Source organism: Aotus nancymaae, unplaced genomic scaffold (assembly GCF_030222135.1).
Source record: "Aotus nancymaae isolate 86718 unplaced genomic scaffold, 86718_ANA_hifiasm-v0.15.2.pri h1tg000083l, whole genome shotgun sequence".
NCBI lineage: Eukaryota > Metazoa > Chordata > Mammalia > Primates > Aotidae > Aotus > Aotus nancymaae.
In genome coordinates, this window is record NW_026988498.1 from 1,165,111 (window position 1) to 1,237,199 (window position 72,089).

Below are 72,089 nucleotides of genomic sequence, written 5' to 3' on the forward strand. Positions count from 1 at the left end.
ATGTTATTGAAATGTGCTGAGTTTATTTTAAGTTCACTGAAAGATTCAAAGAAAGTACCTACTTAAATATCGAGTATATAAGTATGCATTATGTATATGTATAAATGAGAACAAGAAGGGCAGGATGGGAGGGAGGAAGAAATTTATTTTTAAAAAGGGTGAATATAATGAATTATATTTTTAAAAGAATATCTTCTAATGTATTACACAGTTGGCAGGTGTTAAGAACAGTCTTCAGTCTTCTCCACAATGTTGAGAGACCATGAATTTCAAGAGGCAGAAAGCACTGAGGCCAAGAGCTGCTGCTGAACGTGCCATCAGTACCCGGAACTGCACGGGAGAGGCCAGGGCAGGAGACATAGCCCAGGGTTTACGTCCACGGGGAGTGAGTTCAGAGCCACCCACCACCGTCCCCCATAGCAATTGCATATGAGACACCTGAAAAGTGACATCTAGAGTGGATCAGCAACACGGGAAGTGAAAATGGAGACGTTGGAGAAGCTTGCTTCTCTTAGCCTTGGGTCTGAGTAGCTCTAAGTGGTGCGGAGGAAAACCCCGTGACCTCAAGCTGGACCTCAGTTGCTGGAGAAGCTAGAATTCACATCGTGTGTGGCTAAACGGAAAATGCAATGCAACATGGTTCTGGGTTAGAGCTATGTATAGCATAAACACCTCAAAACAGCAGTCACAAAGTCTGTCGTGAGGGAAGGACCTTCAAGCTACGTAAAGAGAGGTGAAGTATCAGTCATCCAAAAACTGGGAAGATTTTAAATTTGTGATATAAATATACCAAAGTCAGATCAGAAGGTACAAAAATGTGGATGCTAAAGATGTGGGCAAGGTGAGGCGCGGTGGCTCACGCCTGTAATCCCAGCACTTTGGGAGGCCAAGGTGGGTGGATCACTTGAGGTCAGAAGTTCAAGACCAGCCTGGCCACATGGTGAAACACTGTCTCTACTAAAAATACAAAAAAAAAAAAAAAAAAAAAAAAATTAGTTAGGTGTGATGGCACACACCTGTAGTCTCAGCTACTCAAACGGCTAAGGTGGGAGAACCGCTTGAACCTGGGAGGCGGAGGTTGCAGTGAACCGCAATCAGGCCATTACACTCGGAGAGGGAGACTCTGTCTCAAAAAATAAAAATAAATAAATAAAATAAAATAAAATGTGGGCAAAGAATAAGATACTGCTGAAATGATCAAACAGACTTGGACAAGAACTTAGAAAAATTTTATAAATAAGGAAAACCAGTGAGTTTAAAAGTGGACTGTATCAGTTGACTTTTAAGTGTAGGTATAAATTTAAGCAAAGTTAGTGAACTGGTGACTATATCTGAAAAAAACTCCCAGAGTGTAGACCATAAAAACAAAGAGGCAGAAATTGTAAAAACGAGATGCAGAGACATGCATACTAGAGTGAGAACGTTTAACATATGCCAAATCGGACATCAAAAGGAGGGAATCAAGACTGAGGAAGCTGCGAGATTCAAAGACACAACTGCAAAACATTATTGAAATGCAAATTCAGCGAGCCTGATGAACTATCTATAAAACCTCACAGTAAGACCAGTGAGCACCAAAGCCTGTGACGGCATGTAACACTGCAGAATGTTCTAAAAGACCAGTAGCCCACAGAGGACTGGCAATGAGCCAGGAAGAGACCTCCCATTAATGACAGCCAAGGCCAGAATGCAGTGGGATCGTCTCTTCAAAATGCTGAAAAAAGAAAATCATTAACTTAGAGTTTATACTCAAGACTCAGAGCAAAGTAAATGCATTATCCTTCAAACACAAACGGAGTTTTCCACCAACACAACCTCACTAAAGAATATTTCAGGAAAATGCAAAATGACTCCAAATATGAATGCAGGAAGAAGTTAAGAATGTATGTAAATTATTTAAAAATGCATTGGTAGTATAACAGCAACACAATCATGTCTAATTTATGCTGTTCCAATGATAAAACCAAACTATTTGAAAATATATAACTTGACAACAGTGATCACAGTTAAAGTAACTTAAGTTTCTCATCTTATTTAAGAGTCTGATACTAATTATGGTTACGTTTGAATTTCATTAAGTAAAATGCACATGTTAAAATTTCTGTGATGCCCTTAAACAGATAGAATTTATAACTTCTAAAATATTAGAGGGAAAGTGGCACCAGGTGGAGAAACAAACTCAACCAATTCGTACAATGGCTGGATGAAGAAAAGTAAAATGTAGAAAAAGCCATCAGGAGATGGCAGAAATAAATCTAAATATACATACGGCACAATAAAGAGAAAATAATGGACTCATTCAGTTAAATACAAAGATTGTCAGGCTGGATTAAAAATTTCCAGTCATATGCTCTTTAATAATAGACACATCTAAAATAAATTAGGAAAAAAATGCGTCTTACAGAAAACAGAAATCTTTGTGGTTAGGAAGTAATAAGAATATAAATAAGCAGACAAATAATTGGGCATTAAAAATTATTCTGACAAAATCCTATCTCAAGAAAAAATTAAAAGCATGGATAATCCAGAATCAATGAAAAATTGTCTCAGTCAGTCACAATATTTGCACTAAAAAATAACAATCTCAGGGAGTTTTGCAAAGTCTACCCAACAAACAGCAAATATAATTTCTCTTACAGAAATCTTTCCAGAAGATATAAAGAAGGAAAATATTTTTAAAGTATTGTATAGACAAATTATGCTTTATCATCACAGTCAGAATAAATAAATACAAGGAAGATAAATTTATGTCTAATCTCACCAACACGTCATGAACAATGGAGGATCACCCCAGCAAGTTTTTTGGCATGAAAAAAAATGATCAATATAGTTACAACGTCCATAAACTTGCAAAAATAAGTCAAATGATCATCTTATTAATGCAGAAAAATATGGGATAGAGTTAAACACATGTTAAAATTTTTTACAAATTGAGAATGAAAAAGAGCTCCTTTAATCCAATAAATACTGTTTCCAAAACAGAATCTATTACTATTGTCGTGCTTGATGGTGAAGATATAAATGTTTCCTTTAAATCAGGAACATGACATGGGTGTTTGCTTTTCTGTGCTACATTTTCTGGGGTGTCTTAGCTAGTATAGGATGATTATAAAACATCAAAATTATAAAATTTAAAAAGCAAATGGATCATTACTTATGGATAAAATGATAGTTTTAACCTAAAATGAAAACATAGAATTAACAAGTCACAGAAACAGTGTTTTAAGTCAGAAATTAACAATTTACAGTGTTGACAACAAAAAAATACAAAATAAAAATTTTAAGAATATATTTTTTAGTAAAGTCTAATATATTAGATATTTAAAAGTAAATTATTTTAAAAGAAGTCTTAGATATTTATGGAGAATACTATAAAATCATTTTTCATACAAAATAATCCTTGAAAATACCCAGTCTATGGATAATTTTATCCCGATCTTACATTAATTTGTGTATAAATTTTAGTTATTTCTAAATTGTTCCATAAAGTCAATGTAATTTCTACTAGAATTGTAGCTATTTAAAAATGAATTTCATCATATGTTTATCAGTTTGGGTGGGAAATGAAGGCCAAAGTAGCCTTGAAGAAGAATCAGGCTGGGGTATAGGGAGAGTGTGCTTCGTCAAATCACATATGGAGAATTGCACGAAAGCTGTCAAGATTAGAAAATTGAAAGGATAGAAAAATACACCATGATAAATAATGCAAAGGCCAGAAATAGAACAATGCATAAAGGGAGGCCTGTGCTGGCAGGTCTTGCAGATCACCAAGCGAACATGAGCTACTCAGCAGTAGCTGGTGATTGCTTATATAAATGTGGAGAATATTAGACATCTATTTTACACCATGCCAAAAAAATCAATTCTACATATACTAAAGACATGACTATGAAGAACACTTTTTACACTTTCAAAAAACAAAAACAGAATAGACTAATAGAAAAGGATGCAGAAGGCCAGAAGATAAATTTTACAGAAAAACAAAAATGGATTAAAAAACCAATGGACCTTTTACAAAGAGACTTGAGATCATTAATAGTCAATGAAATTCAAATAGGATGCCCCATAATACAATAACATTACAAGCTCCAGCTTCGGACTTAAAAAATCAAACAATACCAAGTCTTCATCACTGGTGGCTACTGTTGTTTGATTTTTTATGGAGATGGGATCTGAATACGTTGTTCAAGCTGGTCTGGAACTTCTAGACTTCTGCAAATCTCCCACCTCGTGCTCCCAAAGTGCTAGGATTACAGGCATGAGCCACCATGCCCAGCTTCTAATATATTTCAAGGATGAGAACTTAGGTCAATTTTAAGCCACAAAGACCACTTAGGAAAACAGCCTGGACACGTATAAATGGCACAGCAGTGCATATGTATGAAATGGTACACACTGACTGTGTGCATGAGTGTGTGCCCTAACTCGGAAAGTCATCCAACGGTCTACTGCTAAAGCCTCTGCTCATTCAAATATCTCATTAACAAGATGGGCATGTGTATTATTATACATTGGGTACTGTATCATCTGTCCTTTAAGATTAAGACATCTTAAAGGGAGGTGCATGTGAACATCTTCAGCTCTTTGATGGAAATACTTCAAATATGGATTGTAAACGCCAGTCACCCACAGGGGCAATGCTAGTTCTACCTGCGCTTTCAGAAGGCACCAGAACCTCATGGATCATAGTAATCCACAGAATTAGAGATGACATTAGAAACCATAGTAAATTGTGATGCAAAAAATAAGTCATTTTTTATAAAATTTAACAGTGTGAACAAAAGCAAAAAAAAAAAAAAACAAATTTAAGTGTGTCTGTGTGTGTGTGTGTGCTTTCAACTTCCTCCATGTACTTCAAACCACCCTTATCTCATCCCTAATGAGAGTTACATTTTGGTGTCATGTGGAGAACAGACCTTCGAGGTTACATTGCTTGGGCCCTTCTGAACTAGTGGAGTCTTTTGAAAATAAAATAAATGGAATACAGTTTTAGGTATGCAATGCAAACTGGATAAAAGCTTTAATAATTTGGGAACAAGATTATTTTAGCAACTTATTGAAAATATTTTACAAGTTCAATTTTTAAACATGGGCATGATAGGTGGTCGGGATGCAAGGAAGAGTCACAAGCTGTGAACAAAAAGAACATGATTTCATGTACTGCCATTTAGTAGCAGCACAAATATTTTATATAACGGGTGCTTTTCTTAAAAAATAGACTTAATTTTTAGAGAAGTTTGCGTTTCATAGCAAAATTGAGCAGAAGGTAAAGAGAGTTTTCATATACCCCTGACTCTGAATATATATATAACCTCCTCCACTATCAAAATCCTGAACCAAAGTAGTACATTTGTTGCAATCAGTGACTCTACATTAACCTGCCATTGGCACCCAAGGCTTATAGCTTACATGAGGGTGGCACTCGGTGGTGTACATTCTATGGATTTAACAAATGTATAATGACTTCTTACTGTCATTACAGTATCATACAGAGTATTTTCACTGCCCTAAAACTCCTCTGTGGCTCTCCTATTCATGTTTTCCTTCCCCCAACCCTTTGTAACCACTTATGTGGTTTCCCAGAATGTCAAATAGTCACAATCATAAAGTTTATAGCCTTTCCAGATGAGCTTTTATTTTTCACTTAGTAGTATGCATTTGAGTCTTGTCCATGTCTTTTCATGGCTTGATAGCTCATTTTTATTTAGTGCTGAATATTATTCTATTGTCTGGATGTAGCACAGTTTATTTGCCTACTGAAGAACAGCTGAGTTGTTTCCAAGTTCTAATAATTATGGAAAAAATTGCTATAAACATTCATGTTCAAGGTTCTGTGTGAACATAAGTTTCTAACTTATTTGGGTGAATACCAAGGAGTGCAATTGCTGGATCACGTACTAAGAGTATGTTTAGTTTTGTAGAAAACTGCCAAACCGTCTTCCACAGTGACTGTAGCATTTTGCATTCCCACCAGCAATGGACGAGAGTTCCTGTTGCTCCACATCCTCACCAGCATTTGGTGTTGTCAGTGTTCATACTGACGTTGCCATTTTAATAGGTGTGTAGTGGCATCTCGTAGTTGTTTCAATTTGTAGTTTCCTAATTACATATAATGGTAGTGTATTTTTATTTGCCATCTGTATATTTTGATGTGGCAGCTGTTACTATTTTCTTAACCACTAATGATGCTGAAATGGTTCCTTTCTACAAGCAATAATTCTTTATCACTTTTATTTAAAGTCATGGAAACAAGTTAAGGATAAAAACCCCGGTCCTCCACTCTAATCAACCATGTGCTAAAATCACAAAATTGTGATTCTCAAAATGTTTATTTGAAGCTCAAACTATCTCACCCAAAATGTGTCTACAAAGACAAGCATTTTCACACCATGACATCTTTATTTGACATTTTAGTACTCTTAGCACTGATTGTGAAATGTAGGTTATAATTCAACATCAAGTTGACCATTCAAGAAAGCAACTACTTACCTTCTCTAAAGCATGTTGCCCAATCAATTTCAAACTTTTCTTTGTTTTTCAATCTAAATATTTCCTAACTCCATTCTCCTCCTTCATTTCTACTGCCTTTATCTTAATTAGACTTGACTGTATATTTTTCTAGAATGCTTCACTCCCTCCAAGGATATACATTCTAACATGAAACCTTCATCATAATTGGGCTTACAGTCTCCTACCCAAGCATTGAAAGCCAACTTTTAGTTCAAGAATAGGTAAATTTTTCTGTATGTTTCAGATACAGCTTTGTCTTATTTAGCATGTATTCATGCTCTGAGCAATCGATGGGCTTCTGTTTTATTCTAGACATTCTGTCCCCATCTTGTATTCCATTTGCCACTGTCTGGTTCCCTGAATGAAAGTCCTTATCTCAGAAACTTGCTTAAAACTGCAGAAACCATAGGACTATGGCTCTCTATCAATTTTGTCAGTTCTCCTTTCAGATAGAAGAGTCCTACAAATTATTGCTCACGTGCACTGATGGTGGAGCTCAGAGAAAGACATCTCAGACACTAAGTTCCGTTCTCTTGCTCCAATTAATCTGAAGCTTGTCGGGACCACCATTCATTATTTAGTCTGCTCTCCAGAAAAATATTCCTCATAGAATGCTACACTCGTCCTTCTGCCAGTGCTAACATGGAGCCTGTGTCTAGGATCCTGGTGCCCTTTCAGGGATCAAGTGTACTTGCTGCTGCTAGCAGAGACTCATTCCTGAGGAGAACTGCAGTGATATCCCAAGATATTACAGTGCCATTGACAGAAATGTGAATAACCCAAGGAAAAGTTGTTTTGGAACAGAAGGTGACTCATTCAGTACTAGGCATTTTGAGTTTGATAGATCATGAATATTCATCTTAACACCTATGAAAATATACCGTTAGCCAAGTGTCCAAAGAGCTCAAAATCTTTTTACACTGTAACATCATGTGCCTGAGAGAAACAGAAATAATTCTGTTTATTTTTCTTGTGTCAGTTTCCTTGGAGGTTGCATTTGTGGGAACATATAGAATATGTTTTTCCCACCTTAAAATATTATTTTAGGTTTTGTAAATTTCAAACTGTCTGATTTTATTATATAATCTAAGCATGAGAGTGACAGCAATAAATACTACGGTTTACTAGCTTATGTTGTGTTTCTACTCATCATAAATGGTGTTGATAATTGACTTTAAAGCATTCAGTGGTCTGAGACCTGGCTACCTTAAGGAAAATATCTAGATGGATGATTGAAATTTTTCTTTTAATTCATGCAAAAATATTGTATTTGATTGATTTAATAAATATTTAAAAATTGATTTTAAAAAATATATTACTTATAAAATCTCCAGGATACAAAATGATGGACTGCATTTCCAGCTTTTGGATTCTATGGTTTGTTTTCTTCTTTCTGGCCTCTGTCTGCTGCCATCCAAAAGAGAAGTGGATAAGTGACTAGGTTAAAATAATTCAAAGAGTTTTCACAAAAGGCACAGTGAGCAAAAACTATATGTAAAAGATTATTAATGTCAGGAATCTTCTGGAATAGAGTAGTGGTTTTTCAATCTCCCCAGACGAGTGAAAAATTAGATCTGGCCTCTTCTCTGAGTCGAGTGAATACAAAAGGGAAGGCAGGCAACTACAACTGATTCTGCAGCACCCAGTGCTGGGAACAGAATCTGAGATCAAGTTTACTCAGTCATAACTCTGCAGAGGAGGGGGTGATGATATGAAATACAACTCGAAGGTAGCCAGGTCCCAGACCACGGAAGGCTTTAAAGTTAATTGCCAGCACCTTTGATGATGAGTAGAACCACAACATAAGCTAGTAAACTCTAGTATTTATCGCTCAGTTACTCTCCTGCATAGATTATATAATTGAATCAGACAGTTCTGAAATTTGCAAGCTAATAAAAATGTGTATTTATATATACTCCTTTCCCCAGAAGAAAGATTTGAAGAAATATACCCTTGTAGATTAGAGTCAATTTTTCTATATCTCTCTTTGTATTCTCTTTAATACATAAGAGCTATTTAGCAACAGAGAAAATCTGTTATATGTGAATAAAAACATAACCATACAAAAGAAACAAAAAGGGGAAATCAGCTAGGAAAAAGTAAATGTAGAAAGAAGGAAGCTGAAATATTAGCACTACAATGTTGCCTGTATCAGTGATATAAATATAATTCTTAATTTAGTATATTGATGATGAAATTTTAGTTTATGACAAGTTTCACATGAAGAAAGACCTAAAATTTGCATGACAGAATACTAATTCTAGTCTCAAATCATTAATACTCCCACAGCACTAGAGTTAAAAACAACACAAAATGAACCAAAAAATAATTTAAAAATTTTTTGAAGGATCTTATGTTACATTTTTATAATGTTATATATTTTGTTATATGATTCATCAAATACTAATTCAAGCACAGTGTTGTCATCATTTTGATAATTGTTTGGTAAGCAAAGCTCCTCTCACCCCCAAGTCATGGTAATTGTTTTGATAAAATCTATTTTTTCACAGAATACACACGTTATTTTTAACACACACACACACAAACTGTGAGATTAAATGCAACTTTAGAAATTTTTAATATGTGATCATCACTTTATGCAGCTTTCGTGAGCCTTTTCTAGAGGCTGTTCTTGTTTTTGTAGAAAATCAATCTTGTAGTGATTATAACTGCAGGTCAAAACTAGGATTTCATGGGAATAATGTAATGTTAACTGTAAAGCATAAGACACACAATTCTACATTCAATATGCTGTTATTTTAGCTTAAATTATATGTTACTACTGACGTGACTAAAATTAAAAGAACACACAGTAACCAGTGTCAGTGAGCACAAGAAGCAACTGGAGGGCCCAGCAATGAGCAGCATCAGCTAGAACCCAGCATACGCACAGCACCATCTTCAGTAATCTCACCTCCAGATATGCACCCAATAGACGTACGTGCTTATGGCTGCCAACATACATAACATTTAAAGCAGCACTGTTTATAGTAGTTCCACAGTAGAAACAATTTAAGTGTCCATGACCAGTAGAAGAACAAGTAAACTGCTGTATAGTAACACAACGAAATATGCCACGGTGGGGGACAAAGACTGCTGTTACATGCAACTGAATGAGCCTCACTAACTTAATCTTGGAATAATATAGCCAGACACAAAAGCATACATTCCAGTAATTTGAAATTCTAAAACAGGAAGCTCTTCTATCATCTGGAAGCCAGAATAGCATTCACCTTGAGTTGGGGATGTTCCTCAGCTGTGAGGTGGTATGAGGAAGGCTGGAAGTGTCTTGGGTCATGATGTGGGTCATGGATATAAATGTCTGCAAACATTCATCAAGTGTGAGCTTATGATTCATGTCCTATATGTAGGTGTATGTCAATCAAATGCATACATATATGAATAAAATCAATGCTTCAAGGAACTAAAACACAATAACCATAGTGGTTAGTTTAGCATGATAGAACTGTGATTGGGTTTTATTTCCTTCTCTGCACTTTTTTCTTCTCCAAATTTCTTAATCGTATGCACACTTTTATAATAAAAAAAATCAATATTCACATAACACATAAGTAACCATAATGACAGAAATAAAGGCCAGGATAAGACTTACCTTTTATGTATGTTATGAAATTGATTGGTTACACTTCCAAAGTTTAGTGTGTTTTTGCTCATTTTGTGCTTACTGTTCTTAGGTTTTATTTTACGAGAAGTGTATTCAAAATGAGTGGCTTACTATTTATTCTGTAGGATAAAATAGTTTTTTTTCTAGTGCAATATGTTATCTTTTTGTTGGGAGTGTTTTGTATTTAGAATGCATTCATAAAAACTGTCCAAGGAATTAACTCTTATGGTTAGGGGAGAGATGTAGTCACTGAAGATGAGAAGGACTGTTTTGTTGCTCTGTACGTCACTGTGGTCTGCTGAAATTGAAAACATCTGTGCAAAGGAAATGGCCCTCTAATTAGAACAATGTGTATGGCATACCAACTGAGGTTGGAGGCTGATTGAATAGTGCTTGAATAAAGCTCTTAGCCTTTTAGGTTAGACTTTCTGTTTATAGGCTGATGTTGGGTACACATCTATTTCTACCTCCTGTATATTTCTCGGGTCCAGAACAATTGAGTTCCCACTGCAGACATGCCTCCTGTAAAATACTTTTGGCTTAGTCTGTTATATTGCTGGTATTTTTAATGGAAACTTTTTACTGAGATCATTGTAGATTCACATACAGTTGTAAGAAATACCTTACATTGTTAACATTTTACAAAATGATGGTCAATATTATACCAGGATATCGACATTGATAGAATCCATCCATCTTATTCAGGGTATCCAAGTTTAACTTGAACTCATTTGCATATGTGGTGTGTTTGGTTCTATACAATTTTATCCCATTGTAGATTTTGTCATCCACCACCACAGTCCAGATACCGAATAGTTCCATCAACACAACCATCCTCATATTGCCTTTAGCTACACCCTCCTGTATCTCCCCATGGATCTCTAACTCTTAGCAACCACTAGTCTCTTATTCATTTCTAAAATGTTGTCATTTCAAAGGTGTTACAATCATATAGTATGCAACATTTTGGAATGGGCTTTTTCCACTTATTCAGCATCATTCCCCAGAGACATATCCAGGTTGCTGCTTTGCACTGCTTAGCAGTATCCCATGGTATGTATGTGGAAGTTTATTCATGTCTCGAAATACATCTGAGAGGTATCCAGTTTATGGCTACGATGAATAAAGTTTCTGGGTACATATGCATGCTGTTTTACCTGTGAAAATAAGTTTTCATTTGTCTGGGATATCTACCCAGGAGTAAATTTACTGGGTCCTGTGGTAATTGCTTGTTTAGTTTTATAAAAAATTGCAAAACAATTTCAGAGTGGTTGGGCACTTCACATGGCTGACCACAATGTCTGAGTGATTCAGATCCTGTGATTCCTCATCAGCGTTTGGTATTGTCATTATTTTTCATTTTAGTTCGTCTAATAGATGTGTAATGATATCTCATGTGGTCTTAACTAGCATTTTTCTAATGGCTAGTGATGTTGCAAATCTTTCCACATGTTTATTTGCCATCTGTATGTCTGTCTTTCCTGTCTTTGTTCATTTTCAAACTGGTTTCTTCATTACTGTTAAATTTTGAGAGTTTTTTGTATATTTTAGTTGCTAGTCATTGCCCTTTGCCAGCTATGTGGTTTGAAAATACTTTGTCTAGGCTGTAGCTTGTCTTTTCATTCTCTTCACATGGACTGTCACAGACCAAAAAAAGGAAAGATTTTAATTCTATTGAAGTCCAAGTTATTAATGTTTTCTTTATGGCTCATGCTTTTGCTTTCAGTTATAAGAACTCTTTGCCTACCTTTGCTCCTGAAAATTATCCTCTATCTATATGTGTTTTTCAGAAAGTTTTATACTTATGTATGCAGTGCATTTTGAGTTAATTTTTTTTTAGAGTGCGAAGTTTAGGTAATGAAGTTCACTAATTTTGCCTTATGGATGTCCAATTGTTCCAGCATCATTTGTTGAAAATGCTGTCATTCTACCATTAAATAGCTTTTGCACATCTTTCCACTGCATTGTTCTTCAGTCCTGGGGTCCCACATCAATTTGCCTCCCTCTTGCCACCTCCCAAAGTTCCCTTGTGGTTGTCCATTGCGTAATTTTCAGTAATTATAAATGCACTTAGTTGAGAGGAATTGGGGGGGTGGAGGAAGACAGGGGAGTATATATAATCTGATATGTGTGTGAGTGTGTGTACATGTGTGTGTGTGAGACAGAGAAAGAGGGAGACAAAGGTGGACTACTGTGTCAAATTGTATGTGTGTAAGTGTGTGTGTGTGAGAGAGAGAGAAAGAGAGAGAGACACAGACACAGGTACACTACTGTGTCAAATTGTATGTGTGTAAGTGTGTGTGTGAGAGAGAGAGAGAAAGACATAGACACAGGTGGACTACTGTGTCAAATTGTATGTGTGTAAGTGTGTGTGTGTGTGAGAGAGAGAAAGAGACAGACACAGGTGGACTACTGTGCCAAATTGTATGTGTGTGAGTGTGTGTGTGTGTGAGAGAGAGAGAGAGAGAAAGGAAGAGAGAAAGAGATTTGAAATAGGGACCTACTTTTCTTCTTAACTACAGAAGGACTAAGCAGAATTGAAAAAGAAACAAGTTGAATGCTAAAAACTGAAAAGTGTAACAATTTGTCAATTGAAAGCATAGTCAACAAGATTATTAGAACCCTAGAAACAGAAAATTATCATTGACAGGAAGAAAAATTGGAGGAAATTAAAGAAATGGGACAAAATTAGATAAATAGGTAGAGACCTTGAAGGAAAGTGTAACAGACAAAGAAGATGAAGTGAGAAAGACACAGAAGGATGCACAGAGGCCGTATGGGAAGAGGCATGAGAACTGTTTCTAACTTCAAAGGCACCACACATTCAAAAAATTCAACCCAAGCAGAAGAAATACAAAAGAAATTCACATTATACACAGTAAGAAAAGACTCGCGACTTCAAAAAGTGTCACTGGTGACTGCTGACTTCTCACCAACACAAATGTGAATAAGGACACTGTAAATTGATAACTTCAGGAATAATGGAGAAAATACAGGTCATGTCTTTCAAGAAAAAGGGTGAGATAGAGATATTTTCAGAGTATCAAATATTCTTATAAGCAGAATGTCATTAAAAAATACTAAATAACTAACATATTTTATATAATCATGAAAAGTTGAACAATTCTGAACTTGTATGCACCAAATAGTATTATCTGAAAATCATGGTATCTGCAAAATTTAGCATAAAAATGTACAACTTCTAGACTTAAAAATGATCAGATTCACATAGAAACAGAAAAATGTGATCCATTCTGTGAAAATGAGAAACCAGCAGGAATGAGCCAGTTGTGGAAATGAGCAGATCTGGATTTCAAAGCAGTCATAACATTGACTTTGAGGATGTAAAGGAAAATACGCTCACAGTGAATATAAAAATAAAAAAGCTCAGCAGATAAATAAAAGTCATAAAATAAGACAAATGGAATTTCTAGAAAAAAAAATACAAGACCTAATGTAAGTCATTGGATGAGTTTAACAGCAGATGGCATATGACAGGAGAAAAAGCATGTACTCAGATGTAGATGAACTTTCATTGGCCAATCTGAAGAAAAATGAGACAAAAAATAAATATACATAAATTTAATACTGGTAACATTACATGAGAAATAGGCAAATTCACAATAGAAAAAGGTTTTAACAGAAATCACACACTAATTTAATTAGAGAAATAATAAATTTAACTTTATGGATTTTATAAACTTCTGTACCCAGTAACTGCTAAGTACGAGGCCATGTAACACATTTTTTATTGAATATTTTTAAGAACAAAAATCAAGTTAAACAGATTTCAGAAAATTTAACTCTTACAAGATATGTTTACTGATCACAGTAAATCTAAGTTGAATGTTCATAGTAAAAAGATACATAGAAACACTCCATATGTTTGGAATTTAAGAAAAATACTTATAAATAATCTGCAAGTCAATAAAGCAATTATTCAAAATATAAAATGCTTTGAATGTGTGTCAATAACCGTACTATTGCATAGGAACCTTGAGTGAAGCAATTAAGCAAGTACAAGAAAATATATGAAAACAGTGGAGAAGGGGGGAAAAGAATAGAAAATAAGAAGCAAACTGTAACAACCTCATAACAGAACATTTAAAAGGACCTATCTAGCAGCACATAATTCTTAGGACTTCAAAACTCCAAAACTTGTTCTTGAGTCGTATGCACTCATTTAAAAATTACTTTGTGCCTGCCGCAGACACGATATGTATCAGGTCTGGGAGTGACAAAGGCGAGGGCAGTTTCATCCTGAAGCACACAGCAGAGGAGGCAGACTTCACATGGCTGTAGCACTGCTGTGAAACACACTGCTAAGAGCCGTGGGGCTCTCAGAGCTCACCACAGGGATTTGAAAGTATCTAGGGAGGTAAGGTGGGAAATGACAACTTAACGGGATCCTCAGGTTGAGTAGGATGAGCAGTGGAAGACGGGAAATGAGCACCACTGAAGTGCGGAAATAGCAGGTGCACGGGCTTCAGGGGCTGTGTAGAAGCCAGTGGGTTTGGAAAACAGATAGCTCTAGAGGAGTATCAGGAAATAAGGCTGATGGTTCTAGGTGGGAAGACTGCAACAAGACTCGCAGGCCATCTTAGATATATAGGTATCTACTCTTTTTTTCTTGAGACTGAGTTTCTCGCTCTGTCTCCCAGGCTGAAGTGCAATAGTGTGATCTCGGCTCACTGCAGTCTCTACCTCCCCGTTCAAGGGATTCTCATCCTTCAGCCTTCTGAGTAGCTGAGATTACAGGAGCCACTGTGCCCAGTTAATTTTGTTGTATTTTTAGTAGAGATGGGTTTCACCATGTTGGCCAGGCCGTTCTAGCACTCCTGACCTAGGTGATCCACCCGCCTCAGACTCTCATAGTGCTGGGATTTCAGGTGTGAGCCCTGCACCCGGCCTATTGGTGGATATTCTAAGTTCAATGGGACACCAATGGAATCTTTCAAGCAAGCATTCAACATCAGAATTGTGTTGAGAAAAGACGACAGGGATTGTAGAGCAGAGCATGGGAAGACGGTGCTGCTTGCAGAGAGACTCTGGAGAGACTGCTTAGAAATAGATTTTTTTAAAGAATTTAGCAAGAAATGTTTGTAGGCTGAACAATAATTTAATGATAGAGGACAGGATACAAAATATACAATGAAATCAATAGGAGTTAGTTTAGCAGAAGGTAAGTCTGGCAAAGAAAAATGAGATTGAAATACAAGGCTGCAAGTAATTAAGAAAACTATTACTGTAAGTAATTAAAAGGAGAATTTGAATAGAAATTTCTTTATTAAATCATTGTTTTTCTTATTACAAGACTGATGATTAATAAAAAGCTTCGTACTAAAGTCACAGGCACTGAGTTAAAGATGTCTTCGTTGAGTCATAGGTTAGTCATTTACACGGCTTGTGATGATAAGTGATGTAACCTCTCTAAAAACTTCTAGAATTTTTTGTTTTGTTTCTGTTTGTAAAATGGAGCTGCCAACCTCATGGGATGGTTGTGACAATTAAATAATGAAAAATAGTGCTTAATATGACATGTAACACAAGTCAAAGAACTAAATAAGTATTCATTATTATTAATAGGATTTTATCATTATTAATTGGGGACAATATTCTGAGAAGAGTTCACTTTAAAATTTCAAATAGAGACAAGAATCACAGTTTCTATTGATTCAGATGCTATTGCTGGGGTGGGAAATTCCCACTCTTTAAACATGAACTTTCCATGTAAAAGGAGGAGCTCAGTGCTAATGTTTGGGAAGATCTGTTTGTTTTTGACCTTCCCCAGGGAGCTTGGGGAACCCCGGGCATCTCAGCCATGCATTTGTTTACCTTTGGCTTACCCAGGGAGCAAAATATCATGAAGAAATGCAGGACCAATTGTCTTGGATTAATAGTTCATTAATTACATAATTATTAGGGAAATAATCATAACACAGTAGATTTATTTCTAGAATAAATAAAGAGCATGGATTTGATACTATTTGATAGACAATATCATAGATAACACACATTAACATTCACTTCAGATTTTATCCTATTTCATTAATCTAGAAAATAAACCTTTTTTGCTGGCTTAAAGAATCAGCTCAGTTGTTCTACTAATTTAAAATTGTACAATATCAGTGTGTGTATTATAATTGGTTGCCACAGGATACAGATCACTATTTGTCCATGCAAAGTGGAAACTATTGCAAATACGAAATGCTAATATATGTGCTAAGTCTTAATTCATCATTTTATTTTAGAGCAAAGGAAATCAAGGGAATGTGTTTGCCAATAAATTTTAATGTATGTCTCCCGGAGCAATGATCATAAGATTAAATAGCAGAGGAATACAATAGTGTGTACCCGAAATGATTCAAAATATGTCATTCCCTACTAATTTGGTCAAAGCCAGAGAATTTTTTAAAAAAGAAAAGATTAGTTTCTGTTGAATTTCATTTTATGCCTTATGTTAGAAATTTGTAAAACTGTCTCTTGCTGGTTCTCAGATTGTGAAATAACAATGAATGCAGCTCCAGGCAAGCTGCCTTTCAGGCAGACCTGTCAGGAGAGAGACAGACAGTTCAGGGTAATTCATTCTTGCCACCGAGTCTCAAGTGACTTGTGAAGGAATCTGGCATTTCTAACATATAAATAGCATTAACTCACAGCAAGAAACAGAAAGTGTTCTCCATGCTTACTGAGAGGCAAAAGATCAGCAGTGAGCAACAGAGAGCCATCGTGGGGTTTAATGACAGGATTTTTAGAAAAGGAGAATTTTATAGTAACTGTCTGTAAAGGACACACCTCACCAAGTCGACGGATTTCCTGGGGGTAATCGATTCCTCGTGTTTTACAAGTTCATGTTCTTCAGGATGATCGTAGTATGCACAAAAATCACATGCAAATGAATTTTGGATCAAGATACAAAAATAAAATATACCAGCGAAAATGAAATGAAGGGAACTAGGAAATCGCAAAACGGGCTCAAAGCCCTGATGTTTTTGCTCATTAATTCAGCATGTAACTCACACTGCAATAGAAGCAGAAGAGGTTGAGCCCACAATCAAACTGTCACTGAATTCTAAACCAAAACTGAAGTATGGACTTCTTCTCATTAGGGTCACGTTGCCAGAACCATACAATCAAATGCCTGGCCGGGAGAGTGCAGCAATTTTCTCTGCTCTCAGAGTTCCTGTGTGGAAAGGAAATCTGAGAACTTACGGTGGTAAATGTTATTACTTCAAGAATTCACCCCATGGAATTCATAAATCATCGTATTTCTACTGCTACTCGATTGAAGCACTAAGGAAAATATGAGGAAACATGAATGAAAGGAGGTGTTAAGGAAGGTTTATTCCTTTTCTTCTTTCCTCCTTTTTTGCTGCTACTAATTTACATAGGATCACACGCTAGAATTACGTGCCTTTAGCATATCTGAAAACAGTTTCCCATTTGGGTTTTATTTCAGAGAGCCTATTGAGAAAAACATTAAAACATCCTTTAAAAATGTATTTGTCAACAGGAAAGATCAACAGGACACAAAAGGAATGACACCCACTTAACACCTAATTGTCCCTGTGTCAGGGTAGGAATTGTCTTGGTCTCATCCCTCCCTTGACATCTGCTGGTTGGTCATTTTATTCAAATCTTTTTCCTACTGATGTCACCTGAAGACTTTTTGGGTGTCATTACATTTTCAGTATCAACAGAGTCCATGACTTGTGATGCTTTACCACCATAAAAAGATCAATATACACACACCTGAAGCCAGCCTTTTTAGACGGTAACCTACCAAGCTATGAGACTCATGATTTCCCTCTCCCAGAAGTTATGAGCTTTGGTGATCTTAGCATGGGCATAAACTTAGCCACTTAGAGTCTGTGCCCTGTTAGTCTTTTAGGACTCTTCGTTTAAACGAAGAGCATATATTTGTTTTATGATAATATGTTCTATTAGGCCAATATGTTTTATTATATCTTTCTGATTTCAACACAGCCTATAATCATAGGAAGGAAACTCTGCTAGACGATGTTCTATTCAGATGTAATGTGGATCACATGGTGACATTTTAATTCTTACTACGTTTGCTACCGACATGACAGTTGGTGGAAGTACCTCCCCCTGTCTTCCTTGGATCTTATCACAGTCCCCCTGCCTGGCTGGGACTCTTACCTTCCTCCCCGCCTTCCTCTAGAGATGAGTGAGATGGCCACATGGCCTGCAGCCCTGTTCCCACGGCAACACCTTTCTCAGTGCAAAAGAAGTTTGTGATTTGTGGTTCTCCCTGCTGTTGATGAGGCCTGAAACTGAATGAGATTCCATTTCTTAGATTTAAATAAACTGCATCTGAAGCCTCTTTTCTATCACAGTCAATCTGCCCGTTATATTGGTCTCGGCATCCCCTGCTCTGTAAACACTCAGAGTATAGCTCAGGGAGGCGTGACGTGGAAACTCTTGGCTGATATTCTTCATTCTTGCTGAAACACACAAAGGCATGAGCTACGGGCTCAGAAAGAGGTTTACTGCCATGCCCTTTTACACAGCTCCTTTTGACTTGTGTGTCCTTGCATTTAAGCAGCCCTGCACTGAGCGCATGCATCACACTGCACACTGCTCCAGCTTACAGAGGAAAGAAAAAACAAACAAACAAAAAACAAAGCTGCTGTTTATGAAACGTGCACTCTGGTTGGGAACACAATAAACACACAGACAACTATTCGGAGGAATGACAGGAACATGATAAGTAATATGTTAGAGCATGGGGGGTGCATATATTTCAACAGAAAAGATGAAGACAAGAGCACCTGCTGCCCACACTGCCAACTAACATGAGAAGTCCCTGCAGAGGTGAAGGGCTGGGAAAACGGTAACCACTATCATGCCGTTGGGCAGGTTAATGGGAATTTGTGCTCAAAGTAAAAGGCAAACATCACCATCAGATTTAGTAATAGTAACAGAGGTAGTATGAGAACTGAATGATCCTGTCGTGAGTAAAATCCATTCATTCTAATCATTTCTTTAATTTACTGGCCAGCTGCCATGTACACCACACTGTAATAGATGCTTCATATAAAGTATTTTATTTGGTGGTAACTATAGTCCTCTTTTACGTATTCCCTCCACTTTATGGCTGAGTGGGCTAAGGTAAGGGAGATTAAATGACTTCCCTGGTGGACTGCGGTGTGTGAACGCTGGGATCAGGAATCTGCCCAGGCCTCTAATCTCCTAGCTCTGTGCTCCTCCCTCCACATCTTATGACCTCTCTGGAGCTCATTTCTCCATCTCTAAGAATCCTGCATCAATGGGTAGGTTATGGATGGGCTGTTTTGCGTGGTGTTTGAAGAAAACTCCACCTTGTTACTTATAAGGCCCTCACATATGGTGATGGGTTTGTGAGGCTGAGTTGAGAGCTAGGGGTCCCATAGGGCGGAATGGGGTGGGCATCAGAATGAGTCTCTCCGGAGGGGACGGGAATCTCAAATGACAGCCTGAATGACAAGGGGGTGCTCAAACTGGAATCTGGATTTGTGAAGGTGGATCTTAGGCTGGGAAAGAAAGGTCATATTTTCTCACTCCAACTCTGATAAGCTGATAGGTTTAGCACAGGGTATATTTTAACTCTGTTATTGAGGTTACATATTTTTCCCACATTAAGGCTGTGGTATATTTTATATTGTGTATTAGTCCATTTTCACACTGCTATAAAAAGTTGCCCAAGACAGGGAAATTTATAAAGAAAATAGTTTAATAGACTTATAGTTCCACATGGTTGGAGAGGCCTCAGGAAACTTGCAGTCATGGCAGAAGGTGAAGAAGAAGCCAATACCTTCTTCACAAGGCCGCAGAAAAAGAGAGCAAACAGTGGAGATGCCAGAGGGTTATCAACCAGATCTTGTGAGAGCATCCTCACCATCACTAGAACAGCATGGGGGAACCACCCCCATGATCTGATTACCTCTCACCAGGTTCCTCCATCCAGACATGGTGATTACAATTTGCATTAAAATTTGAGATGACATCTGTGTGAGAACACAGCCAAACCATATCATATTGAAAACAAATTATCCAAATTCATGAGAATGTATGTCTTCTTTCCATTAGTCTTTCGGAAAATCGTACTTGACTTAGTTGACTTCTGTGTGCTGCAGACAAGATTTATGTTGATGGTAATGGTTAGTAAGAGATTATAAAAGCCCAAATCATATTGAAAAATCTGGTCCAAGCACTGGACCACCCCCATGCTGATGAAATATTTTCTTGTGGATATTCTCAGTGGTATTCCTAAAAATCTCCATTTTCAAAATAAAAAGTTAGTTCTAATTTGTTCTATTTTAATAAAATTTACTCCCAAAGCAGAGCTTCCTGTCCCCATGGTTTTTAGAACAGAAGGCTGAGATACTTTGAAATTAATTTTTTTAAATGTTCTTTTTTTCTTTTAAAAAAAGTCCATTAGTATCTCTCTTAAGTATATTCACAGTGTTCAAGTACCACAGTAAGAGTTCCGTTTGCATTTTATCTCAAGCAAATTATTTTTATTCTTTTGACTTTTTAAAAAAAGTTTAACTTTTATTTTAAGTTCAGGGGTACAAGTATAGTTTGTTATGTAGGTAAATTTTGTCATGGGGATTTGGGGTACAGAATGTTTCATCACCCTGGTAATAATCATACTGTCTGATAAGTTGTTTTCTGACCCTCAGCCTCCTCCTATCCAACTTCTATTTCTTATCCATAAAATGGAACCTTATCTAACTTCCCAAGTATATTAAAAAGTGTTGGGTTACATATTTCAGATACAAGAAAGTACTTAGAAATATCTGAGTAGGCAACAAATTATGTCACGTAACTTATGAAAAAAGCAGCAAATTGAAGTGAATTAATACTTAAGTATAGGTTAGAAATCTTAATAAAAGTATGAAAAGTAAACTTTCTGAATAGGCTTGAATTACTACTGAAATGTTTCAAATGTTTACATATTACTCTAACAATAATTATGTCGACCTTCCCTCAGTGGTAAACTACTGCCTTTTAAATACTGAACATATTAATTTTGAAGTATGTTTCTACAAATTAGGAAATTGTAGGTAGCAATATGTTTAAAACTACAGAAAGTATGTAAATTGAAAAATCATGTTGTGCATCAGGTATTAAAACTTTAGGATATAAGACTGACTTTCTTTCTGATTTATTGAATCCAACCCAGCTGAAAATTAAGATAGCAAATGGCTGTGTTCATTTCCCCTACGCAAGCTGTGTGTAGTTGTAGACAAGTATATCTTTGAACTAAAGCCATTTTCATGTACAATACATCTTGGTACTTAATGATTCATACATGATATAGATAGAAATTACGGGCCAGGCATGGTGATCTGGAGCCTAAGGCATGAGGATCTCTTGAACCCGGGAGGCAGAGGTTGCAATGAGCCAAGATCATGCCACTGCACTCCACCCTGGGCACCAGAGCAAAAAGCTTTTGTCTCAAAAAAGAAATTAAAAAGAAAGTATGTGCTTATTACAGAAATAAGTTTTAAAAATCATTCTGGGTAATAAACTATCAGCACTAAAGCATATAGAAATTGGCCTCATAAAACGAGATAGAAAGTGTTGTCTCTGCTAGTTTCTGTAAGAGGTTATAGGGAATTGGTATTTCTTCTTCCTTAAATATTTCATGGAATTCAACGTGAAACCTTTTGGAAGTGATTTTTTTTAATGTTATTAATTATTGATTCCACCTCTTTAACAGACATACCACTATTCAGGTTAGATACATTACCTTTTGTGGGTTTTGGGATTTCGTGTCTTTTAAGGAACAGATCCATTTCATCTACATTATCAAATGTATGACATAAAGTTGTGCATAGTATTCCTTTAATGTCATTTTAATCTCCATAGAATCAGAAGCAAGTCTTACTTAACTTCTGGTGTTTATAAATTTTGCCTTCTTACTCTCTCTCTTTTTTAAAAAACTTTTTCTTGGTTGACATGGTTTGAGTTGTATCAATGTTATTTGTCTTTTCAGAGAACTAACCAGCTTTATGTGTTGTCAGTTTTTTTTTCCATAGTTTCCCTGTTTTCAGTTTCATTGACTTGTGCAGTGGTGTTTGTGATGTCTTTTCTATGGCTGACTATAGGCTTACATTGTTCTTTCTTCATTTCTTAGGTGGAAGCTTACGTTATTGATTTCAGATTTTTTTTCCAAGTATGCATCCAATCCTACAAAATCCCTCTAAGTACCACTTCTACTGCACTTCACCCATTATATAAGATGCATTTTCCTTTATTCAAAAACATGTTTCAACTTTTCTTGAGACTTATTTGGCTTGTAACTTATTTAGAAATATATTGTTTAATTGTCAGATATTTGGAGGATTTTCCAGCTATATTTCAGCTATAGATTCTAGTTTAATTCCGCTGTGTTCTAAAGACATATTTTGTTTGGTTTCTGTTGATTTACATTTGGTAAGGAGTGGTTTTTAGACTAGAATGTGGTCTATATTGGTGAACGTTTCATGTGAACTTGAAAAGACGGTGTACTCCACTGTTACTAATGTATTCATTATATGTCAATTCGTACATGTTGATTGATAGTGCTCTTCAGGTCAACCATATCTTTACTGATTTTCTGTCTACTTAATCTGTCCGTTAAGAAAAGCGGGGTGTTGAGGTCTCCACCTGTAGCAGTAGATTAGTGTATTTCTTTCTTCAGTTCCATCAGGTTTTGCCACATGTATTTTTACCCTCAGTGGACGCACCTTGAGGATTGTTACGCCGCGTGGAAAATTCACCCCTTCATCTCTCAGATACAGCGTGTGCCTTGCAGTGAATCTGTCTGTAATCCATTGTTTATTATATTATGGGTGTGGTGGGGAGGTGTGGGGAGCGGAGTGTTGTACAATCTTCTGTTTACATATTAATGCTTCAGGAGACAGTGTCTTGGAGATGTAACTTTCATGAGTTGTCTCTCCAGTGATATGGCTTTTTTTCTCCTCTCTCCTTTCTTCCTTCTATGGCTTCAATACTCTCCATCTATTTCCTTGAAGTCCTCACTGCTGTTGCTTGTGGGTTTTGGGGGAATACCCTTCCCTCACGGGCATTCGGCTCTGACAGCATCTTTTTCCCTAGAGTATTGGTCTTTTTTTTATGGAAAAAGCAATGTGTTTTACAATGATTACTTTTATCTACCCCCCTGAAATGACCAAGAGGGGATATTGCTCTGATTTTCGCTGTGAGAAGGGTGGGTTTCTGGAGGCAAAGTCCAGGAAGGTGTGAGCTCCCCTGAGGCTGCAGCACCATGCTGGGCACTTAGCCGCAGGTCATCCAATGACCCTGCCAGTGTCCCCACCCCTCAGGGCTCCAGGTGAGCACCTCTGGGCTGCGTCTCTCTGGATGAATGTGTCTCTCCAGATGTCGTTGCTGTAGTTTTCTTAGCAACCTCAGTTTTCTGATGGGTCTCATAAAGTTGTTTATTTTCAGTTTTTCCAGATTTTTCTTATTGTAAGGACAGAGTGACAGCTTCCAATTCCTTCATGTCAAAGCTGAAAATCTAAGCCTCTACACATTGTATTTTAACCATTGTAGACATATGATTAAGCGTGCACATTTTTAGATTAAATATCTTCCCTTAACTAGAGGGCTTATTGCCAAGACAGAATTATTAAGTGGTGTAGAAAATACCTTTAAAATCACACCGAAGCTTGTACCTATAGCTGATAGTCAAAATTCCTGAGCTTTTCCAAGTCAAGTCAGTAGATTTGCTAGAGGCTGGGACGATAAGAACTTAATATCTAATCTTGTCATCAAATTAAAAAAAAAATGACGTAAGTATTGAAGAGCTGGGGCAGGAATCTGAATACAGTGAGAAAGTTAAGTAGACAAAAGGTGGATCCCAGAAATCACAAGATACCAGGGATCCTGCCTTCATCAGGCATTTACGAGCTCCTCCTTCCATGACACGCAGGACAAGTAAGTCTGGGCGGGACAGAGCTGATACACCTGCTCAGGGGGAGAAGGGCACAGCTCTCAAGTAATGACACCGTGCAGTATACTGAGAAATGCAGCAAACGTTATTAACTATTCCAACTACAGACATTTTAGCCAAGAGGAGTGAAACACACGGGAATGGTTGCATAGACAAGCATCCTCACAGATAAAAATTCCACAATTTACTAAAAAAGGGAACTTCTCAAAGCCAACTTTTAGCCATGCAACAGTAAAAACAAACCAAAAAAAAAAAAAAACCCATAATAGTTTCCTGGTTTAGTTGTCTTTCTAATCAAACTCACTTGGATTCAAATCCACTCTTGATTTTTACTCATCATACTCACTAATTGTTTAATCAATTTGCTTTCTACCTTCAGCTATGAAATAATGTCTGCTGTGTATACAGCATAAGGGTGCTATGAGCTATCCTACGTCTGTTGAAAATTATAAAAATGTTACTGTGATTCCCCCATGATGCTCTAGTATGTTTGGCGTCTGGAGTCATAGTTTCACCACCTCTGCGTCACCAGTGCACAGCCTCATCTAAGGCCCTGGACAGTGTCTGACGAATACTTGATGAACTGAATGTCCTCCCTCCTCTGACCATTTTAAATATTGCAAATTAATATTTTTAAACCTATTTTTCTTTATTCACTATAAAATGACATGTTCACTGCTCTGTACTCTACAAGGCATCATAGGAGTAATATAAAAAAAAGGTAGAAAGTAGTATCATCCTCTCAAGGAACTTACACTCTATCTGCAGAGATCAAAACACGTACACCCTGAGTGAGAGCTAATAAAGTACCCAATGAGTAGAGCAGATACATTGGTATCTGTGTCTTACTGCACGTGACCCAGAAACAAAAACAGGACTCAACCTGTGTTCAGTACAAAAGGAAACTGATTGGCTCACAAGACTACAAAGTTAAAAGAAAATGCTGGCTCCAGGCAAATGTGGTGCAGGGCCTGTCTTTGTCTCAGGCTCCATTTCCTCTGATTGGCTCCATCCCCTGCTTGGCATGGTGGACTCCGGCATCTTTAGTCTCACTCACATCACCATGGCATCTAGTCTATAGTAACAGGGAAACTCTCTCCTCCAAAAACACACACAAAATATCGTACTCCTCAAGTTTCACTCACCGTATTGCCTTGCATTATGTTCTTATCGGACACCAATTCCTGTGGCTAAAGGGATTGATTATTGCTGATCAGCTTCCCCCAGATCAATGCTCATTTCTGTATCCTGCAGGTGGACTTGGCCTGGAAGAATGTTAATAAGACTGTGGTAGGGCGATGATTCTCTTGAGGATCTTGTTAAATGCAGATTCAGATTCAGCAGCTCCAAGGTGGAGCCTGAAGTTCTGAGAAATGCCCATTTCTGTATCCTGCAGATGGAGTTGTCCCTGGAAGAAAGTTAAGAAGACTATAGCAGTGCATTTGCTTCTCTGGAGGATCTTGTTAAATGAGATTCAGATTCCGCAGTTCCAAGGCGAGTCTGGAGTTCTGTCTCTCTAACATGCTCTGGGGGCACTGCCGCTGCTGGGCTGATGCCACACTTCATCTTAGCAAGGGATTAGAGGACGTGTTCCCCAGGCACTGCTGGAAAGTGCTTGCTGCAAGAATGAGGGTAGATGATGAGTTGTAGAAATAACAAATCATGTTCAAAATGAGGGGTTGAGAAGAGTAGCCTAGAGTGAGATGAGGGCTGGTCACGAGTGGTCTTACTAGTGTCCCGTTTGAGAGGGTGGCTCTGGAGCCAGGCTGCCCAGCATGGGACTCGCATCTTCCACCAGCTACTGCGTGCCTGTTTCCTCACCGTAAGACTGAAATGATGTAGCTATTATGTCAGGGGGTTGGTAGAGGATTAAATTAGTTACTACTTCTAAAATACTTAGAATAATGCTGTACCTATACAATGTACTCTGTTAAGTTTGCTCAAATGAAAATAACTAAAATCTGCTACATATAAAATAAGTAATTATTGGGGGTAGTGTTTATTTTTTAATTTCTTTTTTTGTGAGATGGCCTTGCTCTGTTGCCCAGGCTGTAGTGCAATGGCTCAATCACAGCTCACTGCGGCCTCAACCTCCCAGGTTCAAGCAATACTCCCACCTCTGTCTCTCTAGGAGCTGGGACTACTGGTACCGCCACTACGTCTGGGTATTTTTTTTTTTTTGGTATTTTCTTAGTAGAAACAGGGTTTCACCCATTGCCCAGGCTAGTCTCAAACTCCTGGGCTCAAGTGATTTGCCCGCCTCGGCTCCCAAAGTGCTGGGATTACAGGTGTAAGCCACCGTACCTGGCTGGGGATAGTGTTTAAAAAGGCGGTACCAATAGGCTAGAGTCAGTGGTTCTCAAATATTAACATGTATCAAAATTACCTGGAAGTCTTGTTAAAAAAAGACTCTTGGGCCTCATTCCCAGTGTTTCTGCTTCCACAGTTCTCAAGAAGCACCTTAGGCACCTCGCCTCTAACAAGTTCTGCATTGACGTTGGGGCAGCTGGCGTGGGGACCCAAGTTTGCAAGCCATCAGGCCAGACTGTGTGTCTCAAACAGGAGGGCAAGTTGAAAGGGGACTAGGAACCCACTCCGATGCAGAGTGAAAAGGATCATAATGCTGCATGATAAGATAAAGTCTGCAGCTGAGAAAATGAGGCCACACAATCATTTATATTATCTTAACAATATTTATTCCTAGGGCTTGTCACTGCACAGCAGTGACATAGGGAAATGTAACCAAGCAGTGGAAGTGCCCCACTGGTGTTCTCCACACTTGAATTACCTTCTCAGATTATAAGTTCAAGACATTGAATTCTTTCCTGTTTTCGTAAAGACCTGGCGATTTAATATTCCATTCAATCTTCCAGTCTTCGTAATCTAAGTTCGTCATTCATCTCCAGGTAAACTAAACACAGTAAAGAAATGAGAAATGGGAGACCTCTCCTCTAGCTAAGGCTCAGCCTCCAGCAAAGCCTTGGGCACAGCACTCAGCTCTCCAGAGACCTGGAATCCTTGTCAGGTGAAGAGGAGAATAAACCGCCTTTACATTCTCCTTCATGCAAGGCTCCAGATGCAGCACTGTAGAATTTGAGTAGCCCATTCTGTTTCTGCCTGTCTGCCTGGTTGTAAAACAAGAAAGATGTTGCTAGTTATAGAACCCGTATTCCAGTGTGAGCCAATCATGTTCCTTCCAGAAATGTGAAATTTGACATTGAAAATTAATAGGTACAGATTCCTTTGGCAGCAGAAGCGTGTCAGTGGCAATGCTCTGAAGTGTGGATTTACGAGGTGACCCAGCGCCCCTGTGTCTTAAGGACTGACTGGCCCTTTAAAATTCACAAATCCTATCAAAAACACTCCCCCACATCCTTAATATTTTTTTGTTTATATTAATTATAGTTAGGGTCTATTAAGTACCATGCCAAAAGCAGTGAATTTTATTTCTACAACTTCATTGTAGATTTTCCCTGATACATTTTTGTATCTTTAAATACAAATGATTCCACTGAACCTCCGCTATCTGTAAATGCACTGAATAAAGGGAGTTAAAAGTACATGGGACAAGTACCACAGCCTTTACTACAGCAATCTCATCCGACTCCACCCCAGTTTTCCAGAGAAGTTTTGAAATTTTCCACCAAATATGGGGATTAAGATTTAAGCAATTTTATAAATATCTTCAAGGACAGACTGTCTTGTCAAATAAAGGATTTGAGGGTGATCTAGTGAAGGGATACCTTGATACTGTAATAAACTAGACAAACTCCTGAATTCACCTGCATTTTTAAAGCATGCTTCCTCGAGTGACGGTGCTTCTAACCCCAGTAACTTGTAGTACTCATTTTCCTCCACTCCTCATGACTTTGGCCATATTTTTTATCCTAGGGGAGATCAGCCTAGTCATCCTTGTTATATTTACTTATTTTTAAGTATAAATTTCCCTCTAGAAATGCCCATATGTCCTTCAGATATATTGTTTAAAATGGACTGGTCAGGGCTGGGTATGGTGGCTCACACCTGTAATCCCAGCATTTTGGGAGGCCAAGACTAGTGGATAACTTGAGGCCAGGAGTTCTAGACCAGCCTGGCCAACATGGTGAAACCCCTTCTCTAACTAAAATACAAAAATTAGCCAAGCGTGGTGTTGTCTGCCTGTAAGCCCAGCTATTTGGTAGGCTGAGGCATGAGAATCGCTTGAACCCAGGAAGTGGAGGTTACTGTGAGCCACGATCAAGCCACTGTATTATAGCCTGGGTGACAGAGTGAGATTCCATCTCAGTAAATAAATAGAAAGATAGATAAATAAGTAAATAAATTAATTAAATAGACTGTTCAGGAAAATATCTGGCATTATTGGTATGTGGGTTTAATTTTAGAGTCAGCAAGAGAACACAGCATAAAGACGTGTTACAAACTTCTTTAGAAAATTTAAAATTCTAATCTCTATACAATGGAGAGAAGCCCATGAAAAACACAGAACACATAAGCAATAACAGCTGAACCCAAACTAAGATTATCCTTAATCCAAAATGACTATTGCCAAAGAATACATGCTGTTACTCCTTTGGGTCCTATGAAGAATGTATGTCTCTTTCTCGAATTGTACCTCTTTCATGTGAAAAAAAGTTAGTTTGAAACAGTTTCATCAAAAAGTGGTTGACTATGAGAAGTAAGCACTTGCTACATGTGAAACACATGGCTGGTCCTTACAGATAATTTTAAATGACTGAACATGGCAGGTTTTTGCTCCTAGGGTCCACAAGCCATTGTTAAGTATTACAGGAAGTGTGAGAGGAAGCAAGTGACCCCACAAAGGTAATTCGGGAATTCAAGAGAAATTGTAGCATTTTAAGGAAGGTATTTTAAAGATGAAAAAGTACTTTTAAATGCAGAGTTAACAGGAAAATAAAATTTTTCTAAGTGAACGGGATAAGCATCATGGAATGTATGAAGACAGAAGTTTCAGGGAGTGACAGGCTGAGAAGCAAGGTGATTTGTGTATGCTTTAGAATATGTTCATGTGTAGCAGAAGCATGCATGAGGAGACCGCTTGGGAAGGGATCACTGTGGGCCTTACAGGTCAGACTAAGGAGGCTGGCTTTTGTTTTGTATACAAAGTGAGACTCCGAAACACAGCTTCATGTGTGGAACACTTAGGGCCCCTCGAGCAATTCGGACTTACTATGCTAAAGTGTCTCCAATGATTAAGGAACAGAAATAAACTCACGATGATATGCTATGAATATTGTATAACATTTCTACATGCTTTATAGATCAGTAGTAAAGTTTATTCCAAACAGATCCTCCTTGTCATTCTCTTACTGCAGAGTAACTGCTTTTGGGGGACATTCCCAGGCAACAAAGAAAATGTCATAATTTAAAATATTTTGAATCTAATTCAGTGACTAAAGCCATTAAGATTTTTCTTTTTTGATCTTGGGCAAAATCTTTTTCTACAATAGGAATTTTGTCCAAAACCCCAAAGGAATCGTTGAGTGTGAGTCATTGCCTAAGTGCACAACAGTGGAAATCCTTTGAATGTTAAACGTGACTGTGCTTTTGATTGGCTGCGTTACACTGGGAAATTGCTTTGCACTTCTCTCTCTGGTTACTTAATCACCAGAATAGTGCTGATAAAAGTCATCACCCATCTTCCCTCCAGGATATTGTGAAGATAAACTCATACCCATAAAAAAGTATGCAGCTAATAGACTTTGCAATAGCAACTATGTTAATAACCATAACAGCAGCAAGACAGCATTATCTTGCTGTGGGTGTTATGATATAGTATCATGGACTCAACTTGAGGCCTGAGATTGTAGAAATCTATGAGGAGGGGAAGTCCTGGCTAGAACACTCTTAGAGAGGTCCATTTCTTTACCTTTGCCATTGAGATGAGAAATGTTTGTTTGTATTAGGAACAGTGAAGAGGGAGTTCATTTTCTCTTTAGCTTTAAATTTAACAATACACGATGGTGACATTCTGCTTTCATCCACATATAACACAGTTTTAAGAATCTAATAGACCTGTCACTTTCTCTATTTTTCTAATTATTATTTTTAACTGTTGACAGAAAATTGAATGTAACGCAAATATGATTTACCCCTCCAGTACGTAAATAGGCAACTACCCACATGACATGGTTTGCAGAGGTCTCAGAATTTCCCTCCTGCCCTTCTTCTGGGTAGGAAATCTTTAGGATTCAGTCCTCAGAGATGAAGGCGTTGGTATCTGTGAAAGGCTAAGACACTGGTAGGACATAGTTGACCTGATTAAACTTGCTGTCAGGTAGGATAAATATGGCTGGAGGAGGCTGAGGTGTGCCGCGCTGCTTTTTGTACAGTCACATGCCACATAACAACATTCCGTTCAATGACTGAATGTATATATGATTATCCCGTAAGACTGTAATACCGTATTTTTACCATACCCTTTTCTGTGTTTAAATACACAAATGTGCACTGTTACATTATAATTGCTTACGGTATTTAATCACATGCTGTACAAAACGCCACCTAGGTGTGTAGCAGGCTGTGCTGTCCACTTTTGGGTCAGTTCACTCTATGTTGTTTGCGTAAGAGGGAAATCGCCTAATGACACATTTCTCAGAATGTGTCCCCGTCGTTAAGTGATGGGTCGACTGTACTTGTGTTTGTATTAGCCAGGGACATCTAACTACTATGGCAAGTGACCCCCAAAGCACGAAGCTTCACCTAATAGAAGTTTACATCCTGCTCACACAGCACTTCATGCACCTGCTTCCAGAGAGCCGTCTGCACAGTGTTTCAGGGACCCAGGACCCTTCTGTGTAGCTTTATTTTCCTTTATGACCTCTTCTGTGGGCTCTGAGATCTTCCTTCAGCCTCCCAATAGGGGAACAGAGAGAATGTGGTAAAAAAGTCTTTAGTGGCCAGACCATGAAGGGATGGCATATTCCACTGGCAAGAGCTCGCTTACATGAGCACCTCTAACTGTAAGGGAGACTGAAAAATGAATCTTGCTGTGTGTCCGAGAAGAAAAGGAAATTACATCAGTGTCTGCCACAGGGCCCTGGGTATGCAGGGAATGTTTTAAAGGCATAGGTTTTAGTGTCAAACAAGCCACATATTTATTCTGGCAATGATACCAGCCATGAGACCATAGGTGAGCTGTTGAATTAGTTTACTGTGCACTTGTAAGCTCTTGAGCAAGTTTTCCTATCTTCTCCTTCTTGGGACCTACCTTGTACAGTAGCAGTGAGAAAATTAATATGTAAGGCACAAAAATTTACTTCTTTGCCTGGAACCAAGTGTGAGCTCACAGATTTATTAGTTCCCATCGTTTTAATACACCCTGGAAAGAGTCGGGGCAGTGGTGCCTGGAGTGAATTACACGTTTCTCTCTTTGTCATCTGGCCAGCATGAATTAAAACATTATTCAGTCTTTGAAACATCAAATAACAAGGGTATTTACTGTCTCCCCTGACCCTATACTCAAATTCCTGGAGACAAAATACGAAGAAAATCTGGGGCTATGAAATTAAACTGTAGTTATAGCATACCTCAGAGATGTAGTTTCCTTCCCAAATGGTTTGAAGAAAATGTATCAGTGCCAGGAAACAAGGCATTTTTTAAAAAAATAATACATTGTATAAGCTCTTAGTATCTCTGGAAGTTGAGCCCTTGCTGCTCTTCAGCCCATCTATGCCCACTAATTGAATCTGCTTAATTGAGGTACAAATCTATGAGGACGAGTTCTTAAGGGATTTTGCAAGTCTCCTACTTATAGATAAATCAAAATGATTACAAAATAGTCCTTCTTGATGTTCATGGCTTCAGATTTCTATGAAATTACAAATAAAAGGAGGGAAAATGTGCACTTTCTGAAATATGAAGGAGAGTTCATTGAGCCTCAGGATTAGTTGAGCCAGATGTTGCTGTTGGCTCCTGTTTAAACAAAGTGTTCTCACTTCGAATCTGAAGGATGATCTTACATCCCCTGAAATGAGCCTTTGATTGAGATATTTTTCTGCAAATTGGTCTTCTTCCTCCACGGTTATAATGTTCAAAGTGATATGGACAATAGTAATTAAAGAAGCAGCTCTTTTTAAGGGTCATAGGACCCTTAAATTAATGCAATTTTTCAGAACACTTGTATCAGTATTCTGGGATCTACCCCACAGTTAAAATTTATGGAATGAAGCTTTATGGAATTCAAAATGCTTATCAGCCTACAGGAAAAAAAAGAAGAAAAAAAAGAGAGGGAGAGAAAGAAAGAAAAAGAAAGAGAGAGAGAAAGAAGAAAGAAAGAAAGAAGAAAGAGAAAATGATGCCATTAAAAACCAGGTATTTGAAGCCAGCTGAGATAGAAGCTTAGCTGTTCCTTGGCATTTTAAACAATAAGAATAATGTAAATTTTGCTTCCTGGAAATACTTCAAGGAAAAGAATTGGTGATTTAATTTAATCTTTCCCAGCTGCAACTTTTTCACTTCTGGCCATTATTTACAGATACAAAAAATGGAAGTCATGTATTTAAAATGATAATTTGTGAAGCTAAAATGTGAAATAAATATAATTGATCACATTGTTAGGTTAATTTACACACATAAACAAATGACTTTTTAAAATTCTCTCCAGCTTTAATATTCTGAATTTTAGAATTGTTTATATTTTAACATGGAACGTGATGGTAAAAGAGATCAGATGTTTTGTAAAATGTCAATGTTGCTATACTTTAATATTTTATTTCTCAATGTTAAAATATTTGATTTGAGGAATTAGACTTCAGTATCAAAATGAGTAACATTAACTAATGGGGCTATGAAAATGGGATTTGCTCTTTTCCCAAACGCATGTCACCAATGAGAAAATAAAGAGAATTTTTAAACCAGCTTTCCAGATAATGATTGATTTACAGCTTATTTTTAAAATTGTATTTTAAACCATATTTGGAAACTGATGCCTAACTCAAAGGGAATACCCATGAGACTTAATATGCTCCATTGAAAAAAGACTTAATTAGTAATTAAGTAATAATTTTACAAAACCAAAATTTAATTCACCAGTAAACTATAACAATCCTATACTTGCTTGTGCTAAATAATGTAGCTTCAATTATGTAAAGCAAATATTGACAGAAATATAAGGAGTAATTGAAAAATCCATTGACATAATTGGAGATTCAATGGAGTTCTTTTGGTAATTATAAATCAAGCAAACAAAAAAAATCAGTTAGTAAATTAATAGTTAAAACATGATTGACCTAATATATGTTAATCAAATATTACAACCAAATATTAAAGATTATTCATTCTTAGAAGAATGTACACATACTTATATAATATCTATGGATTTCCAGTTGTGGCAATATGTTACAAAATTTTATCTTAATGAAAGTTTCATGTGAACTTAGAAAAATGTGTGATGTGTTGCAGCTGAAATCCAATAGACTAATGGTCCTTTTTTACTATGATGCCTTCATCGATTTTCTGCTGACTTTATCAATTACTGATAGAGGTGTGATGAAGTCTCCAACTATATTAGTGGGTTTGTCTATTTCTCCTTGTAGGTTTACCAGTTTTTTTTCTTCATGTATGTTGATGCATTGTTGATAGATGTATGTGCACTATGCACAGTTACATCTTCTTGAAGATGTGATCTCTTTATAGTTAGACAATACTCCTCTTTATCCTAGATAATTTTCCTTGTTCTGACATAGATTTTGTCTGAAACTACTCTAGCTCCTCTAACATTCTTTTGATTAGTGTCGGTGTGGCATGTCATTTTTCTTCATTTTACTTTCAATCTATCTATGCCTTTATATTTAAATTGGGTTTATTATTGTGGAGATATAATTGGGTTTCATTTCATCCACTCTGTCACTCTCTGTCTTTTAACTGGTGTATTTTAGAGCATTTATATTAATTGTAGTTATCGGTATATTTGGCTCAGCATCTGCCATGGTTGTTACTGCTTTTGATTTGTTATACCTGCTTTTGTTTCTTTTAAAAATATTACCTTTTATTATGTATTCTTTGGTTTTAATTGAGCATTTATGTGACTTTATGGTCTCTTCTGTCTTAGCATAATAATTATTCTTCTTATTTACATTTGTCTGCTGGTAACCCTAGTATTAAAATTTGCCCCTAATCTTCCCCAAGCCCGGGTCCCCAGGTGTTTTAAGTCTCAGCTACTCTATACCTGTTCTTCAGGATTTAGCATTGATCAGAGGTTACATTTTTTCTACCTGCTTATGGCTCTAGTGGCTTCTGTTTCCAGTAAGTTGTGATTTTCTGTATTTTCTTGTCTCTGAACTTTTCAGGGCATTGGTTTTCCCTGTGACCTCAGTAAGTACTGGATCTAGCAAGAGTCATTCTTTTTAGTTTATTTTTTTGTTGATTTCCTGTGAGGACAGGAGTGACAAATTATAAAATCTTTACATGGTGGAACAGAAAATTGAAATTGGGACATTCACTTTTAAGAACTGATTGGTGTTACTGAAAAGTTTAAGAAGCAACATTTATGTGAATGCCAGACATTCCATTTCTAGAGTCTTTTGCATATGTCAATCAAGAGACATGTAAGAGCATTCACAACATTTTACTTATAATTACCCCAAATTGAAAATCACCCACATTTATTTTCAGTCGAATGAACACTATTTTCTTTAAGACAGGGAAAAGCATGAACTACAATTGCATGTATCAAAATGGACGCAGCTTATGAAAGTGACATTTCATCGGAATAGCAGGAGATTAAAGCAGGGACTGTGTATCCACTTATATAAATAATTTAAAATTAAAATATAAAAAGTATATAAAGATGTTAAAAATATACTAAAACCAGCCAGTGGACTTGTGGATTTACTAGCCTAGGATTTAATTTAGGGCTCACCAGCAGTGGAAGATCAAAAAGCCTGTTTCATTGATGCTGTAATATGCTCTAGGTCATATATATTCTGTTGAATCTTTCAATATTTTATAATATTTTAAAACATAAATAATAGAAAAAATTTTATTACACTTGACAAAATGTTTTAATAATTTTGTGTAACATTTTTGCATCTTTTAATCCTTTTGCTAACATTAATGTGTATCCAGATTAATACTAACCCTTCTCATTTACCTGTAACATCTATGTCTCAATTAGCAGGCCATTATAAATTTCCAGAATCTTTAATGTGTACGTGATAAAATTCTTGCTAATAGCATAAGTGAACATACTTGTTTGTAGATTAGGTAACAAATTTATCAAAACAAACACTGTGAAATAAAGTGCTATTAGAGTAAGTCTCAGCTGAGTGCTTTATTCTAACATATCTGCCTTGTGACAGAGTAGAAATTCTTACAATAAAATTGTTTGAAATATATACATGTATTGGCTACCTGAAATGTGATCCCTTAGTTATGAGTATTGCATTAAAATAAATCCACATTGTGAATTTTGCTCAGAGTTTTCCCCTTTCAGAGATTTGACTTTCAGGGTTTTATTTTATGTACAACATTCCAAATATATATAAAAAGTAACTTTGCATACACAATTAGCAGTCTGTATTTTTAAGGTATTGTTTCTCACAGTTATCCAACCACAGACTTTTAAAATAACATATTGATATGGTTTGGCTGTGTCCCCATACAAATCTCATCTTGAATTGTAGCTCCCATTGCCCCTATGTGTCGTGGGAGGGACCCAGTGGGAGGTAATTGAATCATGGGGGCAGGCTTTTCCCATGCTGCCTTCATTCCTTCTTCACCTTCCTCCATGCTCATGAGGACTTTCCAGCCATTTGGAACTGTGAGTCCATTAAACCTTTTTCTTTGTAAATTATCCTGTCTTGGGTATGTCTTTATTAGCAGCATGAAAACAGACCAATACACATATTTATGTATTTTGTTCTTTTTGGAGTTAGAGTAAGGAAAATTGTCATATCATTTAGTTCTCCTTTTCACTCAGGTGTTAAAAATAGCATCAAATAAAGTCATTGACTTCTTTGCTTTGCCAAATATATAAGAAATTTCTCCTTCCATTGCATGCCCCTCTACATCTGATGAGCTCCATCTGTACTAAATTAATCAGGGTTCTCTAGAAGCAGGTCCAGGAATTGACTCCCATTATTATGGAGGCTGGGCATTCTCGAGAGCTGTAGTTAGTAAGCTGATGGTGTCAGTTCCAGTCCCAGTCCAAAGGCCTGAGAACAAAAAAAATTGATGATGGAGTTCCTAACCCAAAAGCCAACAAGCCCATGACCCAGGAAGAGCCAATGCTTCCGTTTGAGTCTGAAGGAAGGGGAAAAAAAAAAACCAAGATCCCAGCTCAAAAACAGACAGGAATAATTCTCCTTACTTACAAGAGAACAAGCCTTTTTGTTCTATTCAGGCCTTCAACTTAGAGAATGAGGCCCACTCACTTTAGGGAGAACAATCACTATACTGAAAGTTCACTAATTTAAATGTTAACCTTATCCCAAAACACACTCATAGAAACACTGTTAGACAAAGTATCTGGACACCTCATGGCCCAGTCAAATTGACATGTAAAATTAAACATAATGTCACACTTTTACTTAACTAAATTGGGGGAAAAAAGTACAAATACAAGGGAAAAAAGAAAAATGTATATGAGGTTCAATGCAAAATTTGTTTTTAGCAAATGACATCTTATTCATTTATTTTTTCTTTTTTTTTTCTTTTGAGATGGAGTCTCTCCCTGTGGCCCAGGCTGGAGTGCAGTGGCGCAATCCCGACTTACTGCATGCAATCTCTGCCTCCCGGGTTCAAGCCATTCTTCTTCCTCAGCCTGCTTAGTAGCTAGGATTACAGGTGCATGCCACCATGGCTGGCTAATTTTAGTATTTTTAGTAGAGACGGGGTGTCACCATGTTGCTCAGGCTGGTCTCAAACTCCTAACCTCATGATACATGACAATGTGCAGGTATCAACAAATTTTAAATGTGAAAATTGTTGAAACAGTGCTTTGAATTGAATTATTTTACATATAAGATTATCAATGTAATATTTAGGAGATAGAATGGACACAAATAAACTACCCAATTAATGCTATCACTATACCATCTTTGGGGTCCACGCTGTACCACCTTTGTTATACTGCGAATCTATGAGACGCTTTCTTCCAACAGGGCAACTAACACATGAATCACACTTGTAAACCACTGCAGTTAGGGGATAGACGGATGAGTAACACAGGAAGTATAAAATTAAACACAGGTGATTTAAGAGTCTGCATTGTAGGTGCATAGTAAACACTATGGAAAAATTATTTTACTAGGCTAAGCTTTTTCTCAAAATATAATATATATTTAGTTTACATTTTACTTGAGAAATCGTTTTTTGTTTACTCTTTGTATCACATCTACCATTACTTTCTTTTTAAATTTTTTATCATTAATTCTTTTCTCAATTGTTCATTTTTACCTTTTTCCTTTCCTCTCTTGTTTTGTATACAGAAGATGCCTAAAATGGTAATGAAAAAGACATGACAGGTTATGGGTTATTTTTATGATTTTATATAATTTTATTTTTTTTATGATACAGAGAAAGTACATATATAAACTACTTGCTAAATTTGTAAATGGTCAGAACTTCATTCATAAGTAGAGATGAGTAAAGATCATTCTATTTCAATTCATAAAACAGAAACTACTTCAAACATTCTTAATGTGTAGTCTAAATGGCAAAGAGGAGAGGATTCTAATTACATGGTTGGCTTCAGGCACTTAATTGAGTTGCCTGAGATTAGTTAATTTGCTCAAAACATTTTTGTTGATGTCATTTTAACTGTCCAACATAGTTTGGAACTTTAAAGACTGATGAATTGGTAACAACTTATTTTTTGGGTCTTGTATCTACTGCAGAGATATTTGAGTTAATTCTAAGCATAAATATAATTTAGAACTTGATTTTATATCAAGCATTATTCAATACTTTGTTCTATGTTGTTAACTATGCTGAGCTGTAATTACATAACCATACTGAAATTCAAAAGTCAAAATGGATCTCATAGTGTTTTCACTGGCAAGAGGTTCTGGTCAATAACTCACACCACATACAAAAGTCAATTCTGCTTAATTGTGGTTCTAAATGAGAAAGTTAAAACATTGACCCTTCTAGAGGAAAATGCAGAAGGAAATCTTGATAATGTACATCAGGTAAATAGAGCCCAACAATCACTAATCACAAAGTAAGAAACTGATACCCTGTATTCAAACGAATAAAGTCTGTGTCTCAAAATGATGGTGTAAGAGTGAAAACATGAGCTACCACATGGATAAATGTTTGCTTCTATGTATGACAAAGTAAGTACTCACCAGACCCTTCTGCAGAAAGGCATGGCAAACCTTGGACACAGCACAAAAAGCGAGTGCCTGCAGGCACCAGAGGCTGGCCAAGAGCAGATAGGCTGGATGGAGGGTTTGCACATTTTCCGAGAGCAGACAGTAAGACCAGAAGCTACAAAAACGTGTTGCTTGTGGCCCAGAGTGAAATGTAGTCTGTGTGGCACGACCAGTGGTGAGGGGACAGAGAGCGACGATCCCTCCAGTGTTCTGACCAGGGACACAGGAACGCGAGGTTGGGAGAACAATGGCAAGGAGACTACGAGGTCCCATAAAAGAAGGAGCAGAACAGAGGGATCACCTACATCTCTCTACACACGTCTCCGGCTGATTCCTAAAACATGCACGTCTAGGATAGTTCAAAAATATCTCAGCTAAAATGAAGTGATCTGAACGACAACCAGAGCCTCCCAAGGAGTAGAGTTTGCAGATCAAACTAGCCAAGAAAATGACCAGCTGAGACATAGGAAGCCATGCCCATCAGAGAAACCTAATGAGGCCTGAATCTCCTCACACTCACATTCACGTCACTGTAGACATAATCCCAGGTTACCCAGCAATCATCTGCTGACATGTATGAAGCCATGCCCATCAGAGAAACCTAATGAGGCCGGAATCTCCTCACATTCGTATTTATGACACTGCAGTTAGAATCCGAGGTTACCCGGAAATGATCTACTGAGACACGGGAAACCATGCCCACTGGAGAAACCTAACAAGGCCAGAATCTCCTCACATTCATATCCAAGCACTGAAGACATAATCTGAGGTTACCCGGAAATGACCTGCTGAGACATAGGAAACCATGCCCATCAGAGAAACCGAAAGAGGCCGGAATCTCCTCACATTCACGACACTGCAGGTAGAATCCGAGGTTATCAGGCATATGCAGAACCAGAAAAATGGAGCACATTCTCAGGAGAAAAGAAAACAAATGATTCTGAGCCTGCGATGAACCAGACATTTCAATTAATGAATAACAATTTTGAAGCAGCCTTTATATTTATTTTTAATAACTAAATCAAAACATTATTCCCAATGAATAAGAAAAAAGAAGTATAAACAGAGTCAAAATAAAAAAGTAGAATCACATGGAAATTCTAGAAGTAAAAAATAGAGTTTCTGAAATAAAAAATCCAAACACTGTAGAATGACTAAAATTAAAAGATGAAGACATGGCACCGGAAGTCTCACACATTGCTTGTGGGAATGAAAGATGATTTAGAAGTTTCTCATGCAGATAAACATATAGTTAGTACATTACTCAACAATTCTACCCCTTGGCATTTACTGAGAAAAAAAGAAAATAAAAGAAGAGAAAATTCTTGTACATAAAAGCTTTATTTGTAAAAGTTTTATACTTACTAGAAGATTAATACTTAATGTTAATAATTACCAATGGAAACTGAAATCTATCTGCATGCCCAGTTACTATCATAGAGGAATAGATCAATCAATTGTGGTGTCTTCACACAGCAGAAGAGTATTCAGATAAAAAGCTAATGTCTTACTTTTATCAATAAGTATCTCAAAAACATTTTTCTCAGTGAAGAAAGATGAGTACAAAAGAGAATGCTCTGTAATTCCATTAGTACTACATTCTAAAAATGGCAATACTATTCCATATACCCGGAGGACAGAGCAAGGGAGGACTCACTGGGCTTGCGGAAGGGGAAGAACATGATTGCAGAGAGCACAGAGTAGTCTTTGTGGAGTGGAGAAAATATTCTATATCTTTCTTGTGGCAATGGTAAAACACATCAACAGACAATCAAGTAAGTTTAGGCTTTACCTCAGAATTTATCCAACTTTTGAAGAGTCAGTGGATACTAATTTTTAAAAAAAAACTATTAAAAATTTTGTGAGCTCAGTTTTCCTGTGCTTATTTGAACAGAGGTTCTTTATTCCTCTTGTTGACATGAAGGAACATACTGTTTGAAAAGCTGCTTTAGGAGGGATGGAAAGAGAATGAATCAAAGACTGACTGTGAGCCCCTACACACTTGTAGAGAAAATGATAGGGACGTAAACATATCCATTGCTGGCATGTAGTGCCAAGTGCAAGAAAAAGATCCAAAAAATGTGCTAGAAATTTTTACAATGTATTTTATACATTGCTTCCTAAATGTAGCTTAAAGTCATGAGATAGAGACCTTTTGAGCTCAATTTTTTCCCCTGGAGCCCCTATTTTTAATATAACCCACAGTTGCTGGAAATACTAACATTTTCTTAATACCTTTAGATTTAGAGAGAACTCCCTTAAGAAATAAGGAGAATTGTTTTGACATGTATAATTGTAGGAATTTGAGAGGAACATGAAAATGTTGCTAAGTAAAAATTTCTGTGGGTACTTAGAAGTAATGACACACACCCGATAGACGTAGTTCTGTATAACGTCTGGGGAACTCTTAAGATCTACTTTTCTAATAAAACAGATGCTAAAAGGGGGAAAGGGGAAACATTTTCACATAGTTTTATGTTCAACAATCTGAAATACAACCTAAAGGAAAGATTGATCTGGGCTTTATGCTTTTCCCAGTCTTTGTCAAAGTTTCTAACAGAATTGATTTATTTGAACATCTAGTCTTAAAGTGAACAGTTTCTAGCAACGTGAATGCCTATGGTGACCTTCACAGCTTGTCTTTTAAGAGGCATGGTGACTCTTGCCAGTAGCTTTTCTAACTGTGGATCATTCTCTGAGCTTTACACACATTGAGCCCAATTTGCTGAGTAGGTGTGTTTTTTCCCTCCCAAAATTTAAAGAGATTTGAAAGGTGCTTTAATTCTTACCATGCAGTAAATGCTATGCTGCCGATCTGGCAAAGCTGAAATAGTATAGTTTCCCCAAACAACTATATAGCTTTCAGCAAGTAGTTTCTGCAGCCTTATTCCATGTCCTCATTTTCACCCTGGTTCACCATTCCATCAGGAGCCAGTGCTCCTGAACTGAGCTGGGGGCTGAACGAGCCTTGAACAGGATGCCTCTCTTCCACTCCCCACTGGAAGAGCAGACCCTGGGAAACTCCCCAGTTCATTCCACATTTTGAAAGAGACTGAAGTAAAGGGTGCTTTCATCACATTGTGATGTCAAAGAACTTTCATGCACTCCTAAAATTCTGAACTGTTTGAAAAGAAACCAAAGAGGATTGAAAAATCAACACGCCCAAAAGCTAGTGTTTAGGAAGATTGAACAAGCCACAGCTTTTCTGTTGCTGACTGAAGATATTGGAGTAAGCTGTGCCTTTCCATGGAGGCAATCCCTCCCCAACTCCTAGTGCTGAGTCCAGGGGGTCAGAGGGCCTGTATTACTGTGATGCGCATGGGCATTTAAGCAAGACTTAGCGCACGAGAGTCTTCAATCCGTTCTACCACTTACTGTCATCCTCTATAACATACACAGAGGAAAGTAGGAGTGTGTCTGTGTCCACATTTTCTGCCTGGTACAAAATCTAATGAATGCACAAAGTGCAATTGCTTCCTAGCATTCATCAGCCATCAAAGCTGCACAGTACTGTGACTTTCTATTTAATTCCTCACCATACCATGTTATTTTTAAAATATTACATCGGGCCTGGGCACAGTGGCTCACACCTGTAATCCTAGCACTTTGGGAGGCCAAGGCAGGTGGAGCACTTGAGCCCAGGAGATCCAGACTAGCCAGGGCAACATGACAAAAACCCTTTTCTACAAAAAATACAAAAAAAAAAAAATTAGCTGGGCTTGACGGTGCGTGCATTCCTGTGGTCCCAGCTACTCAGAAAGCTAAGGTGGGAGGATCAGTTGATTCTGGGAGGTCGAGGCTGCAGTGAGGCCTGACTGCACCACTGCATTCCAGCCTGGGTGACAGATTGAGACCCCCCCCCAAAAAAAAGGATTCTTTCATCCTATTTGTAGATGACCTTTTAAATTATTAAACTAAGGATAAATTAAAATATCTAAAACATATAAATATACAAACAAGATTCAGCTGACTATCAGAATTTTAAATAGTTAAATGGGTATTTTAGCCCTCTCTGAATATCAGTTGGGTGCAAATACAGACTTTGTCATCAGAGTGAAATATCTTATTGTGACTAGGGTTCTGAACAAATTTGCTGAATTTATTTTATTTTGTATTTTGAATTTGCTTTTACATGAATGTTGATATATAGGGTTCTGGTATTGGATTACCAGAATATCTGAGTACCAAAAAAGATATGAGAAAATTACCTCTATTAGGCTCAAAAGGATTTATTGAGATCCTAAAATATCGTACTTGCCAAAGGGGAGAATTGTCTTCCAAAGTCATCTTTCTTTTCTAAATTTAGGTGTCCAACGCCACTGCACTTACTGCAATTAATAAAATCATCTGGCAAGGCATGAGAGTGTTCTTGCTTCAAGCTGCGAACAATTTCCCCTGAAGACTTAGAATGACACTAAATTAATATAAGGAAGGAAAGAAACAATTAATTAGTATTTGATAGTGGAGCGTTAGATGTTGATTTATTAGTCATAACCAACATTAGCTGAGTTTACTTTGTAAACCTCAAGCCATATCCTTCCCAGGTTCGTTCTCATCACCAGCATAAATTGTCCATGTACTAACTGATGGTAATTTGTCACAAACAAACATAAGGGGCTCTTAGTCAAATGGTGACATATATGTGAGTGTGTGGACTTCCTCTTATTAAAATGGCCTGAGGAATATACCAACTATGTGGAAAATTGCATCAGTAAAGAAAAAGGAAGAAGGATGCTACCTGCAAGTGAATACAAACGGAAATAAAAGCAGGATGACCATCGCTGCAGAGAAAATAGTGTTCGAGCCAATACTTTTTTTAAACAATGAGGACCACGCTTTTTGATAAATGTTAAAATTTGCATGATTTTGCATTTTATTTCTTATGTTGCTGACGTTGTAATTCTGATTAAAGCTGACCTGAATGCATTTAGTTTATGTGTAACGTCTTAGTACTTTAATGCATTTTTTGGAGGAATGAGTAATATTATTTTTCATAGATGAAGAAGAAACTGGTAGTAAGTCAAGACACACTGAAGCAAAATCATAATAAAAGTTATTATGACCAAAAACGTCAAATAAAACTTCTGGTGGTTAAATATTATAAAACATTCTGTTAATGGTTGGATAAATGGGAAATCAAAACTAAAAAAAATAAGCAATTAGAATTCTCTCTAATTGAGTACAGCAAAACAATAACAAACTTATGGCCGTAAAATTTATATTACTGAGGAAAGACGAAGGAAACAAAGTCAAGTAAGTTTAATTGAAAGGATTAGGAAAAAAAACAAAAAAATTATAAAGATAAGTTACAATGTTAATGAAATTATAATATAAAAGCTAAGCCACATAAGCACAGCCAGGAGTTAGTATTTTAAATAACATAATATACACATATTCCTGACCAGAGAGAAAGACACGAAAAATATCACGTGTGGCTTTCTCTGAGCACAGAGATTAACGGCAATTTCAATTTTTTTTTTATTTTCCAATTTCTGTTTTCACTGGGTATGAACTTATTTTATTGATCAGAATAATGACAGAGTTTGCCATGATGAGCACCCTCTTTCCTATTCCTTACTATAAGTACTAATATAAGGTGATCACCCTCTGGTTTTATTATTTGGAACCCTGTGGTTGCTTCTTCAATATCCATTTCTTTTCTGATATCTATTCCAATTTATACTAGAGTTTCCATGTTCTTTTACCCCAGCTCTCTGTAGTCCATTTGCTTCTGAGAACCTGGTTGAAACATTGCTTCTGGGCATGAGGCATCAAGTTTAAGTTTAAACTGTTTGTCAACATAATACACGACCAGGTCTGGTGGCTCACTCCTATAATCCCAGCACTTTGGAAGGCTGACGGGATGGATCACTTGGGTTCAGGAATTCGAGACCAGCCTGGCCAACATGGCAAAACCCTGTCTCTACTAAAAATACAAAAGTAATCTGGGTGTATTGCCCTGTGCCTGTAATCTCAGCTACTCAGAAGGCTGAGGCAGGAGAATCACTTGAACTTGGGAGGGAGAGGTTGCAGTGAGCCGAGATCGTGCCATTGCACTCCAGCCTGGGTGATAGAGCAAGACTCTGTCAAAAGAAAGAAAGAAAGAAGGAAGGAAGGAAGGAAGGAAGGAAGGAAGGAAGGAAGGAAGGAAGGAAGGAAGGAAAGAGAAAGAAAGCAAGCCTCTTTCCGTCCTTCTCTCTCTGTCTCTCTGCCTCCGTCTCCTTTTCCTCCATAGATGAGGAAGCCTGCGGCCCCTGAAGATCATGGGTGCTGTGGGAACCACGAGCAAGAGCCATCAGCCCAGGGAGATACCGAGGGTCAGGGCAGCTAGGCCTGGATGATCTCTGTGTAGTTGGACCCATCCAACCCTTTGTGGGTGTCACCCTGGAGTGAAAATCCCTTTTGTTGTTGAAGAAAGCTTGAGTTGAGTGATTTATTACTCTTAAAGTATGTTAAGTACTCTTAAATTATGTTAAAATATTCTCATGAAAGAGTTATACTATATTCTTATGATAGTATTAAAAGTAATTTAAAGACCCCACCCATTTCCAAATAAAACCGACACTTGTGAAAACACTGCTTTGCCATTTACTATCTATGTTCCTAGACAAACTATTAAATGTGCTGAGTCTATAGCTCCACTTCAGTTTAGGATCAATGATATATATCTTTTTTTTTCAATTTCAATACATAATAATAAGTGTCACGAGTAGTTCTTGTAACTGAGTAGGCACTCAAAAGGGACATTAAGCTCTTCATTTCTTCTGCTATCATATTGTACATTTTTATGATACATTAATTTGAGCTACAACCCCTGAGATCTTCTTGAGAGTTCATCACTGCTGAGAGACAGTATACACAGACAGGACCTTAGACAGATGGCACGTGACGATAGAGCGTTGACCCACAATCCCTGCGGCGACTGTCCCCAATGATGGGGACTTGGTCAATAACCGCTACCTGCCCTATTTATGCCCCCGACTCAGGAACAGCAGATAAATCCAATATGCTTCTTCAATACTCACATAGTTCTCTTTCTTTCATTTTTAATTTTTATTATCTCCCACAATTAAAAAAATCAGCTGAAGATCATAGGCATGCATCAGTCAATGCTTCCAATTTATAATAATTCTTGTATTAAGAATTTTAATCTTTCATTTTCCTGTGGTTGTTTGTACCCCCTCGGGTTCTGCAAACACATTTGTTGCATAAAATTACACCTCTGAGAAATTCCAGAGCACTGGCATGGTGTTCTGGACTCTTACTGTGGTATTACTGCCAGCAGTATGCGTCCTTATTAAAAAATGCAGAGGCTCACTTGCAGCAGGTTTGATAGCAGGATGATAAAATGGCAGGATATTTTTAAACACAGATTTTATGAGCTGTATTACATGGAATTAAATTGAGACCGCATATCAAGGAAATCACTAGAGAGCTTTGAGTGTGATACAGCTTATCCTGGCACTAGTTGGACCACTTTGTTGGCTCAACAACGTCATTGCCTGAGTGGGAAATAAATGCCCCAGTCTATAGGGGCACTGTCTGGTTGGCCTGTTGGTCACAGCATTCTCCCCCCACAAGATATTTTATCTGGAAGGGTCTGTAGGGCAGCAATTGGTGGAAATACATAGCAGAAGAAGACTAGGAATCTTTCTCCAGCACACCCTCTCCGCCTCAGTACACATCCTCTGCTCCTGATGATGGCACAGATATCAGGGATTTGACAGGACACACTCAGGAAAATGTTTTCTGTTTTTTGTTGGTTTGTTTTAGTTTTGTTTTTGGTAGCATCAATCTAAATGTAAGGTCATTGTGATGGTGAATATTGAGGGTCAACTTGATTGCAGGATGCAAAGTGTGGTTCCTGGGTGTATCTGTGAGGGTGTTGCCAAAGGAGATTAACATTTGAGTGGTGCACTGGGAGAGGCAGACCCACCCTCAGTCTGGGTGGGCACCATCTAATCAGCTGCCAGGGCTGCTAGAATAAAAGCAGAGAGAAGAACATGAAGGTCTAGACTGGCTGAGTCTTCCAGCCTCCATCTTTCTCCCGTGCTGGGTGCTTCCTGTCCTTGAACATCATCAAACTCCAAGTTCTTCAGCTTTGGGAATCTTGGACCTTCGGCCACAGACTGAAGACTGCAGTCCGCTTCCCTGCTTTTGACGTTTGGGGAATTGGACTGGCTTCCCTGCTCCTCAGCTTGCAAACTGCCTACTGTGGGACTTCACCCTGTGATTATGTGAGTCAACGCTCCTTAATGAACTCTTCTTCACGTATAGATCTATCCTATTAATTCTGTCCCTCCAAGAACCCTAACTAATACAGTTACACTTCTGGTCATCATTTGGGATTTTGTATGTAAACCTCAGAATAAATTCAACAAAATTTGCTGAATTTTCCCTTTGGTGACTTCACATCTTTGCAAAGAAGGGGTTTTGGTGGTTTCTGTGATAAAACTATGTATAACAAAATCAAAGTGCATCAAGAAATAAGGATGAAGAACTCATGCAGTGCCCAACAGGTGAATATTTTTCATTATTGGATAATTATAACTACTTAACAATAAAATAGAAAATTCATTTTTTTCAGACTATGTTATGTGTATTATTTTTTCAAGGATACCCTAAGTGGTTAAGATATAAAAACTTAATTTTTTTTTGACTTAGCGACTTAATCAATGTAAGCTGTTACGTATTTATTTTGGAGCACTGTGGAAATATTGCTGCGATGGTAAAGGTACTGTGTGAACCAAGAGCTTGTGAATCTGTCCCTATTTAATTAGAACAGGGACTTGGGCATAAGCCAATGGTGACTCTTCTGACTAGCATCTACAGTAGGCCATCTATGAGATCCCAGTCCACTGGGAAAGCAAGCTGGAAAAACCAATTCACCTCTCCCTTTGGGATAGTCAGTGTGAAACTCAGAAGATCCAGTGGTAGAATGGCCCTGGGTGGAGAGGAGTTAAAAACCACGGAGGAGAAGCCAGGAGGCTGTGTATGTTCAGACTGAAACCCTGCATACCTGACACTTCAGGACTGAGTGCCACCTAAAGGAAGCAGGTCACTCCACCCTGGGACAGGCCAGTCAGAAGAGGGGCAGACACCGAGGAAGGCTGAATCCTTGCAGCAGCCCACTCAGACTGCTTCATTAGAACTGTCTCTTAGTCTGAATGCAAATGAGCAATGCCCGCGTTCCAGCTCTTGACAAGATTTTCTTATGTTTCATTATAAATCTTAGCATCCTTACTCTGTCTTCCTCAACACGCACATCTGCTGCAGTCTGTGTGTTTTTGACCTTTGCATTCAAAAGACAGCAATCAGTTTATTAGCATCTATTATGTGCTCTTTGTCTCATTAGTTATTTTATGTACACTTTCAATTTCCCAAGCATTACTTTATGTTGGCCAAGGCCCTATTTTACAGAAAACCCACAATAGAAGGCACATAAAAGTTTTCCTTTATTGCATACGATGACAACATATGGCAGGTTGTATATTTTTTGAACCATACCAATTCTGTCTTCTTATTTTAAACACAAGAAAGAAATGAATTCTATTACAAGTAAAATGGAAAAGCCAAGATCAGATATAGTGAGCCACATCACCATAATTTAGGCTTACACTTCTGATGGCGAACACTGATGTCTCACTCTACCGTGAGGGTAAAAATGCTAACTGTGCTAGCCCAATTGGAGGCTGCATGATTGTCATCAACTCCAGCTCCTTCACCAAAGTGTAACTCATCGTGTAAGTTAGTTTACTATTATTTATTCCATGTGTCTTAACAGCCCAACAAGACTTCATGCTATAAATTAACTTTTTAAGTTGGAAAACAAATCAAGATGTTTATCATAAGAAATAATTTCTTAGCATGGTTCCTGAAGGGTTAACTGCTAAACTGTGTCTTCAGACCTAAGGAGACGTACCAAAGAAAATATCAGTTAAGTAGCCTGTCTTTTATAAATTCATCATTTTTAATGATTCTCTGTCATTTAAAAATGATGTATTTTAGCAAATATTCTGTTTCATGCATAGTGAAATGACCACTGATGTCGTCATCCAGATCTTTTTGCCAGGTTACTTTTCATCAGCTTCATTTTGTCTTTGTGGAGTCTCTGTACCCTTAAGGGAGGTTAATTTTCTTTAGAAAATTTATTGTCTCCTTGCAGAATGTACGATCTGTTGTATTGTTGAAGCCAGGTATTCATTAGTGATTAATGGCAGTCAGCTCTGAGAATGTTGGTTTTACTCATTTGGTGCCTATGCTATTTGTGTAATTCTGATTGTGGGCCCCAGGGGAGTGGGATGTGAAGTCTGTCTGGACATACGTAAAGACATGAATGGATACATATGTTTCTGCAGAGCGGTATATTAGACATCCATCTACTATCTCATCTATTCACAGGCATATTCTGTAATGTATCTTTCTCACCATAGGCAGCTGCACATACGTGTTTTCATTCTGTGAATATATTGCTTAATTCTTTAAAAGTCTCAGGTTTTTGCACTGTCAGAATACTACAAGACTCACGCCATTCACATCACATCTAAGAAACGCATTTTCCAACGTGCACTGGAGAGGAGTTTGTAGTCCAGCCTGTAACAGCACACACTAGTCACGCTCCTCCTCCTCAGTTCTGCTCTGCACGGTGCACACGGCCGATATTTACACTAGGCTACCACAGGTTGGTCACATTTTCTACTCTGTTGATTTATTTATTTTATTTCTGAAAAGACTGGCCTAAAATGAAAACTTCCTGATAATTTAAATGTAGTACTTTCTGGGTGGTCACTTACAAGGATAGTAGCTTTTCAATCAAAACATTTATATTAATTTACTGTTTCAATGATGCGATTTTTTTGAAAAGCATTTGTTGAATGCTTTCTTTGTGCAAAGCAGTGTAGAAGTGTGGCTTAGAAAAGGAACAAAACCGACAACTTGCTCCCAAGAGATATTGGGAAAATTTGCAGATTACATATATATACACACACACACACACACATACATATATATGTATAGTATATATACTGCACCAGTATAGTTTTTAAAAACTATAAAAAAAACTACCCACTTAAAAAAAACTATCCTTATCACAGCATAAATGTTTGAACATTTCTTCATAATAATTATCTTGAATAAGAGCATAGCTTTTTTCAGGGGGTCTTTTATAATTCCTTCTTTTTCTTACTCTTATTCATATTGATCATTTATATCATTTCACACTTTTACATAGTTTTTCAAAAACATAGTCATGCATATAGCTTTCTCCCTCTTTCTTTCTTCTTTCTTTCTTTCTTCCTTTCTTCCTTTCTTTCTGACAGGGTCTCTCTCTGTCACCCATACTGGAGTGTAACAGTACAATCATAACTCACTGTACCCTTGACCTCTCCAGGCTCAGGTGATTCTCTCATCTCAGCCTCCTGAATAGCTGTAACTACAGGCACGCGTCACCGCTTTTGGCTATTTTCTCTTTTGTTTGTTTGCTTTTTGCAGAGACAGTCTCCCATGCTGCCCAGCCTGGTCTTGAACTCCTGGGCTCAAGCAATCCTCCCACCTAGGCCTCAAAGTACTTAGATTCCAGGCATGAGCCATCACTCCTAGCTGCGTATAGTTTTCTACCTCAATATTTTAAAAAGCGTTTCCTTAGAAGATATTTCAAAAAGTTATACATATTTTCAATGAAGTGTCAATTCTAAGTTCCATTTCAGTATTGACACCATTGCTGTGGCATCAGCATCCTCTCTTGTCTGAGAAAACAAAAGAAGTGTATAAGGTAGAGAGAGCCTTTCAAACCATGTCCCAGGACCTTGAGACAATCAATATTGTGATCAGGATCCTGTTAAATCCGTGAACGTTTCTTTTACGAACCACTGAGAAAATATTTTCAAGATGGAGCATTTAATGATAATTCAAATTATCGCTGAAGAGAATATCCAACAAGGTAAAGTTAAAATAACTTTTTTTGGAAAGAAATAGATGTTTGGGAGGGGAAAATCACGTTTGTTACAGTCTAGTTTGTTGGTTTCTGCCCCAAATTTAAGTCTAACTTCTTTTGAGCTTCATTTTTTATACTGTCATATTGACTTTCAAGCGTTCTTGCTCTACATTATTTTTGTCTCAGATTTTATAGGCATCATCTAGTTCTTCATACTGCTTGACAGCCAGACGGTTCCAAGGAAAAGATGTGCATTGTACCACAAGAGACTTTCATTCACATAAGTATTGATACTCCATCAAGTCCAATGCCAGGACTCTCACTCAATTCACAGATTTTCTATCTTATTAAAAAAGGGTATGATGAAAGACTCAATTAAAACATTTCCCAATATCTAAATAAACTGTTTCTGAGCAATTAATATGTTTTGTCCAAATCTTTCAACATTTCCTGAAAGCAATGAAATCTTATTAAACACAAGTTTGATCACGGTACTACTCAACTAAAAGCAAAAACAAAAGAAAAGCAATCTGGAAATGCAGAAATCACAAAGAAGCAAAAACGCATAAATTCTGCGCCCTGTACCAGAATATGGTTTCCTCACCGCTGCACCTAGAAGTCAACCCAAAGTCAGCATCCAGCAACACAACAGAGAATGTGGCTTTCCTTTCTGCTGCTAAATGTCGTTTGAATATCACTCATCGGAAGGATCCAACTAATGAGGGTGACAGGAAAATCTGGAAAATAGGGTTCAGATGAGAACTTAGAAGACTAGGGGGTTCATACAGAGTCTCAATGTCACCGCTCTGCCCCAGTGCTTTATAGGCTATTGTGTGTTGATGCATCTTTTTCAGCCTCGTTTTCTTCCACTTTCTGATATGCGTTCTGCTCTGTAAACAAAAGCTTAACTAGCCCAGCAAGCATGAATATTCTCTGCTTTAGTCCTTATATCTTGTCCAGAGTCTGGTTCAGACCACACAGAGCAGTCACGTTCCAATCAAATATCAACTACAACCTAAAAACCCTTCCACGTGTATTGGTTGGAATGTGACTATTTTATCACTTTGGTTTTTGTAGTGATATTAATTGGCTAATATGTTATCAGTTCCTGCTAAAATATTTTAATGTTATTAAGTAATTCTGAAAGACTGGAAATTGTATAGGAAGACAGAAATCCTCTCCACGTCCTGAAGTGTTTATTGAAGATATGATATCATGACCACGATTTGGGAAGAACAGATCGATAGAGTATTGATAATTCTTGAAGCTGAGCATTCAATCACTTTATGCTGACCTCTACATTTTGCCAAATTATACCAAAGCCAAACATGTATATTTTTGCTGGTGGAATTTCAGAGCCATGGTGGAGGGTACAGAGACTTTTACAATGACAATATTTTACTCCCTAAAGAGGCCTTTGTAAGTGAGCACTATAATTTTATGAATAGATTCATCTCGTCATGCAATTTTTATTATCCTTTTAATATGTATAATGTTATTTTTTTCTTTGGATGTCAGCTTTATTACATCAATTTAAAAGTTTTGTGCTTTGAATTTTTAGAATGAACATTTTAGTTCATGTGTTAATCTTGTTTTTAATAAAGAGCTTCTTCCAAGCTTTTGTATAGCTGAGCATAATTAAATCCTCTCATAAAAATGAAGTGCACAAATTCTTTGGTAATACAAATAATGATTCTGCAAATGACAATGTGGAGGATCTTGTCTTCCTAAATTCCAAGGGTTTCTGAGGTGAGCTTTATGTTAATCAGGTCAAACTCTTTATAATTAAAGTCATGTTTGCATAGGTAAATTAAGTGGTCCAGGCTTGAAAAGCAAGTATATAATAACCCCCTATTTCAAGTTTAAATAAAGCATCTGGCTACTAGATGACCTTTGGGGTCTTTTATATTATATTAACATCAAGGAATTTCATTCTGTCTACTTTCCTCTCCCGAGCTGTGCTAGAAGACGACCCTGCAGCCTCCTGCAGAGAGTTGAACAAAAGTCTCTTCCCAGTATTCTTCAAGAAATGAGCTTAAGTGTCTTAAAGATACAGTGGGCTAATTTTTAATAAATAGCGACAGGATGGTGGAAGAATATGATTTATTTTGCCCATAAAATGTACAGTTCACTTTAATCATGAAATGTAAATTCAAAGTAAATGTTCCTTTTAAAGATTTATTTACATTTGATAATTTGACAGTGCTTTCCTTCAGTTTCAAATATTTACCCTTAACATTAGTAAACTAAGAATGATCAGCATTTTCTTTAGAAACAAACCATTCACATAACCAATTTAGATTAATTTTACTTACGTAAAGTACATATTTTACCAAATCAACTACATATTCGTTAGGAATTATTCAGAAGTTTCCAAATTTTTATAAATAATATGTCAATGGCAAATGTAGATTTGTGTCTACATTTATAGATTATAATTGGATGCAAATTTAGATTTGTATCCTTTTCAGTTAAAAAATAAAACCAGTTCTGACAATGGTTTCCAGGCTATTTTATTGTTTCTGAAGTGGCTTCCAATTTTTAAAAATGTTTTTGCATACATAATGCACACATAGTATCAATGACCAAAACAACTTGAGCAACGCTATTTTTGCTTGACTTTTTGTGGAAAAATAAAATGAATCATGATATGGGGGCTACATAACAGCGTGAGTTACACTTTTTCTCATGCTTCTCTTCTTTCTTACAGGAATATCCTCAAAGTTTGGAGGTGAGTCTGCTGTCAGCTTTTTGTTTTATCCCTGGGGCAGAGAGGCACTTGAGTGTCTATAACAGTACCATAAAAGGTTTCGGATTAAGCTATGGAATTGAAGCCAGTAATCATAACTTCAGATTTTACCAATCTACCTGTCATTCCAAATATCTTATATCCAGTTCTTTTTGTTTTAGTTCCTGCTGCCCAACCTGATGCCTTGGCAATGGTCTCTGCAGAGGATAGAACTATTTCTTTTCTTTTCTTTTTTTAATAGAGACGGGGTTTCACCATGTTGGCCAGGCTGGTCTCAAACTCCTGACCTCAAGCAATCCACCTGCCTCGGCCTCCCAAAGTGCTGGGATTACAGGCGTGAGCCACCGCGCCCAGCCAGAACTATTTCAATAAATGTATGTATGAACTAATTTTAAAAAAAGGAATCAATGTTTAGACAAAGCAGATTTCACAGCAAATAAAATTATCAGAGATAAAGAGGAATACTACTTAACAATAAAAGGTTCAACTTTCCAAAAAGACGTAACAATTCTTAATGTGCATTTGTCTAAACAAGAAAACTTCAAAATATGTGAGGCAAACACTGATAGCACTGCAAAGATAAATGGATGAATCTACTGTCATAGCAGAAGACTGCAACATTCTCGGTCAGAAACAGATTTTAGCAGGCAGAAAATCTGTAAGGACATAGTTTAACTCAACAGCACCACATATTAACCAGATATAATGGACATCTATAAACTACTTCATTCAACAACAGCAGAGTACACATTCTTCTTAGGCCCACATGGAACACTCACCAAGGTAGTCCAGTTTCTGGGATATAAAACAGGCCTTAAAGTGCTAAAAGAATGTAAATCATACAAAGTATGCTCTCAAACTACAATGGAATTCAACTATACATGAATAACAAAAAGATAGATAAAAAATTTCCAAATATCTGGAGATTAAAAAACATACTTATAAGTAACACATGGGTCAAAGGAAGAGTCCTAAGAGAAAGTTAAAATATTCCGAATTAAGTGAAAATACAGTAAACAGCAAAAGTAGTGCTTAGAGGGAAATTATAGCATTGAATGAAGATGTTAGTGAAAAAAAAGATAAAGATCTAAAAATCAACAATATAAGCTTTTAGCTTAGAAAAATAGAAATAGGACAGACAATTAAATCCAAAACAAGAGAGGAAAAATAAACAATAAAATTTAGGGCCAAAATTAATGAAATTGTATAAAGAAAATTAATAGATAAAATCAACAAAACTGGTTCTTTGGTAAGATAATAAAATTTCCTCCTTGTACCTTCTTTACCTCTAGTGAGGCTAGCCAAAAAAAAAGACAAAAATAGCTAATATCTGAAATGTAAAAGGGAACATCGCTACTGATCCCAAAGCATTAAAAGGATAATGAACAATTTTATGAAAACTGTCAAAAACTGTGATTTTCGAAAACTAGAAAGACAAGCTACCTAAGCTCACAGAAGGAGAAATAATCTGAATGGGAAAATATTGAATAATATAATTATATCAATAATTAATAACCTTCCAAAACAGAAAGTACAAGCCATATGGTGAATTCTACCAAACACTTATTTATGAAATAAATTTTGTTAATTCTCTACAATCTCTTCCAGAAAGTAGAAACAGAAAAGAGTTTTATTTTTTATTTTTTTAATGAACTTTTATCTGTACCAGAGAGAGAATAGTTCTTAACTTGTTCTAATGAGAACAGCATTATCTAATACAAAACCCAGCGAAAGACATTATAAACAATAAAACTATAAACCAATATTTTTCATAGACATAGATACACAAACCATCACGAATATGTTCAAAAACGGAATTTAATAACATGTAAAAAGAATTATACATCACACTCAAGTGGGATTTATTCCAGGTGTGCCAGGCTATTTCCACATTGAAAACCAGTTAGTATAATCCAACATTTCAGACTACAGAAGCAATATCATATGATCACACCGATAGGTGAAAAACGGATTTGACAAAATCAAATACCTATTCATGATTAAAATGCTTGCTCAACAAACTAAGAATAAAGATGAGCTTTTTCAGTACGATGAGCATCTCCAAAAAACTTACATCAAATACCATGCTTAATGGTTGGAAAGTTGATATCTTCTGCCTAAGATTGATACCAAGACAGGAATTTCCCCTCTGAACACTCTAATTAAACATCAGCCTGGTAGGCTTAGCTAATGTAATAAAGCAATAGAAGGAAACAAAAGTTATACAGAGAAAGAAAGAAGAAATGAAACTCTCCTTTTGCAGAGATGATATGATGTGATATGATTGTCTGTGAGAAAATTCCCCTAAATCCATCAAAAAACTGCTGTAGCATAAAAGGAATTATAACAAGCTTGTTGCAAGATACAGGATAATATATAAAAGTCAATTGGTTTCCAGTACACTAGCACTGAAAAACTGGAAATTTTAATTCCATGACAACAACATTGAAATCAGCACACAAAAATTAAACATGTACGAATTAATCTAACAAATATGCACAAGATTTATAAGAGAAAATGGCACAACTCTAGTGTGAGAAATTCAAGATCAAAATAAATGGGGAGATATTCCACAATACGGATAGGATGCCTGAATATATTAAGATGTTGATTTTCCCCAACTTGATGTATCGATTCACCACAGTCTCTGTCAAAATCACAGGAAATTATTTTTAAAATGTAAAGAAAGTTGATTCTACAGTTTATTTGGAACGGCAAAGGAACCAGCATAACCTGCACAGTACTGAACAGCGACCCTGGAGGACAGGAACCGCCTGACCCTGAACTTACTACAAAGCTGCAGTGATCCAGAAAGTGCGATATTCACCAGATAATAGGCAAATAGATCAATGGACAGAATACAGATCCCAAAATAGACTCAAACAAATATACTCAACTGGTCTTTCATAAAAGAGTGAAGGCAATTCAGTGGATAAAAGATAGTTTTTTTCTATAAATGTGGCTGGAACAAAATGAATCCCGACACAGACTTTAAGCTTTTCACATAAAATAACTTAAAATGCACTACAGGACTGAATGTGAAACAAACAAAAATGATCACACAACTCTGAGATGATAGCAGAGGTGCAAATGTAGGTGACCCTGGATCTGGTGATGACTTTCTAGATACAAAGGCATGGTCCACTACAGAAGACAATTGATACAAGCTGGACTTCAGTGGTGGATGGAATTAGATTGAAATTCATTTCACTTTCTGTATAACTTTTCTGTAAACATAAAACTGCTGTAGCAAATAAAATATATTTAAGAAGAAAAAATACTCAACTACATTTTTTAAATGGGTGTCTTATTTTTTAAAAAAAATTATGTCAAAAAAGTTGATGTAAAATTGGAAAAAAGTGGATAAATGAATATACTTTAGTCAGCTCTGTGATTACTTCTCTAGGTAATATATTGGCATTGTTTCTTATTAATCACAGGCTTTTTGATGGGGAAGAGGGCAAGGATATGGAAATCTGAAAATAGCTTTCAAAAAACTAGAGCTGACCAGGCAACGTGGCTCACGCCTGTAATTCCAGCACTGGGGAGGCCAAGGCGGGTGGATCACTTGAGGTCAGGAGTTCAAGACCAGTCTGACCAAGGTGGTGAAACCCCGCTTCTACTGAAAATAAAAAATTAGCTGGGCGTGGTGGTGTGTGCCTGTAATCCCAGCTACTTGGGAGACTGAGGCAGAAGCATCGCTTGAACCTGGGAGGCGGAGGTTGCAGTGAGCCGAGATCACACCTCTGCACTCCAGTCCTGGGACTCAGAGCCAGACACGGTCAAAAAAAAACTAGGACAAGGAGGTATAGGAGCCATACAAGCTTCATAACTCAAAATAAGCTATACTTACATTTAAAAAAATGAATTTCAGCTTCAGAACACTTTTAAAAGAATTGTGGTATTTTGAAATAAAATTTCAAAAAAATTAAAAAAAATTTTTTTTTAATTTTTAAATTTTAAAAATTCCAAAAAAATTTTTTTCTAAAATTAAAAAAAGTAACACTAATATTTTAAGAAACAGCTGAATCAGAAGATGCAGCTGAACATTTAGAAAATAGAAGTATATCTGATTTGAGAGAGCCTCGGAGTAGATCTCTCTTACTGGAAGTACTTACTACTGCAGAAAGCCTGGGCTGTGGAGTGGGCGTCTCTGCAGTCTCTCCCCATGTGACAGTCTACTCAGCTGACTTTGAAAGTTCTTCATTTCTAAGACTCAGTTTCTCTTTCATAAGATAAAGGAAGTCGTAGTGCTGATCCTTATGACATTTGAAAATTAAATGAGGCAATACATATAAAACATTTAGTATATTCTGCAGTAAAAAGTCAATACAATTTGTTAATATTACTAGGGGTGTATTATCATAAGTATTTATTTTTAATTACTCCCTCTGCCCCGAAAAAATATCATGGAAAGAAAGAAATATAGGAGAAATAACTAGCAAGGCTTTAAGAAATAATGACCAGTAATTGCAACCATTTTAGTATATTACGTTTATAAAATTGCCTTTGTTTTTAAGTCACATGTTCTATTTAAACTTTACTTGAGTGATTTTTAAGAACAACGATTTTTTTATCACATCCCTGGCATTCTTTTTTTTGTATTAAATGGCACTTTAAACACTAGTCATCTTATGGTAACCCCAGGTGATTGCTTTCAGAACCCTCTCGGATACCAAATCCAGCATGATTAAGTCCCTTATATCAAAAGGTGGTAGTATTTGCATGCAACTTACATACACATCCTGCCTTGTACTTTATACCATGTCTAGGTTACTTACACTACCTAATATGATGCAAATGCTATGTAAATAGTTGTTACACTGTATTGCCTTCTATTTGTATTATTTTTATTTTTTCCCAATTACTTTTGATCCAAGGTTGGTTGAATTCGTGAATTAATAGGTGGAAACATAGGTCTGATTATAATATGTGCTCCTCTCTTTTTTTTAGTTTTGTATAATTTCAGACTTACAGAAAAGTTTTAAGAATAGCACAAAAAAATTCCCTAACACTTTCCACTCAAAGTCCCCAAATGTTAACACGTTACTGCATTTGCTCTCTCTATTCCCCCTTCTTTCTGCACATATGTACACATTTTCTTTTTCTGAAATGTGTAAGAGGAAGTTGTATATGTGACACCTCTTCTTCCCTAAATAATTCGCTGTATACTATCTGAAAATAAGGCATTTTCTTACAACATCAAAGTATAATCATCAAACTCAGGAAATGGACACTGAGGTCATACATTTTTCTCATATACACACCTAATAGATTTTACCCATTGTCCCTAATATATTACTTATAGATAAACTAAATCAAAGCTGATGCATTTTATTCAGTTCCCACATCTCTTTGGCCTCGCTTAATTTAGAACAGTTGCTGAGTCTTTTTATATTTCGATGTACAGTAAGTCCTCACTTAACATCATCCATTGGTTCTTGGAAAAGGCAACTTTAAATGAAATGATGTACGGAAGATCCTCAAATAAAATTGCTTCCTGCAACATCATGTTTTCCTAATGTTGATGAGAAAAAAAGATGGTTTTAAGTCATTTTGCTTTAAGTCTTGGTGTTCAGGAACCTATCAATTTCATTGAGTGCTTAATGTATTGGTATTTCAGAAGAGTATTAGATACATTCTGTGTATTATTCCCTCAGTTTGGGATTTATCTGATGTTTTCTCAGATTGGATTTGGGTTTTACATTTTTGACTGGAACAGCACAAAGTTTTTCTCAGTGACATGTTAGGAAGCATACACTGTCAATTAGTTTCATTACCGAAGGGTTAACTTTGATCATTACGTTAAATGATGTGGAGTCAGTTTCTCCACTGCCGTGTCACTATTTTACTCTCTACGTTTAAGAGAATTCTGAGATACTTTGTTACTATACAAATTTTGTCATTCTTTAAACTTTCACACACTCATTTTGACATTCATTGATGATTTTTGCCTAAATCAGTTATTATCTTATTATACTATTGTATTATAATATTATTGTAGTGAATTTTATCAATCACCAACTGATAGCAATCTGTCGTCTACTGACATAGCCTGGACAGGTCATCATTTTGCAATTAAACAACAGTGGATTAGTACAAGTTTTCACTCTGGTCAAAGCCATGTGCTATTTCATTGACAAGAAAGCTCAGGATATTCCTTGGGAGTCTGTCTCACTTGGGTTTAAATTGTGACATTATCATTTTCTAACCATTTTGCCTTATGCCAAATAACCAATTCTCAGATTTTTTTCTACTTAAGAGGAATTTAAAAATCATCATAGAGGTTTGTTTTTAAGGTTTACATGAGATAATTTAGGTAAGGCACCTGTAGGGCATTAGTTACATGTGAACATGATAGGTACTACGTTTTTATGTAGATTTTGTTTCACACTGATACAGAAATTTCATTCTTATGCCTATCAACCACAAGCACATGATCATTATAAATGAAAAAAAAAAAACTGTGTTTCAATCCAGTTATTCTCTTGCATTCTCCATTTCTCAGTATTCGTTACTTTCATGGCTTTGATGCTTGTGCCCTGCAAATCTCATGCTGAAATGCCATCTCCAGTGTGGTGCCTACTGGGATGTGTTTGGGTCATGGGGGCAGATGCCTCATGAATGACCAGTGCTGTCCTGGAGGTAATGAGTGAGTTCTCTCTCTCTGAGTTCACCAGAAATCCAGTTGTTCAAAGGAGGCTGGCACCCCCTCCGTCTCCTGCTACCATTCTCATCTTGTGATATGCCATCTCACCCTACGCCTTCCAACATGATTAAAAACTTCCTGAGCCTCCCTAGAAGCAGATGCCAGCACCGTGCTTCCTGTACAGTCTGCAGAATCATGAGCCAAAATAAACCTCTTTTCTTTATAAATTACCCAGCCTGAAGTATCTCTTGACAGCCATGCAAAAATGGACTAATACATCTACTTAATTGAAGTCATGGGTTTTGAATGGAATCCAAAAGCACCTACTGAAGTAGACACATCAGGGTTTAGACCTCTTGCTGTTCTTGTCTTTTGTCTTGTTGGTTAAGATGTTTTGGTAATATGTTTCCAGAATGAAATATAATTACAAAGCATTTATCCTTTGGGCTTTATGTTAATTTTGCACTCAGAAAGATAAATGAATATTTATTAAACAAGAACTGTGCACATGACACCAATGTTGCAATTTGAATGTTACTCTCTAAGACAGGTTGAACTTCTTTCTAATATGGATAATCACAAAAAGATTTAAGTGTACATTGCAACAAAATTCTCATAGCAATTAGGTTTGTAAAAATGTATATGGTAACAATATAAAAAATTTGAAAAATTACCCTTTTTATAGCAGTAGCCCAATTAAGACACTTGGATTCCATGAGGGAAACTAGAATAGCACAATGCACATTATTACAACTCAATACTATTTCTAAAATGAATTAACAAATGGAACAAGTGGAACTCATTGTGGTGAATCATGTTTTATTATAATTAAGTAATAATTTTTCATGAGCCATAACCATTAAAATAGTTCATGAGAAGAGATGTTGCAGAGAGCAGGTAGTGTGCTGACGTTAGTCAACTCACTAGGTACAGCTAGGTTAATTTTTGTAACTTTTAATCTTGATATTTTTATATTAGTCTACATATTCTCTTCAGACAAGGGGGTCTTTTATTTCTACATTGACAGCAACTAATGTAGAAAGTATAATTTCTCAGTGTTAAAAAGGCTACTATCAAAAAACACTAACAAGCAGAAATTTTACACAGACATACTAGTATTAGGTATTTAAACTATGATGATTGTGTATATTTTTATATTAAGTTTTCATTATCTTTCAAAATGAGCTTCTAGTATGATTACAATGCTAGTAGTTTGGGTAAAGCATGTTCATGTTTCTACTTTATCTATTTACATATCAAAATTTAAAATTAATTTAAAAGTTCATATTATTACTTCTAGAAAACATATTACAGTCAAAGTAGGCCTTGTTTTGAGGGTAAGAATGACATGATTGACGAATTTCTTAATTTTCTTAGTGTGAGCTAAAAATATCTCGTTTGTTAGAAAACCAATTTTAAATTTTTAAATTTTGCTTCTAAGGAAACAGTCTTCTCTGCCCGGTCTTTTGGGCTTCTCTGTAGTAGCCTGGTGGTTCTGGCAATGAAATAAAGCCAGGTGACTTCTGTTAGAATTCATCCACTAAATCATGAGACTGTGGAAAAAGTCCCAGCTCTTGCTCTTGGTTCTAGTGGCAAATCCTGCCTCTAATTGCTCTGACCTTTTCTTGACTGTCAACTATTTAAATCATACGCTAAACTTTGTGTAAATTTATGTAAGTTTAATGTAGTCACTGCATTGTGTGATATCTTTATAATAAGTTTTAATTTAAAACTCTGTGTGGTGTAGAGAAAGTCATTATCATGTTTTGACATGAAACTAATGAAAATTTAGCTTTTTAAAACATAGTTGATTGATGGAGAAAATGAAAACATCATCAGGCTTTCTACAGTCAATAAAATGCCACAATACATAAACTTATGTGAGGTTTGAACATAATGTTTCATAATAAGTTTTAATACATAATAATCTCCAATCCCATTCCTCTCATCCTACTTGTTAAGAATTGATACTGTGCATAGATGCCTTTAAATAGACTTCATTTCATAAGCTCTGTCGGAAATATGAATCACCAAGGAGAATTTTTCTTATCAGAGAATCTAAGAAGTTGGTCATAAACATCCTCAATCTCCAGCCCGCACATTGGACCAGTCATGTGACAGGAAGTCAATAAGAAAGAACATTTATCCATCTTCTTTCAAACAGATGCAGACTCTAACTGAAACAGAAAGAGGGTTACCTATTTTTCACATTTACTTGTGAAAAAAAATTGTTAGAATGCTTTGAACTAAGAACCATGATAGTTTGGATGAATTATTACACCAATCATTGTATTTTCTTGAAAATGAAACATTGTGAGCTTGTGTAGTTTTCAATAAAAAGCACAAGACAACTTTTGTATCATCTGCATGATTCTTTTTCGTAGTAGAATCCTCTACCAGCTGCTTCAGATGGAGGCATCCTTTTCTTCTGTTTCCTTGTTGTTCTAAACAGTCTTTTTCCCTCTGGCCTCTATTCAAAGTTCCTCAATATCACTAGCATTCCCCAAACCAAACAGTGTTTCTAAAGCATTTTCACTTCAGTAAGTGTCTCTACCCACTCACTGATACGTTGTTTTACACTGTAAAGCCGAATGCAAGCCTCATCACTCCTCTTTGTTTTGTTTATGAGACTTAGAAAAGTACCATAGAGGAAAAATATGTTAGTCTTACAGAATTGATTTTTCACAAAGCTGTAGTATGCTTATTTTCTGCAGATAGGAGAGCAAAATCCATGCAGACTAGCTCTTGAGTTTTTCTCAACATGGAGTTCACACACATGCAAGTAAAAACACGAATATTACTAAAAATCATCAATTTACATATGCCAAAAAACCTGGGAAACACTGCTTCACAAAGGAAGCACAATTATACTCCTTATGTCATACTCAAAACTATTGACTTCAGACTAGTGTTTGAATGTATTCTGTTTCTTGGACTTGAATAAAATAAGCATGCTCTCTTGGAGGCAGTGTTCATATTATTCTAAGGTCAGGGAACAAGGACAAATGAAGAAGCTGAGGAAACCGTGAAGGTTCCCACCCTGATTTGACTGGCCATAGATCTTTTATTTACGTTTTTCTTTTTCACAGTATTTTGATTTTTTGTGGTCCGTTTGTCCCCAGTGCCCTCCTGCTAATTAAGGCTGATTTGAAGAAATGAACCATTCCTAGTTAGCCTACGCTTCTTGGTAATTAGCTCAGTACCTGGCAGCTGAGACATATTCAGTAAGTACATGCTGATTCCACATATAACACAGAATCTTAATTATTTTAAAATGACTTTTTCAAAAAAAATGGTTAGGGTCTCCATATTACAAGAAAATTTTAATTTTTTTTAAGCATACCTTAGAAAAGATTGAAGCTTTCTAAGCATATCTTAGAACATGTATACATGATGTGTGAACTCTATTTATTTATAAGCATCAGAGTTTTGCAAAGCCTGCTTTTAGAGTTTCAAAACATCCTCAGCCAGACTTCCTTTGGCATACAACCTTGGTGTCTGCGTTTGGATGCAGTCCTTCAATATCTCCACACACCCTCAAAACAGCAGAGCCCTCAGCTCAATGCTGCTTCAATCAGCCACCTGTGCTACAGAGGCTGAGCCGGTACACACGGTGAACGCTGGCAGATAAAACACAAAATTGCCAAAAGAGCCGTGACAGATGGAAAAAAGACCTCTAAACCCAAATCATAAAGGTTATCAGAGCATGACACAGCAACAGGAACCAAGCACCGAGAATGCAGTAGCTGTAAAATCTCAGGCCACTCATTGCATGCTAGGTACACACATATTTCAGTACATAAGTACAACTGTTAAATAAATACCAAGCAACAATGAGACACAGTTAGCAGAATTATCTTGAAATTATTAAATTTATGTTTAAGAAATGGATGAATGAATTCAAAGAGGCATGAGATATGGGAAAAAAAAATTGAGTCCTGTCATATAAGCATTTAATATATACCCAGCATGTAGAATGTAATACTATCTATGCAAAGTGTTATTATATAATCACTTTTAATCTTTTCTGTAACTAAAAATTCTGTAACCTTGCATGAAAATGATACAGACAATATTAGAATAATATATATCCTGCTGGCAGGGAGAAACACTTGAAACGCACAACCACCCCTAAGCCATCACTCAAAATCTTATTGTTATCCTAAAGGCAGAATGGCTTAAATGTCCAATTGTCCACATGTAAAATTACCTCATTCCCTCTCCAGTTTAAACTTTGATGTTCCAAAAGAATTATCCACAGAGTGCAATAATCTAAATGTGGTATATTGACTATGTTGTAGGGCTATTTATGGTTTTGTAAAGAGTGATTTTTATGCTCAACCATATTAACCATGTGCTGACCTTAAATGTAACCTCTTTTTTAAAGATAGAAAATAATTATGTTTTTAAAATGGCCCAATCATGCCATCAACAGAATCACAAGTCACAAGAATCTCAAGTCAACTATTTTTAATTGCTTAATTGACTTTTTATTTATTTCATTTAATTAATTTTATTAGAAATATGTCCAACTATAATTTGTACATATTGTGAAACAGGTAATGGATAATACTCTCATAATTTAATTTTGACAAGCACACATTGGAATTGGCAAGCTTACCTCCTCTGGAATTTAGAATTATATTTCTCTTAATATAATTTTGATACAGTGTTTAACTATAATAGGATATAAAGCATTCTACTGAAGTTGCATGGTTCTTAGTTGTTTCATGTGTAAATAGGAGTAAAAATACCTATATCATAGAAAGTTATGATACTTAATTAAGAAAAAAAGTTACAACTAGATGCATATGTTCAAAAAGTTTGATATCCCACTCCCTTGCTTTCTTTAGTCAAGGGCTGCGTATTGATAGTCTGTGCAGAATAACTCATTCCAGAGTAGCATAATGTGAAAAGACAACAAAAAAGTAGATTTTCTAATAACAACTAGTATCAATAAAATGTTTAATTTTTTTAACCAGTCACTGTTCCAAATGTTTTACATTAAATAACCTTTTTAACCCTCAAAGCATCCCCATGAAACAGATGTTAATGCTGTTTTCATTTCACAGAGCAGGGAAATGAGGTATCAAGAAGAGAAAAGGTGAGCCCACAGTTACAGAGCTAGTGAGCTGCGGGAGGCGGGTTTCCACCAGCACCACGGATGCAGAGCCCACGCTCCGGACTGCGATGCTGTGCTGTGTTGGTGTCCAAGATAAGGAGCATCATCCCTGTTTCAAAACGTGGAAAAGAGTTATGAGCATCAGAATCAATGTTCACTTCCCCACAGTCCACCATTCCATCATGATCCCTTTTATGGTAATCCATGTAGCATGACTCATGGTTACAATCATGCCACAGATTCACCAAGATCAAAGCATTGCAGGCATTCTGAAGCCCTGCAGAAGCATAATCCCTTCTGAGAGAGACGGCCATAGCTGGCCCAGACATTCAAGCAATCCTGCTGTGAAAAAATGAGAAATGTATAGATTAAACCTCCAAGTCTATCCCACACTCTATGCAAGGGAGACGCTCACTTATACCTTCAACTTTTCCACTTAGACAAGATGAAGGGCTAATTGAATACAGCTGGAAGTTAAGCCATTTGTTCCAGATGGTGCTGATATCTCAAACTCGGTGTTCCTAAGGCGATGGCAACACAGTGAATTTTATTCTGGTAGAAGCAATAATGTGTGTTTAAGTGTGATGTTCACTTGTCTGGTCTATGAACAAAAAGCATGTCAATTTAGGTAAGTATCTGTGTTCACAAAGCAGAGTACAGAAATGGGGTAATTATCTGCATAATCAAGCTTAAAAAATATGCCTTTGACTCAAAACTCTGGTGAGTTTGAGCTCATTTTTTGCTTTAATAAACTGTTTAACTGCTTTACTTACTGATTTCACTTCTATGTAGAAAAAGACTTAAGAAATTATTTGCTTGCAGGCATACCTTGGAGATATTGCAGGTTTGTTTCTAGGCTATTGTAATAAAGCAAATATTTCAAAGAAGTTAATAACACATTTTTTCTTGATTTCCAAGTACATATAAAAGTTATTTTTTACACTATACTGTGGTCTAAGTTTGCAATAGCATTATGGCAAAAAAAAAAAAAATGTGCATGCCTTAACTTTAAAATACTTTATTGCTGAAAAATGTTAACAAACCTCTGAACCTTCAGTGAGTCATAATTTTTTTTTTTTTTTTTTTTTTTTGCTGATGAAGGGTCTTGCCTCAATGCTGACGGCTGCTGGCTGATCGAGAGACATCTGCTGAAGGTTGAAGTTGCTGTGACAATTTCTTAAAACAAGACAACAGTAAAGTTTTCTGGCTCAATGGACTCTTCCTGTCATGAAAGATTTCTCTGCAGCATGAGAGCCCCCACAGTAGAGGCTCTCTCAAAATTGGAGTGAAGCCTCTCAAGGCCTGGGGTTGCTTTATGAACTACGTTTATGGAATATCCAAAATTCTTTGCTGTCATTTCAACAATGTGCACAGTGTCTTCACCAGGAGAAGGTTTCCTATCAAGAAGTCAGTTACTTTGCTCATACATAAGAAGCATTCAAGTTTTCTCACCAGAGAGCAGCAATCTAGTTACATCCTCAGGCTCCACTTCTGATTCCAATTCTCTTGCTGCTTCCACCGCATCTGCAGCTACTTCCTCCACTGAAGTCCTGAACCCCTCAAAGTCACCCGTGAGGGTTGTCATCAACTTCTTTCAAACGCCTGTTAATGTTGATATTTTGCTCTTCCCCCATGAATCAGAATTTTCTTAATTTCTCATCTAGAATGGTGAATCCTTTCCAGAAGGTTTTCAATTTACTTTGCTTGGACCCATCAGAGGAATCACTGTCTATAGCAGCTATTGCCTTATAAAATATATTTCTTAAATAATTAGACTTTAAAGTTGAAATTACTCCTTAACCCTTGATCAATAAGCAAAAGAATGGATATTGCATTAGCAGACAAGAAGACAGTGTTAAGCTCTTGGGTGACCAAATGTGCTTTCGATGAGCAGTAACATTTTTAAAAGAAACATTTTATTTTTCTGAGCAGTGCGCTTCAACAATGGATTTAAAACATTCCATAAGCCATGCTGTAAACAGAGGCGCTATCATCCAGGGAATGTAAACAGAGGTGCTGTCATCCAGGGGTTGTTGCTCTATTTCCAGCAAACAGGCAGAGTAGATTTAGCATCTTTTTTTTTTTTTGAGACGGAGTTTCGCTCTTGTTACCCAGACTGGAGTGCAGTGGTGCGATCTCGGCTCACCGCAACCTCCGCCTCCTGGGTTCAGGCAATTCTCCTGCCTCAGCCTCCCGAGTAGCTGGGACTACAGGCATGCACCACCATGCCCAGCTAATTTTTGTATTTTTAGTAGATATGGGGTTTCACCATGTTGACCAGGATGGTCTCGATCTCTTGACCTCGTGATCCACCCGCCTCGGCCTCCCAAAGTGCTGGGATTACAGGAGTGAGCCACCGCACCCGGCCGATTTAGCATCATTTTAAGGGCCTTACGATTTTTAGAATGCTCAATGGTCATTGGCTGCAACTGAAAGTCACCAGCTGCAGGAGCCCTAACAAAAGATTTTGATTCTAGATTTTGATTTAAAGTGAGAGATATGCAACTCTTCCTTTTACTCAGACACTTAGAAGCCATTATGGGTTTCCTAATTTGCCTAGTTGTAATATTCTTGCATCTCAGAAAATAGGAAGGCCTGAGGAGGAGGAGAAAGACCAGGGAACCGCCCACTGGTGGAGAAGTCGGAACACACAACACCTTCCTGAAGATCACTGTCTTCTGTGGGTGTGGTTTGTGGTGCCTCCAAAACAATTACAACAGTAACATCAAAGATCACTCATCATAGATCACAGATCTATAATTCAATATTACTGGGAGCTGCGGTGGCTCAGGCCTGTTGTCCTGCACATAAGGAGGTGAGGCCAGGCGTTCGAGGTCAGCCTGGGCAACGTGGAAACCTCTCATCCATAACAATAATAATAATATTGTATTATAAAAAGTATAGTAATGAAAAAGTTTTAAAAAAAATTGTAAGAGTTGCTAAAATGTGACACACTGACACGAAGTGAGCACCTGCTGTTGGAAAAATGGTTGCAATAGACTTGTTCCACGATCAAACCTTCAGTTCCTAAAAGAACCCATGTTATCTGCAAGGGCAATAAAGTGAAACAGTGAAATGGGTTGTGCTGTACTTGGTACGTGTGTGTGTATTGAATTATAGATGTGGCCCTTTGCTGTGTATTGTGTGGAGTCTGAGAACCGGAGTGGGAATCTCAAGGCAGGCAGTGAGCTCTGGACATCAGGGATATGGGTCCTGGGGAACACGGCCACACGCCTGCAGAAGGCTGTGGTGTTGCCCCACATGGCTTTGTGATAGCCACTGCTATCCCCGATATAATTTCCTCTTGTGGTCAGGAGCTCATGGCTGTCACCACTGTTGAAAACTCACAGGCATCCTGTGTGTGCCCACAATGCTCTCTGACCTCCTCCCAGGCCCTGCGCTCTGCTGAGCAGTTTTACCCCCATGCAGGACTCTTGAGTCACTGGACCCCTTCACCTCTCTCAGAAGCAAGACAGGACGTGGATGGGGCCACCCCAGTGTCCTGCACACCCCCAGGGTCTCCGTGTGTGTAAGTCTCTGCATTCCGAGCCCAGAAGCTGCCACGTGAATGTAAGCCCACTCCTCCAGACCAGCCCTGTCGGAGCCTACTACAAGACCACAGTGCTGACTCTAAAAGTGTGTCCTCAAGGGAGGGGCATGACTCCTGCCTTCCTCATCGGCCAGCAATTGTAAACTTGACTACTGACTGTGGCTCTCTTAGGTCAGGTGTTTTATAAATTTTATTCTAAAATAAATCTAAAAATAACGCCTGATTTACAACATGGCTTTGATCATTTCACTAAGTGAAATAATACTTAAAGAGTAACTTACAAGCAGTAGCCAGAGTGTGTGTGGACCACCTTGACACAGAGACACACACTTCAGTGCAGGGTCATATTCATAGACAGAGCACAGGTGCAACAATCCTATGGCTGAGGAAGAAACGGTTTCAAAGAAGGAATGAAGTAAGGAGAGTGTCTCCTGTGTTGAAATGCAAGGGAGTGAATATTGATTTTACTTCCTGGTTTGTAAACTCTCGGGAAAGGGATTACTACATGGCAATATCTGTTCATATTAGTCACACCTGAAAAAACTCATTTTTTAAATATCTGAGATTTTATAGATCTGAGGACTGAGTAGATATGATACATTTCTATTTCTGCTAGGAAAGAAAGAGACACGTACTCATTCATTGATCCATTAATGATTGTATTCAGTTTCTGGAATAAAACATGCTTCTTGGGTGTCACCTAAGTGCCAGGCACCATTCTAGGCCTGCAGATGAAAGCAGGGAATAAAGCAAGGCCTAACTCATCAGAGGATATGACTACAGACAAATAATCAGACGCTGTATACTAGGTCCAACGGTGATGAGCGCTCCAGAGGCCTGCTTTGTTTGTGTGTCGTTTTTTGACATCTACATGACTCTGCTGCCTCCTTGACAGGCTGCAGGTCTAGTCCACTCTTCATGCATTTTCTGTGTAGCTCAATGGAGAACGTTAATTTTTTGATTCAAGAAGGAAACATCTTCCATGATAAAAAAAAATGTTACTCAACAGGAGGCGATGCAGCAGTGTAAATGGAAAGCAGCCATTAGATTACCAGCAGAGCAGCTGGCCAGGCGAGCGTGGTGGGGAGGCCGGGAGCTGGAGAGAATTGGGCTCAGTGTAGTTTAGTGTTGCAAGCAAGGTCCTGAGTCTGGTTACCTGCCCCTGCCGGGCACTACTGTCCATTCAATGTGCACGCAAGCACGTCTGGAGTCCTCAATTTCCGAACTCTGCACTTTAGGGGAATATCAGCAGACTCGTGGCTCCCATGCAGTGACTCAGTGAACTGAGCGATGACTGTCTAAGGAACAGGAGCCATACTCAAACATGAGAGTAAGTTTCTCTTTTCATTCCTCTTGCTAAGTGTCAGAATTGCATTTGACTTCACGTAACAGAGTAGTCCCATAAAGCAATAATTTTGGGGGAAAAAAAAAAAACAGGTGTTTTCTCCCTCACAAAAGAAGAAAGCTCATCAGCTGGCAATCTAGATGTCTTACAGCCACTCCATGAAAGCTTAAAGCTTTTTTGCTTTCTTCTTGCCATCCCTGTTCTGTGTGGCCCCCATATTCATGGTCCAGTATCGCTGCTGACATCCGGTCATCAAGATAGCATTCCAGGCAGAGGGTGGAGAAAGTGGGAGGATCCCCTCCCTGCACAGGGTATTCCTGGACTTCTTTACTCCATACTTTACCTAGTTTTGACTCCTGCAAGTTCTCCTTCTTCTGACACTCCCTGACGGAATATCTAGGAGGACACCTCCAACCTGGTCCCTGTGCCAAGTGGAGCTGGCACTGCCAAGAATATTCCCAAATACAAATGAGTTTCTCTCAATATAAAGAGGATCTGCTTTTTAAAAATATCCATTGGTTAGGAAGTAGAAGGAAAGCTTCATCTACTGAGTGAGGTAAATTTGCTGCTTCTGGCAGTGTTTTAGTGACATCTGTAAGAAGACTTCAGTGATGAGAAGCAGACATCAGTGCCTCCCAAGTCCGTCTGATCCTTAGCTCTTGTTTCTTTAAAGTCAGCAGTCGGCACACTGGTGCCATGGTTTTCAGATGCAGGAGCAGTGGTTTGGAGATGGATAGTATTCCTGCAGATAGAAAGGGCAAAAGGTCGTGCCAGAATGCCTGGACTGGAAAATTCACATGAAGCTTGTTGCAAAACTTTTTAGATAAGTTAACTTTTAGAAAAACTACATCATTTTCTGACTGCAAATGTATACTGATTATGCATATACACAAAAAATATTCAGTTCAGTCCTATAGTTTGCCGATTGTAATTCAGTGTCTGCTTTGTGCTTGTTGGCACATTTTTACGGGTTGTGCAAATTTCCAGAAGCCACTCAGTGTCTATGACTGTGATTGCAGTTTACTTGAGAATGGACTGGGATTGATGACCCCGACCTCCCGCAGAGACACCTTGAAGATTTAAAGTTTTACCTGCATCCACATTTCCATGCGTAGTATCTCTCAGATATGTGTGTGTGTGATTGCCGGATGGGAGCTGTGAGTATCTTTCTAAAACAATCGATGGTGCTGTTCCCGTGTGAGTACAGTTGCCTTCATGCTGTTCACTGTAGCTGATCACTGTAAAACTGAAAGAACGTCTCCAAACATTCTGCTTTGAATTAGAACTCGATTTATTTCAAAATGTTATTTTCATTTCAAAATGATGTCCTTTGATTAATTTCATTTTAATTTCCAGCACAGAAGCTCATTTGCTTTTCACATTTTAAATTTGCAAGCATTTCTTTGTGCTATCCATTAATTAGCAGAGCACTATATACGTTTTAGAAGAATGCTGATTGTGAACACAATAGTAAGGTTACTACTTTTTTCCCCTTTCTAAAGAAAAACAATATTCTTTAAATCTTTCTGTTTGTACCCAACTCCTGAGGACATTTATAACATTTCTGCTTACTGCTGAAGATGAGTTTTTCAGTTAGTATATATTCTTTGTAATTCAATTATTTCCTGGTTAAATGCCAGCTTTTTTAGATTATGATCATTTTTTATGTATACAACGCCAATTGCCAGCTATTAAGATCCTAGAAATGGTATAAATATTTATATTTATTTATATTTAATACTTACTTTTCTTTCTCCTGCAAAGTATGATAAACATCTTTACTGTTTTCATTGTGCAGGTAGAAATTTACTTTAAAAATAGAGTCACTTAATTCCTTTGACCCTCTTTTTAATAGGCCGTTGATATCCTCAAGACGTTTTTTTCTCGTTCTACGTCCCTCACAAGGCATTGTTTCTATTAGAGAACTACTCAGTATCTAACAGAATCTCAGTTCCACAAAGTTCCTCTTATTTAGCAAAATATCAAATCCTTTCTGGGAAATTCACATTCAGCGATGATGTTGACACCACCTTATTTGTTTATACAGAGTTACAATGCTATAAAATAGAGACCTAGGAGAGACAATGTATTTAAAAAAATAAGTTAAGAAAATAAAAACTGTTAATCAGTCCTTCCCTGCAAATCAATCATGAAAGAAGAGGCTCTGTTTCTTTTCACAACTGCAGAGAGCTCCGGAATTGAATTCCAAGGTTTTGCTTGACTCCCATAGAGTCCTTCCCCTTCACACTGATGCTTTATAGATGACTACTGAACTGTTCCTGGGACACGACAAATCTAAATTAAC

General features: G+C 37.1%; 1 long non-coding RNA gene across 1 annotated transcript; it reads left to right on the forward strand.

The window, feature by feature from the left end:
- Positions 1 to 17,121: 17,121 nt before the first annotated feature.
- On the forward strand, positions 17,122 to 46,824 carry LOC135271583 (uncharacterized). Its single transcript, XR_010339709.1, has 3 exons — positions 17,122 to 17,351; positions 25,498 to 25,595; positions 44,673 to 46,824. It is a non-coding gene; the product is annotated as an uncharacterized LOC135271583 (long non-coding RNA).
- Positions 46,825 to 72,089: the final 25,265 nt, after the last annotated feature.